At 31.9% G+C, this 66,270-nt stretch overlaps 3 protein-coding genes and 1 long non-coding RNA gene across 6 annotated transcripts; 2 read left to right on the top strand and 2 right to left on the bottom strand.

Annotated features, from left to right (window-relative positions):
* Nucleotides 1-10,210: 10,210 nt before the first annotated feature.
* On the top strand, nt 10,211-17,942 carry LOC114409881. 3 transcript variants are annotated; one of them, XM_028373531.1, is made up of 9 exons: nt 10,211-10,336; nt 10,870-11,072; nt 13,881-14,057; nt 14,232-14,324; nt 15,098-15,280; nt 15,382-15,484; nt 15,566-15,748; nt 16,194-16,651; nt 16,983-17,942. In XM_028373531.1, exons 2-9 carry the CDS (start codon nt 10,872-10,874, stop codon nt 17,661-17,663), a joined length of 2,079 nt encoding a protein of 692 aa, XP_028229332.1. In that variant the 5' UTR covers nt 10,211-10,336; nt 10,870-10,871; the 3' UTR covers nt 17,664-17,942. The 3 variants fall into 3 exon arrangements, with proteins under 3 accessions (XP_028229332.1, XP_028229330.1, XP_028229331.1); XM_028373529.1 differs by having other exon boundaries at nt 10,833-11,072; XM_028373530.1 differs by lacking the exon at nt 10,211-10,336 and adding an exon at nt 10,400-10,486 and having other exon boundaries at nt 10,833-11,072.
* A 12,137-nt stretch (nt 17,943-30,079) lies between these two features.
* Nucleotides 30,080-34,647, bottom strand: LOC114409880. The gene is made up of 3 exons (XR_003666233.1): nt 34,188-34,647; nt 31,207-31,567; nt 30,080-31,112 (listed from the first exon to the last, which is right to left on the bottom strand). It is a non-coding gene; the product is annotated as an uncharacterized LOC114409880 (long non-coding RNA).
* Nucleotides 34,648-35,431: 784 nt separating this feature from the next.
* Nucleotides 35,432-37,298, bottom strand: LOC114409879. Its single transcript, XM_028373528.1, has one exon. The coding sequence runs from the start codon at nt 36,990-36,992 to the stop codon at nt 36,012-36,014; it is 981 nt and encodes a 326-aa protein (XP_028229329.1). The 5' UTR covers nt 36,993-37,298; the 3' UTR covers nt 35,432-36,011.
* A 12,995-nt stretch (nt 37,299-50,293) lies between these two features.
* Nucleotides 50,294-51,177, top strand: LOC114410877 (serine/threonine-protein phosphatase 7 long form homolog). The gene is made up of 3 exons (XM_028374787.1): nt 50,294-50,337; nt 50,422-50,826; nt 50,908-51,177. The coding sequence occupies exons 1-3, from the start codon at nt 50,323-50,325 to the stop codon at nt 51,175-51,177; spliced, it is 690 nt and encodes a 229-aa protein (XP_028230588.1). The 5' UTR covers nt 50,294-50,322.
* Nucleotides 51,178-66,270: the final 15,093 nt, after the last annotated feature.

The following is a 66,270-nucleotide window of genomic DNA, read 5'->3' as shown; positions in this document are numbered from 1 at the left end:
ATTTATAAATTTTACATCTTTTAAGACCAATTTTAATGATCATAAGTAATCTTGACAATAAAAAAATTCAAATAGTCGTCATTATTTGGGCAATCAAATTTTTTGGGCAACCAACTAGGTTTTAAGAATATGTTTTTGAGTAAGTAAAGAACAATATATATTTTAGACAAATGTAATACTTTATTTTTAATGAACATACATTTGCATGTTGATTTTTGTAAATAACTTGAATCCATTCTTTATTAATAGGACTAATATAAACTTTAGCACAAGAAAGTGGTTTTTTTTTTCCGCTGTACACTCTCTCATCAAAATTCTCAAAGTATACTACTTTGAGAATTATTTCTCTAAGTGTACTACTTTTGCTTCTTTTACGGGAGTCGGGTTTGGTTACCTCGACTTTCCAATTAAATTAATTTTTTTATTAACAAAAATATACATATAAAAGAAATATAAAAATTGGATAAAATTAGAGTATGATTTTTTATTTATGTTATATGTAATTGTGTAGTTAAATTTATATTTTGTTAATTTTTTTATGTTCTTATAATTAAAAAATAATAAAATTAGTTAGTAGTATTAAAATAAAGTACAAAAATACCGCGAAAAAATATATGACACATCAGTCTTATAAAGTAGATAAAATATTCAAATTACAGTAAAATGATAAAACATATTAAAAATTACAATTATAACGCAAACATAACAAAATTAATGATGATTTGAAATATGTTGTGCTATTCTTCTATTTGGATTATTGGTTTGTTAAAAATAGTCCAAATTTCTATTGTTGGATTGTGTCAACACCTTTAGTACTTTTTCAATTCTGTTATTTCGTATTCAATCAAATTTTTTGAATACTTAGAATGATGTTGTCGTAAGAACAATCGTCTAACTAATTGTGATTCATGAATCCCATTGGGGAGAACCTATACCTCTATAGGTGCAACTTGTTTAATTAAATCTGAGTTTCTCCATGTCACATTTCAAAGGAATGCCAACATGTTATGTTTCATTTCTAGTTGTAATACATAATTGCATAATGAGGATGAGTGATGATTGATTGAAGCAGGTTGAGGTATAACCTCCGAGGTCAATGGTACATAATAATTCTATATTAACAATGTATAAACATCATTATTATTTTTCAATTGTAGAGATTGAAAAAAATATTGTTGACTTGTATCTATGAATGATTGTCGGTAGTAGATTCTACTTAATAATTGAGAACAATAGGTAGAAACTCACATTAGTGTTGGAGTGAGACTTTGAAAATACCAAAATGAAATATGAACAAGGCCATTTATACTTTTTCTAATATCTCATTGGTGCTAGCTATAATAAGCCTAGAAGTGTTTTTAGAAGAAAACCTTACACCCGTGCTTTTATTAAATCATATACTTCCTCTATATTTACATATAAATAAAAAAGTGATTATAGGATTTGGTGTTGACGTGTGGTGTGGTCCCATTCAACCCACCCATTTTCATTAACCCTTCCAAATTATTGAAATGAGCCCCATGGTTTTTTCACTCTTCTTTTTATATATATCTTTTTCTATTATTATTTAAAAGAGTAAATAGATTTCTAATTTGTATAGAAATAAATTTAATTATACTTATAAAAATTAAAATACATGTTAATTTATTGAAATACTTACATATTTTTAATTTTTTAATATTTGATCCTTTATCAAGATAATAGTTAATGTTGAAGAATTATTTGATATAATTTAAAATTTTATAGTTGAAGACACCTTTTTCTATTTTAAAATATGAGAGAAAATTATGGTAAAAAAAAATCATTAGCAGATTTTAGACTTTACAATAAACATAAACATTCACACAAAATGACAAAATCCTTGGATTTTATTTTATTTTATTTATTTATTGTCTTATTGATTTCTACTTACTGATTTTCCATCTCTTGAGAACCTGGCTTTCTACTTCTTTGTTCATATAATACGATTACGCTATACCTACCAATCCCATAAAACATTATATACCTACCATTCTTATGACAAATCATATTATACGGGTGTAATTTGTAACAACTGTTTCTTTATTCAATAATTTTATTTTAAAATTTATTATTAAGTTGAAATTTTATTTCACATAAATTATATACACAAAATTTCATATTAATTTAAAATTATTTAATATTTCATTTATATATCTTAAAATTAAATTAATATACATGCTTTTAAAATATATATAAATATAATATTTTGAACATATTTATATTATTGTTCATTTTCTTGCAATATATATATATATATAATTATATTCAACATTGACTCAATAAAAATCATATTGTATATTAATATCAAAGAATTGATGTAAGTTATATAAGTAGATACACAAATTTTATAAAATTTAAAATCATTATACATGTCATTTAAGATACACAATTATTAATTAATTTATTTTTATTATGGAGAGAGTATCAACTTCTTTAAAAACATAATTAGATTGTATTATTGATCTAAAGATTTTTCTTACAACTTTATCCACTCGAAGATTATCGTATATAGGAAATTTGTTATCTTCTATAATAATATTTTTGTTTTAATAATATATAATATATAAAATTTTACAAAGACCCATGCGATAAGCATTAGTGAAATTAATAATTAAAGGAAAAAATAAAGTGAAGGAATATCAAATTAAAAAATTGGAAAATGGATTGGGGAAAAAACAAGAAAGAGAGTTTGAGCGGAATTTTTTTTTTTTTTGTAAAATTTTAATTTATCCACAATTATTTTTCTTTGCTAAAATTTGACACTGTTCTAGTTTGAAAAGTAAAATTCCATTAGTTATATAAGGGATGGAACCAGGAGAAATGATTAGGGGAACGAAAATTTGACACATTCTAAAAAAATAACAATGACTAATTTTTACTTTTAATAATTATTTATAATTTAGTTTCACAAAAATAAATAAATATCATATATTTTATGAAAATAAATATAACAATAAATAAAAAATAATTGACTTCTTTATTCCTTAAAAAAGAATAAAGAATTCTTTAAATTGTCATGTTTCAACTAATTTATTATAGTTCATGTTAATTTGTCTACCAAATTTTAAATGTTCAGATATGGTTTAGATCTAGAATGGGTCTTGTGTGTTAGCATCTACAACCTTTTGATTTGGACAAAAAAAACCCCACTATTCTCCTACCTAAGTCAACATCAATTAAAGGGCAATTACATAAATTTCTTTTCATTTTATTTTTTAAAAATGGATATAATTGAAAATCTTCTTTTTCCTCTTACCCACTAACACATCTTGGTTCTTCTTGTTGCGCTGTACGTACATGGATAACTTGATTTCAGCAAGGTGGCTGGTGGCAACAATGGTGTATCGCGGTAGTCCCTTCAGCGGATCTTGGTAGCTTTTGTTTGTTGTGAATTTTCAAGACCTCCATGGATGAGATCTTTGAGTGGAGAAATACCCAAGTCTCACAACAGCTTATATATCTAACATGGTATCAGAGCATGTTCTGACCTAGGACCTCGTCATCGTTTCCGCTACAACGAGCACTCACCATTTGATTTTAAGATGAAAGACAACATGAGAGAAAGAGAAAAAAAAGTTAATAAAATTAAATAAGATAATTAAAATAAAATAAATTTACATGAATACCCTTATTCAGGTAAAAAGATGCTGCTATATAATCTTATTTAAAACATATATCAATAATGTATATTTCAACATAAATAAATAAACTAGCAAAATTTTAATCTTTATGAAAGACTAAAAAATGCCAATATTATTTGGATAAACTAAAACTCAATTTGAAATTTGACGGGAACTAAACACTTATTTTGTCCTAAAATTTATAAAATAAAAATAACTAAATTATAATATAATAAAAATAATATAATACAATATTTGAAAAAATAAGAAGACTTATTGTAAACACCAACTGGAAATAGAAAAAGAAAATACATTGCTTAATGTGTTTTGCGTTAGCCTTCTATTCTTCTAATGCCTTTAAAAACAGAAAAATGAAATGACTCAAAACTAAAGTTGATGAATAATAATGAAGGAATGCATACTTGATATGTAAAAATCATGAAACTGTAAAAGTCTAGCTAGGGGGATGGGATGTTAGTATGTAAGTTTAGAATTGGGGAAGGGAGTAACAGGGACGGATTTAGAAGTATATTAAAGAGGGTGTTAAATTTTTTTTTACAAAATTATTTAATAATTTTTTTGAAAAAATATTATTAATTTTATGTGTAAAAATAGAGATATAATTTACTACTAAAAAAAATTAACTATAAACTCAAATACTTATTTTTCTCATACATTTTCTTTTGTTAGTATCCTCCGTGCATTTGCTGTCCTGGGGAGGGGTCATGATAGTAGAACACAAGATACAGAGCTAAGTATAAAGAAGAATGTAGGGGTGCAGATAGAAAGAAGGGACAAGAGGACAATCACAAAATCAACTTACCGGAGGGACTACATATGAGATTGTGGATGAGCTGAGCTGGCAAAGTATGGAATATTGTTGAGTATTATTGGTCGACTGCTAGGGGACAAACATAACTGAATTATGTTATTTTTGTAATATTCCCTAGCACAATTGCAATTTTGTCAGCAAGTATTGCAGTATAAATGACTATGTAATAATCAGCAATAGCATGAATGAAAATATACTTACCTTCCTTCTTTAATTTCTGTTGGAGGTTCTGGCCCTCGAAGTCCAGCTTGTAGTTGTCCCTAACATTTGGTGCTCTCGTTGTCATGACTAACTCTTCCAAGGCCAAGGCCCCTCCGATAAACTGGAGGATGCTATCCTCAAGCTCACAAATCATCAGTTGTCTCTCGGTGAGTCCATGCATTTGATGACCCTCCAATTTGAGGAGCTTCTTCAGCACATGTCTCCCCTCCCCTCTGTTTCCCCTTCATTGCCCCCTTTAGCACTAGCTCTGTCGCCTACACCTGCCACCAATGACAGAATGAAATTATATGTACCAAGGTTCAATGGTATTGACCCTCTTGGTTGGATCTTTAAGATCAACCAATTTTTTGAGTATCATGGTACCCTAGAGCATGATCACCTCACAATTGCTTCATTTTATATAGAGGGCAGAGCTCTTGCCTGGTTTCAGTGGATGACCAGTAATGGTCAATTCACCTCATGGCCAGTTTTTCTCCAAGCTCTCTATACAAGATTTGCGCCCTCTCAATATGAAGACCCCACTGGGGCTCTTTTCAAACTCACATAGAAGGGTTCAGTTGCACAATACTTGTCCAATTTTGAAGATTTGGTGAACAAAATTATCGGGCTTCCTCCGCCGTTCCTCCTGAGTTGTTTTATTTCTGGGCTCACCTTGGAAATCCGGTGTGAGGTCCAGGCATTGCAGCCCCTGACCTTGGTTCAGGCGGCTAGCCTTACACGCCTTCAAGAGGAGAAGCTTCTTGATGGATGGGTGCTACCTCAAGGAAGGCCCCCACCCACCGCTCCTGTGGTTCCCTCACGTTCAGTTTCGACCCCCACACCACTTCTCCCTTCGCCACCACATTTGCTGCCACCAGTTCTCAAATGTTTGTCCTTGGAGGAGATTGCTTCATGCTGTGAATACGGTCTATGCTTCAATTGCAACGAGAAATACCATAGAGGCCACTGTTGTGCCTCTAGGGTTTTCCTCTTAGTCGCAAATGAAGAGGACTTTTCTTTAATTAATATAGAAAGTCTTGACCCGCCCCAGACCCGCTCGACAATCCTGACCCGTTCCAGGCCCAAATTAGCTTCAACTCTTTGGCGGATCATTTGTCCCCAGAAACACTCCGTTTATTGGGCACCATCTCCAACCACCAAGTTGTGGTCCTCATGGATGGTGGAAACACCCATAATTTCATTCAGGAGGAGCTAGTGACCAAGCTCAGGTTTTCTTCGCGTGAAACAAGCCCATTGTGGGTCATGGTTGGTAATAGGCAACATTTGGAGTGCACACGCCGGTGTGAAGCAGTCACCATTGAAATTCAGACAACTAAGTTCATCATTGACCTCTACGTGTTACCCATTTCGAGAGCAAATATTGTGTTGGGGGTTCAATGACTAAAATCTCTTGGGCCTGTTCTTACTGACTATAACACCCTGTGTATGAAATTCTTCCATGATGGTCGTTTGGTGGAGCTTAAGGGTGATCGCAAATCTACCCTGAGCTCGTTGTCGCCACCGCAATTTTGCAAAATGCTCAGAAAGCAGAGCACGAGGTTCTATTATCGCATTGCGGTGCTCGCCAATGATTCATTTGGAGAAGACATTTCATTATTGTCTTCTTCGACGACATACTTATTTACAACGATTCCTTCAATGATCACTTGATTCATTTGGAGAAGACATTTCAGGTACTTTTTGACAATCAATTCGTCCTTAAATTATCTAAATGCTCTTTTGCTCAATCACAGGTCGAATATCTTAGGCACATTGTTTCTCAAGGGGGGGTGGAACCAATGGCTGCCAAGGTGGGTACCATTCGTCAATGGCCCACTCCTCGGTCCACCAAAGCTCTCTGCAGCTTCCTGGGCCTTGCAGGTTTCTATAGACGATTTATTCGGGGGTACGCTATAATCGTGGTTCCTCTAGTCAAGGCAACTACAACAGAGCCTTTCCAGTGGACGGACCTAGCGCAGTTTGCTTTTGAGCAACTTAAGCGAGCTCTCTTAGATGCTCTCGTGTTGGCCCTACCGGACTTCCAATTATCCTTCACTGTGGAAATAGATACTTCTGGTGTGGGAATGGGTGCGATCCTATCTTAGCACGACCACCTTATTGCCTTCTTTAGTAAGCCTTTTAGCCCACAACTTTTGTGTGCGTCGACGTATGTCAAAGAGCTATTTGCGATTATGGCGGCTGTTAAGAAGTGACGACAATATTTACTCAGCCACCGCTTTACCATCCTCACTGATCACAGAAGCCTCAAAGAATTACTGACGCAGGTTATCCAAACTCCAAAGCAACACATGTATCTCGCGCACTTAATGGGATATGATTATCAAATCTAGTATCGGTCTGGTGCAAACAATCAAGCGACTGATGCTTTATCCAGACTTCCTGAGCAGAATGCTTCCACACTATTGATTCTTTCAATACCTTGTCTAACTTTCATGGGGGACCTTCACCAGCAATTAGCAAATCTCCCTAAGTATCTCAGATAGCTTCAAGAAATTATGAATTGTCCTAACACGTACCCTGAATTTAAAATTTCCCATAACCTCGTTCTGAAGAAAAGACGTATTTGGCTTCCTCGTGGATTACCAATAATTCCTACACTGCTTACGGAATACCACTCCACGCCGACAGGGGGTCATATGGGAGTCACGAAGACACTAGCTCATCTGTCAGAAAATTTTTGTTGGCCTGCAATGCGAACAAATGTAACTCAGTTTGTGGCAAGTTGTCTTGATTGCCAGCACACGAAGTATGAGACTAAAAGACTTGCTGGCCTATTATGCCCACTTCCAGTACCTCACCGCCCTTGGGAGGACCTCTCGCTGGACTTCATTATTGGTCTTCCACCATACCACAGGCACACTGTTATCTTGGTTGTTGTGGACTGTTTTTCTAAAAGAACCCATCTGGGAATGCTTTCTTCTTCGCATATGACTCATGCAGTTGCTTGTTTATTCATAGATATCATGGCAAAGCTCCATGGTCTTCCTCGAAGCTTAGTTTCCGATCGTGACCCATTTTTCGTCAGTCATTTCTGGCAAGAGCTATTTCGTTTAAGTGGTACCCAGTTGTGCATGAGTTCAGCTTACCATCCGCAAAGTGATGGCCAAACCGAAGTCTTGAATCACGTTGTGGAACAGTATCTCCGAGCTTTTGTTCATCAACGACCAAGGACATGGGGGAAGTTGCTTCCTTGGGTCGAGTGGTCTCATAATACTTCGTGGAATATCGGAACTAGTACTACGCCATGTGAGATAACTTTTGGCCGCAAGTCATTTAATTTTCTAGAATATATAATAGGGACTTCAAACATTGATGTCGTTGATGACTTATTGGTCAACAGGGAAGAAACCTTCCACTTCATTCGAAAGAAGCTGCTCAAGGCTCAGGCTTTAATGAAGCAACATGCTGATACTAGACGCAAAGAAGTTAATTATCAACCAGGGGATTGGGTCACGCTCAAACTCTGACCCCATAGGCAAATTTCAGCCATAGATCCTCAGGACAAATTCGGCAAGCTCGCTAAACGTTTCTATGGACCCTTCCAAGTTATAGAGCGCATTGGCCAGGTTGCATATTGATTACAGCTTCCAGAGGGAGCGTATATACATTCAATATTTCATTGTTCCTTGTTGAAGCCATTTAAGGGCACTCTGACGATAGCAGATACTATGGAATTGCCGAAGAAGTTCATCAACGCGCAACCCATCATCACCCCTCTCACAATTTTGGACCATCGACATAGTTCTTCTACAGGAAAGCCACGCTGGGAAGTATTAGTGTAGTGGTAGGGACTTTCCCCAGATGAAACTTCGTGGGAAGATTGGTCTCAGTTATGCCAGGATTATCACCTTGAGGACAAGGTGATCTTGCAAGGGCCGAGGGATGATAGTAGAACACAAGGTACAAAGATAAGTACAAAGAAGAATGCAGGGGTGCAGATAGAAGGAAAGGGTAAGAGGGCAATCACAAAACCAGCTTAACTAAGGGACTACGTATGAGATTGTGGATGAGCTAAGCTAACAGAGTATGTAATATTGTTGAGTAGTGTTGGTCTCCTGCTAAGGGATAAGCAGAATTGAATTCTATTATTTTTGTAATATTCCCTAGCACAATTGCAATTCTATTAGCAAGTATTGCAATATAAATAACTATGTAATAATCAGCAATAACATGAATGAAAATATACTTACCTTCATTCTCTAATTTCTATTGGAGGTTCTGGCCCTCGAAGTGCAGCTTGTAGTTGTCCCTAATAGGTAAGATGAAAGAAAACATATATTATATTAATATATTAATATGTATATATAGTTCATAACTTATTATAAATAGGGGAGTAAGGCGATTATCCCCCTTTTAAAAGTCATGGTTACGTCCCTTGTTATATCAAATTTGTCATATTCTATTTTTGTTTTAGCTTTTTTTACATAATTATCTTTTCTTTAACTAGCCAATGTGCCTATATTACATATTTACATATTAAATGTACAAGCATAGGTAGGAGATAGGAACTGGTGGATCTAGTGGAAGGCTAAACCCTTGACGCCATTATTGCACCTAATTGTTAAAGACTTGGGTCAATTTCAATTCAATTACAAGTTCATTAAGTGTTCACAAATTTCAATTTACCTATAAAGTTCTAGACAATTCATGGTAATACATTTAAATGCCTATATCAAGTTTGTTAAATACCTAGGAGATGATATAATAAGTACGAAATTAAGGTTGTAACGTTCCAAAGTATATTTGCATAAGCATATAATCTTGCAAAACATTTTTTTGGGGGGAAGGGGGGGGGGGGGTCAATGAGTAAATGAGATATGACAACGAGATAAGAATAGATATATGATTTCTTGTTCCTGTTCTCACTCTCCAAAACCTATTCTTGTTCTCGATCGATATGAAGTTTTTTTTTTCCATCCTATTCCTTGATCTCTTATTTTATATATATATATATATATATATATATATATATATATATATATATATATATATATTGTAAAAAATTGAACAAAGCCAAATATGTACTACTTATTCAAGGAAGTACAATAGATGTAAACGCCTTCACTATTCAAAAAGAATAGACATAAAGCATGTGTAAAAGCTTAAGAGTAATCAAGTAACATAAGTAATATAAAATAAAGGTAATTTAGTCATTATATGTGTCAGGTACGAGTATAGGACGGGTGTACATACTCATCCCCATCCCCATTTAAAAAAATTGAGTATTACCCATTCCCATCCCCAATCAAAGTGAGGTGGGTCTAAGGCGGTACCCACACCATAGATATAAGTTTGTTTGTCATGTCTAGAGTAAACTCAATAAGTGATCATAGATTTAGTGAATTGTTTAAGGATTGCCATTATGATGTGTGAGCTTAAGTTGACTCTTCCCGAATTTGAAAAAAAAAAGCCCCCTATGACTTTGGGCTTTTTGGGTTGGGTTGGTATTTTGGCCCAATTTGAAAATAAGAAAAGGCCATATGCGCTCTAGGGTTCCAAAAGCGAAACAGAACTATTAAAGACCTCTTTCTGTTGCGCCGAACGAAATCCTCTTGCTCTGTTGTACTTGATGTTGACACCGACAAGTGCGTCTTTTCTTTTGTTGCTCGCTTCAAACCAAAATCTCTCTTCCTCTTTGTAGGTTGGTGTTGTTTGGTGATTTTTATCCCTTTTTTCGATCCTTGAGTTTGAAATTGTTGTATGAAATGGTCATGTAGGTCTATCATAGTGATCAAGTGCATCTTTTCTTTTGTTGCCCGCTTCAAACAAAAATCTCTCTTCCTCTTTGTAGGTTGGTGTTGTTTGGTGATTTTTATCCCTTTTTTCGATCCTTGAGTTTGAAATTGTTGTATGAAATGGTCATGTAGGTCTATCATAGTGGTCAAGCATTTGATTATTCTCTTATTTTTGTGCAAAATTAATAAATTGACTCTATAATCTTGACTCGTTTATTTTAAACCTAATTAGGTATTAGTGCCCTATCTTTAATACTAGATTCACCCAAATGAAAGTTGGCTAAATCATTTTGTTTTCGCATATGTTGTTATCTTATAAAAAAAAGTATTTTTGTTTTATCAGTTGCTTTACACGTGTGATTGAGGTTAATGTTGAGATATTGTGTTTGTGTTGTTGTATAGGTTTTTTTACTTGAAGTTTAAGTTATAATATATGCAGCTATGGATGGTAAACGAGAAAATTTGTTACCATCATCCTTGCCTAGCCAGTTGTTATCAATTGATGAGGAACTATGGCAAATGGCTGAAGACAGGGTGCAAGAAATACTATGGACAATTCAACCAAATGTATTATCTGAGGTGAACAGAAAGGATGTTATTGACTATGTTCAGAGGCTGATTAGAGATTACTATGGAGCAGAGGTTAGAATATTTTGATCCAATCATCATATTTGTAAATTTTTATTGCTGGAATTGGTTTTCTACATTTGGTCTTTTCTTTGTTAAATGAATTTGCTTTTTTGCCCTCATAATTAGTTGGATGTTCTTGTACCATTTTTTTATTTATACATAATTATATCAATTTTGATGTATGCCAAGAATGTGTTTTTTTAGAAATAATTGGTGGAAATATCTTTTCCTTTTTCCTTATCATACTTTCTTTTTAAGAGGAGTTAGATTCAAATGTAATTTTATTATATATTCAATTCTCTTAACATGATTTTATAACCATGTTGTTGGCTCTTGTATACTTCTACCTTAGATGTGCATATTGGCACCTTCCCCCTATCGATTCTATCTTTTTCCCTTTTATATTTAGATATCTAAAAAACCCATAAAAAATTAAAATCATGCTATGAAAAATATTGGGATTTTGACAAGAGTACCAAATCGCTCAAGTAACACAATGATAAGTAATTATTGTCTCCATAAGGACTTGTTTAATAATTGGGTAATTAATAGTAAATTAAATGGACTATGAAGATTAAGTAACCAAACTTAAAGACAATTGCATTAAAATAAAAGAGAAAATTAGTTGTGGAATTTCATCAAACACTTGATATGCATAGAAAATTGGGATGAAATCAATGAGAGAAATCATTGACGATTGACTTCATTAGATTTCCTAACTTGTAATCACTATGTATCCCTATTCAATTAAGCTTATGTTATCATCAACCCACACTTTTATGCCAACCTCAATTTCTTAAGCAACACAACCTAAATCCCTTGATTATATTAGTAATCCCTTGAATTAGCTTAACAAATAATTTGCATTAAGAAAAAGGATTTATTAATGACTAATCGTCTTTACTTTATTCCTAGGCACAAAGAAAATTAGTTGTCTTTTTCAGTTTGCAAACCAAAGGAATTTTCCAATTACAATTGGAATCATAACATCATGTAAATAGGTAGATCAAGCCAAAAACAAGCAATAAGAATGAAAGAACAATAACAATGTTTTATTAAATAGAAACAATGTAGCAATTACATAAAAGTAGGATCAATTACTTTAAATCCCGACCAAAGCAAAGTTAGTTGCTCAAAGCCATGGGGGAAGAAGCTCTTGCTGGAGAAACAATGGAAGATGAGTTCCTATGCCTTCAAAGGTGTCACAAGAGAGTTCAATTTAGAATACCTTTCCTTTCCTCAAGAGGTCTATTTATTAAAAACCTAAAACAAAGTAAAAGGTTCAAGCCCAATTGAAAATAAAATTAAAAATTTGCAAACAGGATTCTGACGCTCTCCACGTTGGTGTGGTTATGCCCACATAGGTGTGGGGGGCATGCTGAAAGATAAAATGCATGTCAAGTTCGCCCATAGCGATGTGGCTACACCCATAGAGGTGTGAGAGGCATGCTTAATGAGAAATTGATAGTCAGGAACACCCAAACTGTTGTGGGTGTTTGTCACACCCATGTGACATCTACTTCCTTCACTTTTTTTCTAGAATCTCATGGTTTCCATACTAAGATAACTTTCCAAGCCCTTCATTCTTCTCCCAATGTCAGTGAAAGTGCTCCAAGCTCCTCTCCAAATTGGTCCTTCAACAAATTCCTTCAAAACTAACAAAAATAAACAAGATCAAGTGTGGAAGGAAATAAAATTGAAATTTAAACTATGAAAAACTTTTCTTCAAAACTTAACTAAATAAACACAACAAAGTTCAAAGAAAACATTATTAGAAAACTAGGTTATCATTTATAAGTTTTATGATCAATATAATCCTACTTCTGTAGGTTGGCTTAGATTTTCCATGAAGTGTTTTGTTTTCTTTCCACGTAGTCAACTCTGTAGGATAAAATTTTGTTGTTGTTGTGTTGTATCCTTTACATTGTGAACTTCCTCTCACTTTGACAACTAGAAAATAAAACATTTTTTCCAAATCATATGAACTGATCTTCATAGAATCAAAAGTATGAGTATACAAATTTTTCCCCACCCATTTGATAAATTTCATCTCTCCATACCATGAGAAGATGTATAGTTTTAAAAACATTGAAATTCCTGATTTGAATGATATTGAGAAAATTTTGCAAGTATTGATTGCTCTAGTGAACATTGTTGACGTCAAAAATTACAGACTGTTTCTAGAAGGAACAGGCTTCAATTTTAAATTTAAGGATTTTTTAAACCTTGATTTTCAGTTTAAATTTTTTATATTGCCAATAAATAGTTTAACGGTAAAAGTGTGATTCTTTCCATGGACCCCTAAATAGTTAAGAGAACCCCATTTGATTCATATCCCGATCAAAAACTTTATTTCTTACTTATAAAATAATAATAATAACTAATAAAAAAATAAAATAATAATTAATAAAAGAAAAAATTGTAAATAAAATAGAAATTTTTCAAAAATTAAATACAATATTAAAAAGACAAAAATGTAAAAAAATTTCATTATTTTTTACCCCATTTTTAAAGAACTAAAAAAACTAAACAATTTTAATTTTTCACTTTTTGGGCTCTTTGACGGTAGAAAAAGAAAAAAAGGAAACTAAAAAAAAATAAAAGAATATAGAATATAATAATGAATAGAAATCAAATAGAAAAAAGAGATAAGATAAAAAAATAAGATATTACTATTATATTTATATTTTAAATTTTCTATTTTATCATTTTTATTTTATTCGTTTGTTTTCTCGATTGTAGTTTTTTTTTTCATTGTATTTATTCCATTACAGTGGTGATCATAAATGAATGTTTTACCTCTTTGTGGATCACCTACAGGTCTTGCCATTCGGTTCTGTTCCACTAAAAACCTATCTTCCTGATGGAGATGTTGACTTGACAACTCTCATTCATGAAGATGCAGAGGATGATTTGGCACAAGCAATCTGCAATGTACTTAAAAGTGGAGATGACTCTGAATACCAAGTAAAAGACATACAATATATACGTGCACAGGTTTAGAAGCAAATTTTCTATTTAAACTACTATAATTACTTCCTGATTTTTTATATTCAACATCAATCATTTCTGTGTTTGACCTTATTAGAAAATAGTGTTTTATGTTCTTTTTATCAAAAGATGTCTTAGCTTTATTCGAGTCACTTTTTATGTTTGGATGATGAGCTGTAGGTCCGGCTTGTGAAATGCACAGTGAAAAATATAGCAGTTGATATCTCTTTCAATCAGATGGCCGGAATCTATACTCTACGCTTTTTGGAGCAGGTATTTATATTAATTAATATTTACACCTAATTGATGCTATTTGATTTCTACATACCATGTGCTTAATATCTATAAGCTTAAATCTCACTCTTCTACAAGTTATGTATGCTTAAACTTGGTAGTTATGTAGACCTTACCTATAGTTTTAATCGTGATTGTGAATATATGAAGTGTTAGAACCGTCATATGTATATATATCAAAATTATATATTTATATATACATATTGTTCTATTTTTGTGTTTCATATGCCATGCTGACATTTTGGACTCATTTTCCTGTTATGTTTTTACATGTCTATTTTGCTTTCCCTTCTTTTTCTACATTTCGTTGTATACATTCTTTAGCTATCTTTCCTGCAGAGCAAAAAATAGTGTGACTAATTATGTAAAGAACAGCACAAAGAAATTTTGTTTCTCCATTCAGTCAACTTACTCTTTAGTGGCCTCTATATGGAGTTAATTTTTTACTTAACCCCTTTCCATTCTCAGGCTACATGCATTTTCTTGATAAATGATTGTTATCAACTCTCTCTCTGCCCCCATAATGTATCTATATTATGTTGATTTTTTTCTTTTCAAAAACTTGTTGATCTTTGTCCTTCTTACCCAATCCAAATTCATAATTCCATTTTCAAATGAAATTATATAATTACTTCATTTTTATCACAAATAGAAACTTTTTTCGTATTTCTGATTAAATTCAATTTTTCTTTTTCAATTTATATTCAAGCTTTGCTAATTTTGTAAATTGGAATTTGGAAATAAATTTTTAGGTTGATCAACTTGTTGGAAAGAATCATATTTTCAAACGCAGTATTATCTTAATCAAAGGTTGGTGCTACTATGATAGTCGACTTCTTGGTGGACACCATGGTCTGTTATCAACATATGCATTAGAAATATTAGTCTTGTATATCATCAATCGTTTTCATTCATCAGTGCGTGGTCCTCTAGAGGTGAGTCACATATTCCATCAATAATATTTTTAGCAACTTTTTTGCATATGTATTTTGAATCTACTTGAAGAATAAAATCACTGGACCGCTACTACTAACAGGTGCTATACATATTTTTGGACTACTATGGCTCATTTGATTGGGACCATAATTATATTAGTATATGGGGTCCAAAATCCTTATCCTCTCTTCCAGAAATTGCTGGTAAGTCTTGCAATATGTAAGCAATTGGAGTATTTTTAATCCCCAGTCTTTGACATATTCCAACTCCCTTGCTTGTTGCAGAGGCACCAGAATGTGATCAGGGAGAATTCTTGCTCCAAAAAGAGTTTCTCGGAAATTACAAGAATATGTGCTCTTATCCAGCAGGGGCATCTGAAACTTTGACCCATGAATTTCCTGTTAAGTTCATGAACATCTTGGATCCTTTAAGAAATGACAACAACTTGGGTCGTAGTGTAAGCATAGGTAAATTTTCTCACTAAAGTAGATTGATATTTCGTACTTGATAACAAAGAAAAAAGCACCAATTGATTGTGTTGAATATATATGGTACTTTAATTGCTTGAGCTCTCACTCTTCATAATGATTATAGGATTTGTGAAATTTATGCCGATCATACTCTGACCCTATGAAAAGTTTTTATAGTGTATATATTTATGTGTTGTTTAAGAACATCTACAAGTTAACTACAACTCAACATGTTGGTGAAAAATGCATCAAGGCTTACTCAAATATTGTTATAGATATTGATATTTCATATACTCCCATGATGACTTCTAAGTTTTATATATGATGCTTACATAATTAGAGATTGTGTTGTTTCATGACATTATTTCAAATTTGTAATGGTTACTTTTTAAAATGCATAGTTCTATTACACTTATCTGCCTATATTTTTACTTACCTACAGCTAGTCTACATCGATTAAGATTTGCTTTTTCCTACGGCGTTCAAAAGCTTAAGCAAATCTTCACACTTCCCGGAGAAAACATGGGTGCAGCACTTGAGAAGTTTTTCTCCAGCACTTTGAACAGGAATGGGAAAGGAGAAAGGGCTGATGTTAGCGTTCCGGTTGCTCCATTTGGCACTGGAAGATTCGAAGAGCCTGTCCTCTATGGAGATTGTGAAAATTACTGTGGTGGCTTACAATATGTTCAGTTGTATCATAATTATGCCATGCCTGTAATTGTAGATTCAAATTCTCCAGCATCACCTGATGATATCCTTGCACCAACGCAGCAAAACTGGAGTCTGTTTTATCAAGGTGCTACCGATGTATATATCCCGGCCCAGAAACTCTATCATCCAACTTACAGCCTTGAAGGAGGAGGCAAATCACGTGGAACAGGCACATACATTCCTGACTTGGTATATTTTCTTTCTTCTCAAACTTTATCTATTTAGGCCATGTTTGGGTAAATTTCTCATAAACACTTATAGGAAAAGAAAATAAGAAGGTAAAACGGATGGAATCTCTCACATAAACTCAAATTAACTTATGTACTTAACTTTATAGAATTTTTCTTCATTTAACTTCTCTAAAAACTAGGGTGCATAAGTTGATTATAACTTATGGAGAAGCTCAATGCATTTTACTCTATTTCCTTCTCCTATAAGTGTTTGTGGAGAAGTTTATTCAAATAGGATCTTGCATTGTGATAACACACTATATCATCCCCAAAATGGTTGAATCTTTCAGAACTATAATTCCTACTGGGATATGCGCACCAAGGCATCTAGGCCAAGGAGATTTGCTTCATCAAAGTACAATGCATTTCCCAGATCACCTCTGAAAAAGCAACAAGTGGAAGAGGTTCACTCTGAGATAGACATAATTAATGCTAATTCAGATTCAAGGTTGTTTGAGTTCTCAAGTGAAGATTTCCCCGTTCGTCCATGCAATTCCAATGCTATACCGCCAACACAAGCCCAAGAGTCTACACCATTAGAAAAGTTTCATTTTGAGACAGACATGGATGGTACTTCCCGATCTTTTGAGTTCTCAAATGAAGATTTCCCCCTTCTTCCAAAGGTTTGTTCTGAGACACACATGGAGGGTAATTCAAGGTCATTTGGGCTCTCAAAGAAAGAGTTCCCTCTTCTTCAAAGCGCTTGCAAGACCGTCTTGTCTGGGTCTGCTAAGTTAACTAAGCAAGCAAAGAGTTTCCCATCCTTTAAAGAGTCTAAACTGAAAAATATTGAGTTTGGAACTTTCAAGAAATCACAATCACTGACAGAACCAGGTTTGCCAACAAAGGATGAGAGAGAAGATTCCGATATTTCACTAACTCAAAAAACTGTGTTGGTATTTCCTAAGGTGGCGATAGAGAGGAAAGATGAATCTCCTGAAAGCAATGAGAAGATGGATCAACAGTGTTAACGTAAATATTTTGAAGGATATTAAGTGTGTAAATTTAAGTGATAGCCTCAAACTTCATAGGAACAAATAAATAATTGGTGGTGGATCTTAACTTGTTTTGTGCTTCCTTAGTGGGAATAGTTTATCATATATAACTCTAGGAACATAATGATACCTCCCTTCTGACATCCCAAAGGACTTGTATTTGTTTAAGTTAAGTCTTTTAATCATATATGTATCAGTTCTTATGGATATATTTGGATTGGCAATAGAAAATAGAACAAAATGGATCAAATATAATGAGATAGAGAATGTATTTTGTTAGAATGAAATAAAAATGTCTTCAATAGTTTGATTTTTTTTAAAGTCATTTAGAAAAAGAAAATAACAGAATGCGTCATATAATATTTTGTTTTTATATAATTGTTACTTAAAAAATATTTTCTATTTTATTTATTATTTATCCTTACTTTTAAAAAAGAACTTTTCAAGGAAATAAAATTTTGTAAGAAAATTATTTTTAATAAAAATGTTTTACAACTGAAAAAATGTTTACAACACAACTAGAGAAATGTTAGTAAAACATTCTAAAATACTTCTAAGATACATTTTATTGTTGGATAAAATTTATTAAAAATTATAAAATTGAAAGGGTTATTAGATGAGAAGTGTGATCCACTAAGATTTGTAATTTTTAATAAATTAATTTGATGGTGTGCTTAAAAGAGTGTGTTATTAACATTTAAAAAAAATTAACAATGTTGTAAGAAAATAACTCTTTTATTAACTTTCTTTGAAATGTTTTGTACGATAATACTTTACTTTCATTTCATTTGTAATTAAAATAGTTTAAAAAAATATATAGCAAAGACATTTAAATCAAATTATTTTTTAAAGTACGTCGAAGAGTTAGAATTTAAGTTCAAATTTGAAATCGAATATTAACACTGACAAGGATTTGACAACATATCTTATTGAGTTTTAAAATCAAATTATAAAATAATACTCACTCTTTGACTACTTTCTTTTGATATTTCTAATGATTTTAAGGTAATATACGGGACAATAATAATCATCAATACACATAAGTAGATTTATACATTCAACATATGTCCTTCAAAAGTCTAATTCAGTTGGTTAAAAAAATATGAGTTATTATATATTCTCTAATTTTTTTTTAATTTCTATGAAAAAAATAAAAATAAAATTGTGTTGGCAATACTTATATTATAAAGTGATTTTCATAATTTTAAATTATGTAAGCAATATGTATGTATGTATGCGGCGTGTTAAGAGAGGAGTGTTTAAGACCACATTTCTAAATGAGAAAGAAAGTATGGGATGTTGATTTTAATATTCTATAAAATATGGAGTAGTTCACTGTTTATTTAACTGTTTGAGTAGCTTTCTGATATCAACTATCAAACGCCAATAGAAAACCATTTTTTTTAAATAATAATAATAATAATAATAATAATAATAATAATAATAATAAGCATGCAATTTCAAAGGTAAAAATAGGAATTTTGGGTGATGTTCACTATGTCAAAATATTAAATTGCATACATCTCACCTTAAATGAATAAAGACTAAATTACTCCTAAAAAGAATAAAGACTGAAATGCTATGAAATTAATGAATTCAATAACTAAGTTAATATTGGAGGACTAATTTAACATGAAATTAAAAAATTAAATTATATATGCATGTAACCTTTTAAGAATAAAATTAACAATGACTTTCGAAAACTACATATTTAATCTTGTTAATTTTCACATTTAGTTATTAAACATAAACAAAATTTATATTAAATTTCTTATATTTCTATATAAATTTTCTTTCTAATTTTGTGATTTGTTTTTGAAAACATTTATTACTACAATACATTTAATGTAATTATTAATTTCAAAATATTATACTACATGCATCCCTAATTATAAGACTCCTTTAATTAATTCATGTTATTTAAAAAAATTGGTTAATATATTTATAATAAAGAAGAGAAATTTGGATATATTAAATATTATGGAGGTGCAGGAAGCAAACAATTGGGTGCAGAAAGCAATTACCCTTTTAAAAAATTGGAGCAAAACTGCCGGACCTTTGGGTCTAGTATTACTATTTAGCTTATTCTATTTGCATTTCCCTATTTATTAAATACACTCTACATTTTTCTACTTTTATGTAAAATGACCTAAATAATCTTTTTTCTCTTTTAATGAATATCCGTCCTCAAACTTCCTCGCCCTCTGGTATCACCGAACCAACGTACTTGCCCACCTAGTTGTGGTTTCATCACACTGTTTTTGTATCCATTTTTTGGGCTATTCTTTGGCGAGGTATGGCTTGAGCTTTATCTCCTTTTTTTCCCTTTTATGCACACGTTGTTTTGTAAGTTTTACTAATCTAAAATAATGAACAAAAAGAACAACCAACAGATGCTTAATTCAACATATAAAAACCTTGAAAATGAAAGTTTCAGTGTACATGCACCGAATGCCATACAGAGCCATTGCCATTTTGCTTCTCTTTGAATTCAAAGACCTAAAGTTCACACATGATTAATTAATTTTAATCTTTATATATTAATTAATTAGATATTCTAGAAAGTGCTATGGCATAGGTTTTCTCTAGGATTTGATGCGATCTATCAAAGCATTCAAGGGTATTATCTGCCGTTTTCTCTAGGTCAAGCATATGCTTTAATTTATACTGATTTTCTGAGGTGATATACGATTTGATCATATTTCCTTGATTCTCAAATAAGATGTCATATAATCATATCTCATGATCTTTTAGAGATAATTAATATGGTAGTTAGAATACCTAGATATGTTTCCAATAAGGGATAGATTTGCATGAGCTTGTTCAATCGATTCTAACAACATGGGTCGGGGCAGTTGCTCGACCTAACGACGAACAGAGGGTACGTAAAAAAGAAATCATTTTAATGCTTTGATCTCTTTTAAATAATATAGTGTCATATGGATGACTTGACAAGTATTAAACTATTAATGTTATTAAAATATTGATGAGTTTATGATCTTCATTAAAAAAAAGTCGGTTATAATTACCAACAATTGTTAGTGCATCCAATGTCCCATTCCCAATCCGGCACTTCCTTCGTGAGCATAATTAATCATCTTTGATAGAGTATGCCTTAACTATGTAGCTAGTTTATGGCTCTCTTGCTCTTTCACGTATTCTCTTGTTTTTCTCCACAAATATCTTCATTTGAAGGTAATTATATGATAGGCACTACTAGTATTATTGTACATTAAGTATAAGAATTTTTTTCAACAATAATTTAAATCTTGGTTTGCGTTGTGGGTAATTAGTCCTTTTCATCTATTGCTCCACTCTTATTGCTCCACTCTTTTATGTATTGTATTCTGATACACTATGTCTTTTTTCATCTCTATTTGTCTTCTTCTTTTTTCATATTATTTTAAATTATTTCAATCTGAATTTCAGTTTTTTTGTCTCTATCTCCCTTATTCAACTCTTTTTTCTAATTATCAGTAGCATTTTCATCTTTATTTTCCATTTTTATTTTTATTTCAATTTTATGTCCTTATTTATCTTATCGTTCTTTATTTCTTTTATTAAATAATTTGTGTGTTCTTTACACTGATTATTGTCTCAATTATTATGTTTAAATTTTGTGTAACTTAATTTTGTTTCAGTCTCTTCCTTCTGTCCTGTTTTAATCAACTGTCCTTTTGTTAAAGTTGTATCTTGGTGACTTGTTGGTCATGGGTTCGAATTCGGAAACAGCCTCTTTGCATATGCAAGGGCAAGGCTGCGTATAATATCCCTCCTCCATACCAGAGCCTCTGGACAATGGGGTACGAAGTTTTTTATATTGTGTAATACAAGTTGTAGTGTAAAACATGATTTTTTTTATTAAAAAAATTACAATTAAATTTTTTCCCTGTTGTTGTTTGGACAATTGAATTTATATTTTATTTTTACTCATTTTGAAAAATAATTTGTTTCCCATTTAGGTTTTTTCATAGTTATTATTTGAACGTGTATTTTATGTTTACTTATAAGAATAATTAAATATCAAGAGAAACGAATCATCTTCAAACGTTTAAAGAGTAGGTGACTCCGTGACTCGGTGTTAGGATTAATCCTAAGAGGAAACATTGCGTCTAGCCCGTAAGAATGACATCAAATGTTGTATTTATAATATTTATGATAAAGTCACATAATGGTATGATTTTTCGTAATCATCAAATAATAGTATTATAAATAATACTGTACCAATGGTACCAAAAAGTACAATCCATAAAGGAATACAAAAGCAAATCCCCACGGTTAGGATATATTTATACCCTGTACTAGTGTATAAATACTAACTAAGCTGGCCCCAAAACCTCCAAAGTTGACTAAAAAGTAACCCAATATAAGCGTCTAATACCCCATCATGTAACCATACACGAGACAATATTAAATGTACATCGAGGCATATAAGACAGCCCATAAATAATTTCCAAACCTGAAACAAAGCAATCAACGCCCAAAGAATAACAATGTAGACCTGATCCTTAAGACTACCACTAAGAAACTTCATGCTGGAGAATACATTGTCCCTGTGCCATAGACCATTGCCAGAACGAATAAGGAAAGTTAGGCGCATATTTTGATTTGATCCATAAATGAAATTTTGTGCATTAGTGTATCCAAATCAAAAGTGCCTCCTCTAAAGATACAATCATTCCTTGCATTCCATGTGCACCACACAGCAGCGGTCCAATCAACCCACCAACACTCTTTCTCTTTCTTTGATCTTAAAAAATAAAAAGTAAGCTAAAATATATTTTTATCTCTTATAAATAATTAATTTTTTATTTATTTTTTAACAAATTTTTTCTTTATATTGAGTCTCTAATAAAATAATAATTTTATTTTTAGTCCCTAATAAATTTTACTCATTTGTGATTAGCCTATTAAATTTTGTTATTAGATTCCTACTATTATAGGAACTAATAACAAATGAACAAAATTTATTAGGGATCAAAAATAAAATTTATTAATTTTCGGTGATTAAAAAAACATCAAAGATTAAAAATAAAATTATTGTTTTATTAGGGACTCGATGCAAAAAAAAAACATTTATTAATGAACAAATGCAAAATTTGCTAAACTATTAGATACCGCAAACATATTTTAGCCTAAAAAGTAAGAGCGTTGCCAAAGTGAGCATTGGTTCTTGTGGTAAAATTGTTGTCACATTTAACCACATGTAACACTTTTCCATATGCCGAATTGCCCATCACATTGCCACAAGAAAGAAAAAAAACAATGGAAAATAGACTCTTGTTTTTCACCAAAGTAGCAAATGTCATGATGAGGATCAAGAATAATGTTCCCAAGGATAAGATTGTCATTTATTGGTAGTTTATTGAGTAAAATCCGTCATATTAAGAGTTATGCTTTTGGTTGGGCTTTGAGACTCCACACTTGTTGCATAATATTCATCTGTTGAAATCCTATCATGTCTGTATGCAAACATGAATACACTGCCTTGACGAAAAACTCACCATTTGCCCCCTCCCCTTAACACCAAACATCTCTACTCCCTCTACGCAACTCAACACCCATTAAAGATTGTTGAAGCTCCCTCAATTGTCCTACTTTCCACTCAAATAAAAATTTTCTCCAACCAAGACGCCATTCTCACCTATCCTCCCTCCATAAACCCATATTCTTAACAATCTCATTTTGTTGCAAAGAAATGAGAAAAAATCTTGGATACTTTTCAACAAAACTCCCTCCACCTTCCCAATTGTCAATCCAAAACCTCACTTGATCTCCCTCACCAACTCTCCATCTTAACCTCTTGACAAACCATTTTTACTCAATACCACCATCACACACTAACAACAAATCTCTCCACCATAAAGACTCATTTTGATCACTCATCCTTCTCACATAACCCTTCCAACCATCATATTTTGATTCTAGCACCTCTACACCAAAAACACCCCTTTAATTAAATGAATGCCACCTTCATTTTGATAACAAGGTGTCATTAAACAAAATAATTTGTTTAGTTCCAAGCCCATCATGGTTCTTTGGATAACAAAAATTTTCCATCTCACCTTTTTCCCCCCTCCTCACTCCCCCACAAGAAGTTTCTTTGAATAGAAATAATCTCCTTAGCCAGCTCTTTAGGCACATTAGAAAAGGATAAAAGAAAGATAGGTAGACAAGATAAAACAAATTTGATCAAGCACACGCTACCGGCCATAGATAAAGATTTATGTTTTCACGAAGCAAGCTTCTTTTTTAATTTGCCAATGATAGGCTTCCATGTTTTCGTCCTTCTTGGTTTAGCACCAATTGGGATGCCCAACTATGTGAAAGGAAAGGATAAAAGATTGCAATTATGCGACCTTTCAAACCTCACTGCTATACTATTCTCCACATCCATAACCCCAAAGCAACTTATGAAAAAGTTTGCCTTTAGACCAAAAGCCAACTCAAAACACATTATAATGTTCTTGACTATCACAACATTTGGAAGATAAGTTTCTCCCAAAATTATAGTATCATCCACATATTGTAACAAATTAACCTCAACCTCTCTTTTCCTAACTCGAAAACTAGAAAAAAAATCTTCTTAAAGTTGCTTCCCTCATCAACCCACTTAAGCCCTCTATCACAATGATAAAGACAAATGGTATCAAAGGATTCCCTTGCCTAAGCCTCTTATTTAATTTGAATTCATAAAATAGGCTTCCATTTATAAGGACCAAAACCATGTTAGTAGACAATTAACTCTTGATCCATATAATCCACCACTCCTTGAACCCTAATCTTTAAAGCGTGTAAAACACAAAATCCCAACATACAGAATCACACGCCTTTTCAAAATCAACCTTAAAGATAAGACAATTCTCTTCTTTTTTTCCTTTTAGCTTCATCTATCACCTCATATGAAACCACAACACCATTAAAAAAATTTCTCCCACCTAAGAAAACACTTTGTTTTTTATCAATAACCCATTGAGCACTTTTTCTTAATCTATTTGCCAAGATCTTATACATATACCCCACAAGATAAATAGGCATAGACTCCTAAAAGTTTTGGGGATCCTCCACCTTTGGTATAAAAGTAACAAAAAAGGCATTACAACCTCTCAAGAGACTACCATTTTGGTGAAAGTCATCAATGAACCTTTTCACATCATCCTTCATCAAGTGCCAAAATTTTATAATAAATTTGAAATTGATATCATCCAATCTCGAGCACTTCAAGCTTCCACACTCCCACATTGCCTCTTTAATCTCGACCTCAACAAACATCCTTGAAAGCATATCATTGTCTTGTTCATGAACTTGATTAAAAAGGCACCATTAAGCTTTGTTCTCCTCCCGCCATCATCAAAGAACCTTTCTTTTCAAAGAACCTTCTTGTCTCTCTTTTTATTCACCTTGGATCATCTACCTAACAACCATCTATAGATAGTCCTCTAATCAAGCTTTTCTTTTTGCTCCAACTTACAGCATTATGGAAATTTTTTGAATAACAATAACCTTCCATATTCCATTTCAATCTTTCCTTTTGTCGAATAATTGACTCACTATAATTCCTTACTTTCCAAAATTGTTCTTGCAACTCCATGTTCCTTTTTGTGTCCTCATCACTCAACATAACATTTTCCCTTTTTGCTTTAATAACATTCAACTCACTTTGAATCTACTTGTACCTTAGCTCCAAATTGCCAAACACATCTTTCTTCCATACTTTTAATTCTTTCTTTATCCCTTTAAATTTCTCTTTGAGAACATATGCACCCCACCCTTGCACATCCAACCTCTTCCAAGCATCATTTACAAATTGCACAAATCTTGTCTTGGAACCAATATTCCATCACACTAAAAAGATTTTGACCCAATCCACTATGGTATTCTTCAACATCAAAGGACAATGATATGAAATATTTCTCTCTAGGATATGTTGTGTGGACCCCGACCATTTGCTAAGTCATTCCCTATTCACCAAGAATTTATTGATTCTACTCATAGCTTTTCCGTTCGGTTTAAACAAAGTAAACTTTCTCCCCTCCAATGGAATATTTCTAATCTCATATCTATAATGAATTGATCAAACTCTTTTCTCTCCCTCCATTCCAAGATTATCCACCACTTTGTCGTTCCTCTCACTTGCACTTCTTATACAATTGAAATCTCCCACCAAACACCAAATTTCAGAACTACTACTTTCTTTTTTTTATCTCCTCCCACACGCTCCTCTTACTAGACAAATCATACAGCGAGTAGGCATTAACAATGGTAATGCCACATGAACCTTCCTTACATACCCCTTCTACTAATAGGAAACAAAAACCCATATATAGATTTGTGATTTCCAAGCTTTCTTTTTGCCACACACACAATATCCCTCCTACTGAATTAACAGCAAATCTATGAAACCATTCAATCCCCCTATCACCCTCACAATCCCCAAAAATGTCAAGATTTATTTCTCTTCTTTTGGTTTCTTAAACACATAACAATTGAGCTTATTCTTTTACCACTAGCTTCCTAATAAACTTTCCTTTTATTTTCCCTATAACCCCACACATTATATGATATTATCTTCATTGATGAGCTTGCTTACCCCTTTGTTTTGTCCATCTACCTTCATCTGTATTTTCCTTCTTATCCCTTTCTTCCATGGACACAAATTTTGAAACAATATCCTCTTCATAGCCTTCAAATGTTACTCCCAAAGCTCTCCTTGATTCCCATAGTTTTGTGCTTCAATTGGATCACTCCTTAACAAAAATATTTTGTTGTAGTTCCAAATATTTACATATGATACAATGTTACTCAATGAGATACTTTCAAACTTGCAAGGTGACCTTGTACCCACAATTGAATCACTGGTTGGACTCAGTGTTTTTTTATACACTATCAGGGGGACTTTAGTGAATCCTTGTCTCATATTTTGTTTTTTATACTTCTTCATAACCCACAAAGTGACTCTCTAATGTAGCGTCACCCTTTTCTTTCTCCAATTCATCACATGATTTAGATGGAGTCACACTTAAACTTTGTTATTGCTCCACTTTTCTAATTGTTTGTTGTTTTTTTTTATCAATCCAATTATCTTAGTTTCATTTTGTGCTGGCCCAGTAACAAAATAACTTTAAAGTCACCCAAGCTTATGTCTACATGACCAGATGAGGAGGACATTTGTGTTGACCCACCACTTCATTGTAGCTATCTGTGTTATGTTGTTATAGGCCCACTTATTATTTTTATCTCCATGGTTTAACTCTATTTTCAAATGGGCCTTGTGCTCTTCATCATTTCATTCAAGCCCAATCTTATTTTTTATTTTACTCATGTGACTAATCTGCCCAACTTCCTCTTCAACATTCAAAATTCTCTGAACCTTACCTACTTTTGAGTTCCCACCAAGGTACGATGTGGTGTTATCATCGAGCCTAGATCTACTTCCTTCTCTACTGGAAAAACACTTTGCTAAATCTTCACTTGTAGTTCCATTTGGATGAAAGTCTTCTTGTGCAGCTGATTCACACATATTCCTACCTAATCCTTTTTTTCCTTAGAAATCTTTTTTCGTCTAACACAACTCTATATCCTTTGTCTTGTCCATCCAAATCCACTTTTTCTTGGATATTATCCATCGGGTACTCAATAGTCGATTCATGTGTGTATTGTCTTTGACTTGCATCTTCAACCCCACCTTTGGTGGTGTCTCCCTCAACAAGATCTTTGAAATGTACAAAACATTCAGAAGCAAAGGATTCGTGATCATTGCCACATCACTCTCTAGGGATGATCTTGCCCCACTCGAGTTTCCTATTTTCAAAGTCTACAACCAAATCTATTCTCCTTGTCATGGTTTCTTCTATTATTCTGACTTGGTGTATCCTTCTAGTAAATATGATTCTTTTAGACAAAAATGGGATGTGGAGATGCAACTTTTATAAGTATCCTAATTGTATAGATCCTTTGTTTGGTTTTGTTTTCTAGATCATTTTAATGTACTCTTCAAAAGGTATGACTACTTGTCTAAAACATTCATTTCCCCATAAGTACAATGGTATCCTCCAATATCTAAGCCATGTAAGTTTGTTTCTAGGTGTAATAATTGGCTCTCATCTTTTCACATAGTGAAATAATGTTAGGAATCCCTCATCCTTCACATTCATCCTCTATCACTAAAGTGAGAAAATAAGTCGTACTAGTAAAAAAAGAAAGACAATGTTGTAACTTGTCTCAAGGCTAACTCTAACGGAGAGTGGTATTTGAAAAACAACAATAAGGCTTATTATTTCCTTGGTGGCATAGGACAAGAAGAACTAGACATGACAGTTACTCAAGTCACATGGCAACTTTTTATGTTGTTTATTGTTTGATGAAACATGTACAACACAAATATAATAATGTCAAATTTATAGGAATACCCTTTTAAATATATCATAATTTGTTCAATAGAGTGATTTGTAACATTGTGCTTCTGCGCCATTTGTATTCGAGTGCGATTTGTGACTGAGACCAAAATGTGAAAGCAGGATGTTGATCACGACATCGTAGAGTAGATTTCACACATTTTGGGTGTGAACACAAAAGAACAAGCTTTCTCCCTCCGATTGGTTCCTTCTCATCATCTATGCAAACACCAATTCCAACAATTGTATCTTTCATTATGCATTTTAGGTTCATATCTTCTTATTCTTCTTTTAGGTTAGGATTTTCTTCTTTTCTTCCATATTTTCCTTCAATTAAAATTTTGCCACCACTCTTCCATCTTCCCCCTATCAAAATAATATATTAACACTTTTTTTTTGTTTTATTTTATCAATCAATGTTTTTTCTTTTCTCAAAAACATAGGTTTCTCATGTGGGCACTTTTTTTGGAGAGGATGAGAGTGCTATAAAGATTAAATTTGTATCTAAAATTTCTATGGTAGATTATGTTGCATTTGTTAAATGTGTATTTCGCTTTTGAAATTTGATGCCAAACATGGCTTTGGATGAGAGTGCTATAATATATTAACACTTTTTTTTGTTTTATTTTATCAATCAATGTTTTTTCTTTTCTCAAAAACATAGGTTTCTCATGTGGGCACTTTTTTTGGAGAGGATGAGAGTGCTATAAAGATTAAATTTGTATCTAAAATTTCTATGGTAGATTATGTTGCATTTGTTAAATGTGTATTTCGCTTTTGAAATTTGATGCCAAACATGGCTTTGGATTTTGGGCAGTGAAATTGACTTGTTGAGTCTTTGCAATGAAAAGGTTATTATGCTAAATGCAAGAACGTATTTCATTGTTTATTATTATCTACCTTGATAACATTAACCAAGAGCTAATCATTGAGCTATAACATATTGATATCAATCATGATTCCCAAGCTAATAATATGCCAGCATCGATGCAACATGACTTAAGAATCCTTTCTAAATTCTGGGGTGATATGAAAGACAATCCTGAGGAAGTCCTAACTTCGGATCAAAATTTTCTTCAATATGACTATGATCCAAAGCTAGCTTTCTCCTCAGTGATGTCTAAGTCTCAAAAGAGAAAGTCAAAGATGGGTAAAAGTTAGATTTCCAAGTCTAAAAAGATTAAAACCTGTCCTAGAGAGGTTCATCGATTCAAGCTAAATATTGCATGTAATTTCTTGCTACATGGAGGTTCATTTCTAGTGTAAAATATATATTTTTTGGATCTTTTGAGATGTAAATATTCTTGCATTTATACTTATTTTGTGTTGATTGGTTAATTTTGGTGCTCTTTCACTTTTGGAAATCACTTCAATGTTGCCTGCAAGTGATTGCAAAGAACAATGGAGGCAAACAGGAAGAAAAAAAATACATATTGATGATCCAATGAAGAATTTTCTACACTAAGCTTCAAAATGATAAAAAGGCATATACATTTTTTTCATTGCAAAGAACAAAATGTTGAAGAGGAGGATTTCTACATTCAGTTCTTCATCTATAGGAGATTTATTATGAGAACTTCTTTATTTTAAATATGTAATTTAAATTCCAAGTTGTATAGCACATATTGTACCTTGTTAAGTCATAATTGGTTCTTTCTACCATATTGCACCTTGTTTAGTCAAAAGTTTATGACAAATATAAAGCAGCCAAAGCCTTTGTAAGATGATTTTTTGAAACTTGTTAATAAATAAATTGATAGGTGTTATACATTATTGAATGCTTTGTACTTAAAGTCCCATGTTATTCTTATTTCGAAGACTCATTGGAACTCGAGGACAAAGAAGAATATGATATATACATATATCAGAGTATATAAGAAACAATAGAAAGTCATATGTCTAGACACCAACAAGAAATATAAAAAGAAAAGAGAAATAAATGTTAATGATGTGAAGCAACAAGAAAGACAGTAAGTGTTGCAAGATGTGTCAATCACCTAATCCAAAAACAATAGCATGTTTGTTGTGTCAAAGCCCCTCAAAATACTAATGAAAAAATATCTCGCATAAATGTCATTGGCCAAAGTTGATACATATAACAAAATCAAAAGAGCAAACAACTTTCCAACTAAAGTGAAATATTCAGCATAGATATATATCATATTCTTCTTTGTCCTTGAGCTTACTACATGACACATACAACAAAACCAAAAGAAGGAAACAACTTTCAAACTAAAAAAAAAATTAAAGAACTAATTTATTTGCACAAGTCCACTATAGAATGTGAAATACTCTACATACTGCAAGACAACTAACACTAAGGTGAAGCAAAATTGAGAACTCAAACTAATATGCAATGTTAGAAATAAATTTATTATTCAATAATTAACTAAAAATGAAGTCACCCATTAATATAGGTATTGTGAATACACATACAATTTATTCATACCTGACATACTTTATTCAAGAAAATCTAGTACTAATAATATTAAAACTAGAGAGACAATTGAAATAAATATTTTATTTTTCTTGCCATATAAGTCATTCTTCGTTGGCCTTGGAACTCCCAAAAAACGTGACATATTCTAGATTTTCAGAAAACTTTAAAGCCAAGTCAATATTCTATTCTTCAGGTAATCCTAATTTGTTAACCTTTTCAACCAAATCTCTTTTTGAAGGATCCACCTGTGAATAGTCTAGCATTTTGTCTGCAATCTTTTCAAAATCAATCATCACTGCATCTATTTTGTCATTGAAACTTTTAATAAATCTGGTAGTTAATTGAGCAATGTGTTGGTGTTTAGGAGGTGGCCCAGTAGAAACATGTTCACCCCTTGATAAAGTATTTCCACTAGATGGAGGTGAATTATAATGTTGTAGTCAATCCTCATCATCAACTTGATTCTCATCAATTTCATTTTTCATTGCATCTACTACACTTTCAGTCCCACGACCATTTGCATGATCTTTGTCAAATATACCTTGCAATCTTTCAAACTCTATTGACACGATTGCCAACTTGGGGATGCTTCTGCAAGTCATAAAAAAACATAAAACAAATACCATATAAATAAATAAAAAATATTGATAACAAAACAATGAACTTGAACTAGAAAGTTAAATACCTCCAAATACTCAATAAGACTTGATTGTTGTCACAAGTGACACTTTCTTGCATCATCCCCCATCCAAACCCTCTAGTATTCATCATGTCAACAACATCATTAAGTTATGTTGACTACCTTTACATCTTGTTAATGACTTGTTTGGAATTTATAATAATTTCAGGAATCTTATCTTTCATCTTCTTACAAACTACTTCATGAGTGCCAAACTTGAATGTCTCATTCTTTCCTTTTTCTGTCGCCACCACCATCTCCTCTAGTATAGTGAGCAAGATTTCCTTTTCAAGTTCAGTCCAATTACGTCTAACTCTTGTGTTACCTATTGGTTGTTGACTAGTATTTCCGCCTTCATTTTCCATCACTAAAGACAACAACATTGAAAGATTTTAATAATGAACATTTTATAGAAGTATAATAAGATTAAATAACACATGTCACCAAAATAATAGACATAAACGGGCATACTTCATTATACTATAAATAAAATAAAATTCAAACAACTACAACTCAACCTTTTATTTCATATAGAAATTATAACTAAAACTACTTGCTTATTAATTTCTATCTATTTCTCCACTCCAGTAGCATTTCTTTTGCAAGTGTATTTCTCATTTGAGTCCTTTCATTGTTGGGCTCAAGAGTTCCAACTACATTGATTGGCTCCTTATTGACAAGTACCTCATCTTATGCAAAATGGAGTAAATTCTTCTCCATCCAATTCCATGTTCATATGGATAAAGTTATGCAATAAACAACAAGCAAGGATCATTTGGCATTGAGTTTTAATGGGATAAAATGAAGGGCTTCTTAATATAGCTCATTGTTTCTTCAAGAGGCCAAAAGATCTTTATCTCTTCGCAATTTTGAGGTGAATGTCGACCACTACCATATTCGTGCAAATAATATTGTTTTACCTCTATATGGGGCAAGAAAACCTTCTACATTAGTATAACCACTATCAACAAGATAGTATGAACCTAAATTTCTGATAAAATTATTGTAAAATATGGAATTTTACAATTTCCAGAAAAACATTAACATTAATAAAAAAAAATTAAACTTTTATACCAACTGGAACAACCAATCCATTTTGTCTATTTATCGCATCACGCAATATTCTAGAGTCTGAAGTTGATCATTCTCATCCATCTAGTACATATATAAATTTCATATCTCTAGTACAAACACCCAAGACATTTGTTGCAAGTCCGCCTTTCCTTGTTCAATATCTAGGCTTGTCAGAAGCACTTGGTGTAACTACTATGTAAGTCCCATCTAAAGCCCCTAAGCATCCCTAAAAGTTCAACATAAGATTGAATCATAATTAAATAAGTTGTATAAAGTATATTGGTTATCCTAATTATATGTTTTATTGAAAAATGTATTACCTTAAACCATTTCAATCTCTCATCAGTACAATCTTAAGGAATTAGTTCTGGTTTAGCAAGCAAGTAATTTTGCAACCTCAAAATTGTTGTCAACACTCTATAACAATACCTACTAATTTTTGTCCTGTTCTAGATAATATAACTTGGATACTCTTATTTTTGGTGTGATGTGTAAGTATATTTTAAAAAGTTGTAACTTGCTCATTGGCCGTCACTTGTTTAAGTTGCACTAATCCTCATCGTACTCTTAAAATCTCATAAGATGTGCAAATGAGTTTTTGCACATTCTTAGTTCTCATATACAACATGAGTCACCTCTATTAGTGATAGAGTGCAAAACATCCCTTTATGACTCATACCTAGATAAAGCTCTTTCATTCAACGCTCTTCTTTCATAATTGTCCCTTCAGATGAAATTTAAGAAAAAAAAATCTAGTGACATACATAGCTAAGATGTGCACATACATCCTCCGTACAATAAGGTAATAAAATATGGGTATATCATCCATTACAACTATATAAAAAAAACAATTTAAAAATAAGGTTAAGTAAAATGTGTTCAATATATATCGCAGCTAGCAAAGTACAAAGCATATTAACGAGTTGACTTTTATGTCAATTTACCAATAACCAGATTCAGAAACTCTTCAATGAAGTACAAAGTAATATTTTTAATTGTATAAGAACATAAAGCATTTAGAACAAGCTCCTAAACCAGGCAAGGAAAACCAATCCCATGTTTAAAAAGCATACATCTCGTGATATTTTTTTCTTCTTATCATAACAATAGCTAATCAATGTTGTAATTGATTTAGACTTGGGAATGGATAAGCCTTATTATTTGTATCTTGGATCGATAATATATAAGGTCCCACGTATCGGGACATAGGAAAAAGACACTGCGAAAATTTAAAAAAATAAAATAAAATTATACTCTTTGTTAGAGTCTTTGTTAGAGAAAGTCAATAAAAAAAATAGATTTTCTTCAAGAATTGAAGGTTTCAATAATAAATATAAAAAAAAATAGATTTTCTTCAAGAACTACAGTTTTTGTGTATGGATATTGTCCCCCTTATCTTGTGTTATATCTATATAGCTAGTTGACTCAACACAAACACAACGTTCAATTCCAATATTAATAACACTCTGCCCTTCAAAATACATGTCTGACTCATAACACTACCATCACCATGAGAGACCAAAACCGCTAGCAAATTAAAGAAATTCATGATAAATACTATGTCACAATTTACACACACAATCACCATCAGTCTAGGAACAATAAGGTCAAAGTAATCAAGTCATAAAATGAAGGATGATGGTAAAATTAATAGAAAAAAGAAGCACACAAATTAGTTGAAAAAATTTACCAAAATATGAACGGGGGGAAGAAGAAAGAATAGAACACAACAGTGTTATCAATTGTGGATCATGGAAAAAACGACATAAAATGAATCTGATATATCGTATAGCAGATAGTAAAGTTGCATAGCAATTGATATATATATATGATGGAACCCTAACAAACACAAAATAAAACCCAGAGAGTTAAAGATGGTTTTCCAGTATTCAACAACTGAAAATTTTACATACCTCTAGAATACTCTGAGAACGCGTCTTTCCAACTTTTCCACTAATTGAACCCTCGACAAAAGACGTAGTTCTTGAAGAACAAAAGATCAACCCACGATTCTGGAGAGGAAACCACGTTTATGGATTGAAGAACCACCGTCACATAAATAGGAGAAAAGGACATCCAACATTAAGGAAAGGTTGGAGTGTGAAAACAATAAAAAGCGGGAGACGTGCAAAAATTAAAAGGGAGAATTTTTTCATTTGAAAATTTGGACCTTTTGTCCTGTCCTATGAATCTATTCTATCTTATGTCGTAATGATTTTACGATCAAACAGAGAACAAATTAATTTGTTATGTTTGTCTTCTAAAATTAAGCGAATCAAATGGAACTAAATAAGTTCTAAAATCAAGTTAAAATGATTGGAGAGCAATATCCGAGCATCAGAAAAAGAGCACGATGAGCATTAATTAGTTGCGAAAAGGAGCTTTGGCGTACTTCAAATTTTTGTAGTTCCTATAACAATTGTTAAATAAAAAAGTAATTGTATCTAGCTTTTTAGTAATAAAATATAAAAATGGAATAGATGCTGAAATTGTCTAAAAAAAAACTTTTCAAAGTTCAGCTAAAAATAAAAACCAATTGAATTGCTTTAAAGGTAAAGGTGACGAAATATTTGGAAAAAATGTGAAAAAAATTATAAAACACTTACGAAAAATATTTGCATAATATTTCTCAAAAGGATAGTAAAACATCAAAAGGCGTGTCATAATTTTATCGATGCATAAAAATATGTAAACTTTTTACAATCTTTTTAGTTAGATAAAATTTATGTGCAATTTCTTGAAAAAATGCGAAAAAAATTATAAAACACTTATGAAAAATATTTGCATAATATTTCTCAAAAGGATAGTAAAATATCAAAAGACGTGTCATAATTTTATATGCACAAAAATATGTAAACTTTTTACAATTGCAATTTCTTGAATGTTTTTATTTAAATTTAAAGTTTTATTTCAACGATTAATACAATAAAACTTAACATTTTCTACCCAAAAAAAGGGTAAAACACAACATTTGAAATCAATGTCAACTATTAAATTAAAATCTAATTTTAATTGAAACAGACCTTTTCCTTGCTTATCAACCTTTTACTAGTTACTATCGTACCCTATGGGATTTTGCCTTCTTGCGTTTTTAAATTTCTATATCACCACCACCAAACACCCGTTCTTCACGGGAATTGAGTCACATGCAAGAGCCTTTCATGTGCAAATTCAGACATTCGGTTCAATAATCTAATGTCTATATATTTATGTTATATATGCTTTAAATAACATACACCTTTGGTTGATAAATTTTAAAAGAAAGAAACATATATTACATATCATAGTTGGATTCTCAAGATCAGATCGAGAGAGAGAGAAAGAGATAAAGAATTTCCAAAGCAGTAGATGACAGATGTAGATTGACGTGGACGCATGGAGAATTATTGGGCATGTGTGTACGATTCAATCCGTTTTGTCCATTTATGCGCGCAATTGTTCAACTCCAGCTGTAACTAACTCCCTGGGCTCCACCACCCTTCTCAATCCAAATCTCTCTTCTTCTCTTTCTTTCTTTCATGCCCCAAAACCAATCTCAACAACAACATCATCATCACCATTTTGCATTCTTTTCCATAACTTGAAGAGCCCCCAAGTCATTTTCCAACGTTATTTTCCCCGTTGATGATACAATAATAAGAATACCGTTACCCTGACACCGTGACATGATTGGAATACAAACCTGATGAATGTGAAAAAGACTCACATTTGAGTAAAAAAAAAAATCTCAATTTTCACTATTCAACCTTCCAAGCATATAGAAACAAGCAAAACTCTGAAGCCTCGCTGACACTACACCCCTCCAGCGACCCAGAACGACCCGTTTGAGTGGATAACGGTGTCGATGATGATGATAATGATAACGATAATGGTGATGAAGATGATGAAATTGAATGTGATGATGACATAGAAATATTGGATGATGATAAAACGGGCTTAAAAATAAACAAAGCATGTTTCAAACCAGGGCTGAAGAGCCAATCGTGAACGTCCCAATACACCTCCACTCTCATCTTGTTGAGATGAATCGACTCGTTCCCTCTAAACTTCCATTGCAAGCGCTTCACGTGGATCACCACGTGCCCATCGAGTCTTATCTCCATCTCTGGCTGAATCTTATCTCCATCTCCTCCAATATTGTTGCTCTTGCACTCAATTGAGATCTCATGGCACCTACCCTTCTCGTGAAACTTGGCTCTTGTAGAGAACTTTCTCTTCCCAAAAATGTGTTCTTTTTTCGAAACCAGAATTGGGTCAATGAGTGCTGGTCTGCACCCAGTTCTTCTATAAGCTTCTTTTTTTAAATCACCGATCAGAAGCACGACCTCTTGGTCGCACACCACGGCAACGTAGTACTCCGAGGTTGGTTCTGTCTCGCCGTTGAATTTTGCACCTTTAAGGTCCCAGAAAACGTCAACGGGTTTGTTACCGTGTACGATGAAGCGCTTGGAACCTTGTTTTCTCCAAAAATACCATGGCTTCAGCTCCACCTTGCAGCAGTATTGGGCCTTTCCTTCTGGGCCTTCCACTGACACCGAAAGCCCATGGAGTATCATGTTTTTGCACCATGTGATGGTGATCAAGCGGCACTGGTCAGCAATCTTTGTTCTGTACACGGACATGTGCACGCTCTGGCCTGAACGGGTCACGGTTGTGTGATCATCACTCGATTTCAATGCAGAAGAGAAGCATGCTGGAATCCCAATTGCGTCTTGCATTGTTATTAGCTCACAGAGAAGAAAATTGTGTTCGATGGAATAACAAATAACAAATATTGTTGTTGATGACGAAGATGAGTCAATTAATTATCATGAGGAGAGGGATGAGAGTGGATTGGGAGGAGTGGGAGATGAGTGAATGAGAGAGATCTCACTTCTGAGTGACAAGCTGTGTGAAAGCAAGGTGGTGCCCGAAGTGTTTTAATGGGGTTTGGGAAAGAAAAATTATATATTTCCAAACTGGCTGGCATATGGACTGGCACTGAGTGAGAGTTAATGAGGAAACAACCCTTTTAATATTATGCACAACTGTCAATAATCTCTTACCTGTCGCTTCTTTAAATTTTATTTTACATCCAACCTCCATAATCGCTAGTTTCAGAAAGAAAGAAAAAAATTAATGGCTGACATACTAGTTTTCAATTAATTTAAAAAATTTATTTTGATCATGAACACTCAAAGGTAGATTAGGTTTTTAAAGAAATTAATGTGTATAGTACCTAAGTATTAATATAGCTGATATTTGTAGTTTTAAGATTGCAGTAAAAATTATACATTAAAAAAATTGTTAATAGGTTCAATTATTCATTTATATTTTGTAGTTGTAATAATTTTCTTTTTTATTTCTATAGTTTGGGACATTTAATTTTTTTGACCCCTGTACTTATCATTTTTCTCTTTTGAGCCTTGTCATTAAGTGTCAACAAACATTTTTTGAAATAAATATGAATTTCAATTAATGAGCCCTGCTACGTACGTTTGTTTCAAACGGTGATTAGTGGACAACGATAACTAAAAGAAGGGTAAAAAAAATAGTAATTATTTGAATCAATATGATGTTTTAGACTATTGTGATTGAAAAGAAAAGTTGTTGTAATTATAGGGATCACATTGTTAATTAAACCTTATTGATATTAATATATCCACCGTCAAATTTATCTTTTTATTTTCCTTTTACAAATCACATGTATCATTAATGATAAACAATTTTATTTGAATCATAAAATTATCATGTGAGACAAAACTATCCCTTTTAGTGTGTGTTTAGATCCATGTTAGAAAAATTATTTGAGTAAACTTGTTTTTATAAAATTGAGTTTGAAATGATATAATTTATATTTAAATTTTTTATTATAAAATCAAGTTTACAATAAAATTTTAGTATAATTTGTTATATAAAACAAAAACTACTTAACATCAGTTTAACTCATAACTAATTCTAACATAAAATCAATTTTTTAACATAGAATGAAACATATGAAATTTCAATTAAATGAAATTTCAACGTGACTCTAAGAATATAATATGAAACCAAATTTTCGCATGTTAATTGATCCATGTGTCTAATTATATTTTGTTATTTATTTCATTTTGATTGAATTTACCTTTTAAAAATATTAAAGCCTTTTTATTTTTATATTTTTCTGAAACCTAGGTGATTTTTTTTTTAAGGAGAAACCTAGGTGACTTTGATTGGGTATATTTAAAAGTGCGTACTTCTAGACAGAGTTAGAGGTAGGGATGCCATTTTTCACTAGATTTGGTGTATGGATGTTTACAAACTCGGGACAGGAATCATTTATCGTTTATTCATGACAGCACATGAAACAGACCAGTTATAACAAGGTCAAAACTAGAAGGGGAAGAGAAAATTTTGATACTGTGACCCTGTGTTTGCTTCCGTAAAACTGTAGTGGAGAATGGGAAGCTGAATGAAGAAAAGTGGGCTAAAAAGTAAGACTATAAAGTGCCCACTTTCACCAATTATAACTAATTGTAAATTTTGTTATAAATATATGCTTAATTTTATCACAAATTTTAATTGTTAATTTTCTAATTAAAAATTGTAGATACATTTTGTTTTTTAAAAGTGCAGTTCATTATTTTAGATAAGACAAATTTGTGTTTTTATATTTAAATATAATTTTTATATTAAAAAATTACATGGATAGAAATTTTAAATTTTTTATCTTAATTTAGCAATTACAAATTAGGTCAACACAATTTCATTTTAGCAAGTTGGGTTGAATCATCATGTTGAGTTGGATTTTAAATTAGTTTATCCAATTATAAAGAGTTTTCAAGTTAATGAATCCAACTCAAATGGACCTACATTAATAATATTATAATTTCATTACAGTATCACACATTTACACTATTAGATTTAGTGTTGGATTGTAATTTATACTGGTTCATATACTTTAAACTAGTTTTATATAAATATTTTTGTCAGTAATTATTCCTTATATTAATTATTTATTATCAAAATATTCTTAATTATTTTTGTCCATAAATTGCTAAACGCTATGAAATGTCTCTTTCTCTCTCATTCGAGAATTAATTAAAGAATTTAATTTTAAAAATTAAAACTACATTATTATTCTCTCTTTCTACATTAAGTATCTAGGGGAGAAGTAGTTAAGTGAAAAAGTAAAAGAAAAATAGTCCTAATAATTTTAAAAATTAAAATTATAAAAGTATTTAATTAGGAGTATAAATGATTCGAATTAATTGAATTTGAAATAATTTAAGATGCAATCCAATCAGACATAGTTCGATTTTTTTTGTTAAGTAACCGAATCTGACTGACCTTAATTGGGTTGGCTTTAGTTGTATAGTTTACTTAACTAATAAAAATAAAAATATAAAAATAAATAAGAAAATGAGAAAATTTTCAATCTCTATTAATGATCCAAAAGACCTCAAAGCTAACATCATCAATCTCTAGGGTGACAAGTTTCAGTGTTATACGCAGTAGAATGGTTTAACTTTGTTAGTGACCTACAATATATAGATTAATGGTTTAAAGCCTGTTTTATGAAATTATTAAACAAACAAGCACTTAATATATGAGACATTAAGCTTTTCTATTTATTTTATTGAATACGAGACATTAAGCTCTAGTTTACTATAAAAAAAATCTCTTCCCACCTCCTTAAATTCATTTGAAAATTAAAGATATGATAACTTTATTATGTACAATTTCACATCCCATCTAATAATATTCACCACGGTTGAAGTTTTTGTTAGAATTTTTTTTTTTAAGTGTTGATCTAATAACATCAGATAAATAGTGTCTTAACTTATTTTAGAATATTTATTTTGTGATCGATAATGAAAATCAATGATGATAAACATACTCAAATAATGTAATTAGTTGAATAAGTTCAAGATGGTTTCAATCATGCAACCCTTCACGAGGACAACCAATGATAAATAGGTTTTTTCTCTATACTTTGTAATGAATGTCTTGAAATATATGGCTAATAATTCTTTTACAATTCTCTATTATCCTATCTAATTTTTTTTTTAAAAAAAAAGGAAGAGAAAAAGGTTCTGTTGTTACTTAAAGTTCAAAACCTTCTAAAAAGAAGAGAGAAAGGTTTCATTGTTACTTGAAGTTCAAACAGTATAAAAAGAAGGGAATACGTTGTGTCTTCGAGAGATATTATTTTTGTTGTTCGTCCTATTAGTTAATTCGGTGTCTTGATTATGAATATATATTGTATGATCAAATGTTGAAATTTCATTCATAATTAAAATATTATAGAATAGAAGAAAAAAACTAGGTTCAATTCTCATATAATATACTATTGAAAAGGAAATAACAATGAACTTTAAGCGTGATTAAATCATAAATCGAGAATAATTTTCATAGTTGGTTTAAATATCTCTGAAGCTTGTGGCCTGCGAAGAACTAGAAAATACTTGGAGTTTCACGTGGAAATCAAATGCTATAATTAGGGTGGTAAAAAAAATATAGAATAGAATGAATGCACTAAATATTCTGTCACCTTTGTGCTGCCCTAATGCTTGTAAGTTGTAACCAAACAAATTTTTTAAAAAGTTTTATCCCGAACATTAAAACCTTTACTTCAATGAAGAGTGGTAAGATTAAGGAATCAAAGAAAACCTATTGATATCATTGCAATTGCTGATCTGATCTCAAATTGAGTAGTGGTCTAATTCAGCTTTTTACGTCAAGACAAAAGAGTCTTTGTTTCAGGTCATCAATTAGCCCTCAAATTAAGATAGGGGGAAGAGGGTTATCTTTATGTATTCTAGTGACTAGTGATTGAATTTGACCTTAGCCTTAGTTTATGATCACTGTCCACATGCAATTGGATAACATTCCAACTTTTTCAAACATTATAGCCGCAACCAGTTTCGCCCACAAAAGAAGTTTGAAAAACAAAAGAAGATTTCACATAATAAGTATGGAGGCATGTGTAAGTGTAACATCAGAATAATATTTTTAGCATGAATTTTATTTAAGAAACCCTGGTTAAATGTGATTATTCTTATAATGTATTTTTTTTTCTTATAAAATTATTTTTTTAAAATATTTATTTTAAAATTTATTTTTCATTTTTTATTCTTACTATTTGATTTTATTTTTATAATATTTTTTTATATTTTAGTCACTATAATATTTTTTTATATTTTAGTCCCTATAATATTTTGTTTATTTTGATTAACTCCCTTTGAAAAAAGGGACTAACAGCAAATTATTCAAATATTATAATGAAAATTAAGTTTAGTATAGGGGCTAAAATAAAATAAAATAATTAAGACTAAAATTAAAAGGAAAATTTTTACGAGGAATATTTTAAAAAATAATAATTTTATAAAAACAGAAAAAATAGTATATTAGATAGAACTAAAATATTAAGCTTTCAATATATTATAGTATTGCCATCATGTAAGCTTTACTAGTTTACAATATATGTAAGGTTTGTACGGTACATATGTAAGCTGCAATGTATGTAAATTTCTGCCAAACACATATGCACAATTGGGTCACATCCGTAATTATGTTAGCATGATATCATATCGGTATAGTAACTAATTTGGTATGCTTACTTATCCTTAGTTGACATGTGTGATTTTTTTTTTTTTTTGGAAGCCTAACATGTACAATTTTAAGCTCTTAAATTTCATAATTTTAAGTTTTTCAAATATTAAATTTATAATATTTTTTCTTTCATTTATGTTTACAACATAAGATGACATATCATGAAATAAAGTCACGTCAAGAAAGTATGATTGATAAAGAAACTAAAATTATACGACTTATTTAACACAATTAAAATTCAAAAAAATTAAAAACGTATAATTACAATATTTAAGAAATCAAAAGTGTAATTAAACCTTAAATAAATATATAAGATGGAATAATAAGAAAAAAAATGGAATGTAAACTAAAATATGAAAATTATAATATATTCTTTATATATAATTTAGAATAATTATATTGAATGGAAGTGTTTTTAGAAACTATTTTTTATAAAATTTCTTCACCGAGAAAGTTTATAATTTTTTTAATATTTTATCTCTTTCAATCTATTATTTTTAAATTGGATTTCAATATTTATTTATAAATTTATCAACAATGAAAATTACTGTATTATCATCACAATATAATTTTTTCATCATATATAAATCTAAAATATATTTTATATAGTTAAAATTATTTATTTATTATAAATTTGACTTATATATATTAAAAACATTTATTTATTATAAGTTTTAATTATATAAATAAAACATTTGTTTTGTTCATTACACAAACTAAAATACTAGTGCTGATAAGAAAAGGAAAAAAAGAACTAAAATGCTAGTGTGACTCCCTTAAACAAGATAAGACATGACTATGCCTTGGAATGGATCTTAGAACGGCACATATATGTGCAGATAAATTAGCATTGAAAGACATCAGGTCTATGTCAACCAAAACTTTTCAATGATTTCCCATGGCCTATTCTTTCTCGTCGTTACACCAATGCTTACCTAATATCGTCCAAGTATGATTTACGCACTAGTATGTTTACCAATATGGCCTTTACAGTTTTCATTCTTCTTTTTAATTACAACTTAATATAATATCAGCAAATGAAAATATGACATCTGAATTTTCATACTAGCAAAACTTATTAATAATTTTACATAACTTAAGTTTAATATTATAAATTTAGATACTCACGGCCAAATGATTTTTTAAAAAAATTATTATTTTTTATTTAATCACACAATTTTAATTGTATTAAGCATAGTTTAAAAACTCGGTTCGACCCTGCTGGTTAGACCAGTCCAACTGAGATTCAGTGACATAATCGGATCGGTTTGGTTATTAGACCGATCATATATCTAGTTCGGGATGATCTGGTCAGACCCAACCTATTTGGGGTAAACTCGGCAACCCGGCCCAATCTTTAAAATTTGTTTCGCATATAAAAAAATAAAACAAAAAAACACTCTAAAATACTAAAAAAAATTTGAGACTTGTGTAATTGTATTATTGAATTATTATTTGTGAACTTGTGTTATTAACTTTAATACTTCAATTATTATTTTAAATTTTAGAGTATGAATGAATAATGATAGTTATATACTTGTATATAATACATATATAATTGTAAATTTTTTTTAATATATATCGGATTGGATTTCATAAATTTGGTATGAAGTATACCTATTCAAGGATTCAGGATACTTTTTCCCGTTATTGCCGCGATATCTTCTCTTCCTTATTTGTTGTATTTGACCTTCTTCCTTCTCAAGATAGGTAACAAAATTTCTATAAAAACACTTTGATAGTCAAGTAAGTAGAATGTTATAATGAATAAAAAAGAATAATATGAATGAAGTGTCTCGGTAGAATTAATTCTTTTTATACATAAATTTTTTTAATCTTAAAGTTGATGGACCTTACCCTTAATTAAAGAATAATTACCTAAGATTATCTGATGATAAATATAATTGATAGTGAGATTAAATAAGATAAACAACCTTCTTTACATTCAACTAGAGTGGGTGACCCGAATCATGCACAGATAAATATTGTTTTATGAATTTTTTATAAAATATTTTAAATATATTAATATTTTAAAAATTTTATATTAAGAATTATTTACAATTAAAGTATAGTTTTTTTTTTAAATTATTATTGTACATTGTAGATATATAGTTGTTTAAATATATATTAGACTGTGATCTTTTAAAATACAATAAACGAGAGAAATAAAACATTTATATATTTTTTTCAATTTAATTTCCCTTGTCAATGTTTGGGTCGAGATATATTTGGCATAGGGAGGTGGTAAGCCGAAGACTTTCGACATAGGAGGTTGACCAAGGAGTCTTTGGCTATTTCAGTACATTAAGTATTTTATTTTATTTAATTAAACTAAAAAATATTCATACAGTGCCCACATAACTTGTTACTTATGTTAAACAAATGTAACTCTTCTAAAATATTTTAGGGAGTTAAATAAGAAATTATAATTATTGAATGAAAAATTAACATGTGAGATTATAGTTAAATGTATGCAAATATATAATAAAAGTCTAATGATTACGTAAGACACACTGTAAAATAATTTTAGATTGTTAGTATATGACCTATGTTTTATATAATAAATTATGTGGTTATTTGAATTTAACAATTAATTTTTATTTTTATTCAATTGTTATAACATCTTTAGTTTAGAGAATTCAAGTCTTAATACATATGTACATTTCCTAAATGAATTTGTCTCTGAATAATCATTGAAAACACAAAGATTTGTTATTATTTATTGTTTGAAGGCTCTGATTTTTTTAAGTATATTATGGGTGTGAAGTATAATATCTATCAATTTGTATTGATGATAAACTTTTGTTATGAAATTTGACAGACTATTTTTAAGTTTCTTCTTTCAATTTTTTTTTTCTATTTATAAGATTCAAATTTAAAATTTTATTTAAGAGATTTAAATTCAATTTTAATCAAGTTAACATAATGATGATATTCTCCTAAAAAAATACATAATGATGATATTTGAAAGGGTCTTTAACTATTATCATAAATTTGTTAAAAAAACAATTATCAGAAATAGAAAAATACAATTCCAGTTGATGTTTATTTGATTTGTTTTTTTCTTTTTTGGTCCGTGGATGTCTATTTTAATTCAATTCAATTCGCAAAGAAAAGCTCATGCAGGTAGATATGAAATATGTCAGTAGCAACAGCCCACTAATTCAGAAATAGAATATGGCTTCCAGCCATACTTGGTATCTGACCAAAAATAAAAGGCCATCATTCATTGGGACCACTGATGTTATGGGCCACATCATAATTTTGCACTTTTAGCCAGGTCTGCTCAGGGCACATGCCTCTCCACGACACATGCATTATAGGTCACACAATGTCTCAGTGATTCGTTTGGCCTTCATCAAGTGTTGAACTTAGGTTACTTGACTAATGCATGTCTTTTCACTAAGGGACAAGTGCTGGACAATCAAGTTTTCATAATATATATAGTACCTAAACAAACTTCTCCTTTGGGGTAATTTTGGTTACATTTTTACTGAGGGAACAATAAAAAAGCTAGGCAATAAAGGGAGTCCATGTTTATGTGTTATAGTATGTTGTCTTTTTACCCCTAAAGATTGATTAGTCACTGATTTTCCATTCCCATTATATGATCAAGATCCAACTTAAAGTTGACTTGGAATTTTTTATTTATTTATTTGTTAACAGGAGCGCCTAAAGCCCCAAATTAAAGAAATAACTAATGTCAACCAAGAATAAGAAAGAAAGGCACGCACTTCAGGGCTTAGAGTTCATGTTTGAGCTGAATATGAGTATTATGAATTACCAATTGGACTTACAGTTCAACCCATATAACTAGCCAGATCTGTCTAAAATACCTAAGCAATCTAAAGTATTCATCTTAATATTACAAAACATTACCACCTTACATATTTTATCAGTTTCCAAGAAATGATGTAGATTGTGGATGTGAAAAGTTGCATTAATGTTATAAAATATTAATTACAGTTTTGTGGTTTAATTACTTAGCATGTTCTTATATTTTTACAAAATTTTCAATCAGGTTCTTGAACCTTTGTTTTCTTTTAATTGGGTCCTTCAACATTTATTTTTTTTACAATTAGATCCCTAAACTTTTATTTATTTTTCAATTTGGTTCTTCCATCTTATCGTCGTTATGAAAATTAACCATAAATACTTAATTAGAGGTGCAAATAGTGAATTAATAATTATTGAGTGTGTTACAAGTACAACTGAGTTAATTGTTAGAGCTTTCTTTTTGTAAAATTTTAACTTTTTACCGTGCGAAATAACTATAAAAGAATACCTAGGTTGAATTGACCAGAAAAGAAAGAAACTTTACATAAAACTCTCATTGAATTAGTTACACAAAAAAATATTGGTTTCCTATCTGCAACTCTAATTAGGTCTTTATGATTAATTTTTCATAGCATTAGTTAAACAAGCCACCCAATTGAAATATAAATAAAATTTCACACTCAATTAAAAGAAAAAAAAAAGTTTAGGGACCTAACTGAAAATTTAGTAAAAATATTGGGATTCACAAGTTAATTTAACCTAGTTTTGTCACAAAATGATTAGAATACGTAGTTTTGTGTGATAATTTTGAATAAATATCATAAATTATTATATGAGAAAGTTAATATAATATTATAGTATAGTGAATAATTTTAAAAAATCCAAGTATTATTTTATAATTGAATGAATATGTATTAATGATGTAAAATAGTTTTATGTGATCTTTTGACTTTTATAATAATTATCTTAAAAGTCTCACCAATAGTGATCTTTAAGTGAATGTTAATGTAAAATAATTTTACAATATTATTAAATCTACAAAAATAACCTTTAAAAGTTAGACCAACCATAATTTGTTATTAAAATATATTGTAAAATTGTTTTATATTACTTATACAAGATTTTTCTTCTTATTGTTTTAAAATTTTATTTACAATAAATTAATGACTTAAAAATTTGAGACAAATAACATTGTTATAAAAATTACTCATTCTCTATTTTAACATATTAAATATTAAAATTATTTTCAGAAAATAGGAAGAAATAATAAAATTATTTTATTTAATTATATTATGTGTATCATTTATTTTTTAAATTAATCCCGTACGCGCACAATTCGAATTAGAATAACATCCTACGGAAGCTAATCCAGTAGCATATTCCAGCTCCCAATCAGTATCATTCCCATTTTCCACACTCTTCAATGTCTTCAGAGTTCATACAATTGCTTTGCATAGCCCATCTGTTACAACGGTTAGCACTTTGATGAAAAGTGTTCAAATAAATAAATGTACCCACTTTTGTATAATAACGAAACGTGTAAGGTAAACTGAGACTGAATGATCAGAGAATCCATGAAAGATATACTACTTGGGGGCAAATTTTCTCATCTGGGGTTCTTTTACAAAATATTTCCCCAGATGGGGTCTTTTTAAAAAAATTTGCACGATGGGGCTGTTTTTTACGTGGCATGCATGCATACAGCACCCAAACCGCCAGTACCACTGGCGAGTTTGGTGATTCTGAAGGAATCGCTGGTTGCAATGGCGAGATAGCCATGCATAGGGAACTGCCAGTTTGACTGGCGAGTTCCTAGGCTGAGGGCTAGGCTCTAGGCACGCAGGTGCAGCAGTGGCGCAGGTTCAGCAGTGGTGCAGGCGGAGCAGCTTGGAATCGCCAGTATCAACGGCGATTTGCATTGAGAAGGAACCGCCAGCCAGGCTGGCGGTTTGCTTGATTTAAAAAAATCAGCCTCGTTCCCTTATAAAAGAAGAAGCTCGTTGTTCATCACAGCCGCGCCTTCCTTGCACTTCTTTCTTCTTTGATATTGTTCCTCATAAGTTCTCCCAGCCTTCTTGTTATTTTGTTCCTGCGTTTTCTGTTTGGTAAGTATTTATCAATGATAAATATTATTATGTTATATAACTATATATGTTAACTTAATTTTATTTGATACATTTGTTTATTTTTGTAGGACAATAACTCTCTCCTCTTCCTAAGTAGTTTCTCTTCTCTTCTTAAGTGGTTGCTCTTGTATTGCTGTTAAGTGATTGCTCAAATTGGTAAGTTTTTCTTAACTTGACAACTTTAGTTGATATTAGCTGGAACTTTTAAATTTTAAGTAGTATATGTTACAAATTTGAGTTGGTATATTATTATTTTATACGTTAGTTGTAGGTTAGTTGATTTTAAATTCATATGTTATTATTTGTGATAAAATGATTTGTACCTTAATTTTAGCTGTTATATTATTATTAATTGGTTTAGATTTATTAGGTTTGTATGATATTATTTGTATTTTATATATGGTATTTTTAGTTTTAGTTAGACAGTGGATATTATTTAATTGACTTATTTATAGTTTTTACTGAAATATATGATATTTTATTAATTTTATATATGTATGTTGTTTAAATTTTTGATTCCATGGTAATTTTTTGATTTAATGCCATTTTTTGTGTATAATATATGTTATTTAATTTAAATTTTAATAATTGGAAAAAAATATGGTCATTTATTTAAATTTATGTAGATATTTTAATATTTAATTTTGTTATTTGTAGAGTATTTTAGTTAGTAAATTAAGTTATGTTGTGTTAAATTTAAGTACGTATTTTATTTTATAATTTTGTTATGTAAGTATTTTAATGTGGTCATTTATTTAAATTTATGTTGGTATGTTAATTTTTAATTTTCTTATTTGTAGAGTATTTTAGGTTGTATTTTAAGTTTTTTGTGTTAAATTTATGTACGTGTTTAAATTTTTAATTTTGTTATTTATTTTAATTTGGTCATTTATTTAAATATGTGTAGGTATTTAATTTTTAATTTTGTTATTTGTAGAGTATTTTAGGTCGTATTTTAATTTTTTTTGTTAAATTTATGTAAGTGTTAAAATTTTTAATTTTGTTATGTATTTTTAATTTGGTCATTTATTTAAATTTTTGTAGCTATTTAATTTTTAATGTTGTTATTTATATAGTATTTTAGGTAGTATTTTAAGTTTTGTTGTATTAAATTGATGTACGTATTTAAATTTTTAATTTTGTTATGTATTTTTAATTTGGTCATTTATTTAAATTTTTGTACATATTTAATTTTTAATTTTGTTATTTGTAGAGTATTTTAGGTAGTATTTTAAGTTTTTTTGTGTTAAATTTATGTACGTGTTTAAATTTTTAATTTTGTTATGTATTTTAATTTGGTAATTTATTTAAATTTGTGTAGCTATGTAATTTTTAATTTTGTTATTTGTAAAGTATTTTAGGTAGTATTTTAAGTTTTTTTGTGTTAAATTTTTATACGTGTAACAAATTTATGTATTTTAAGTTTGTCATTTATTTTAATTGGTGTAGCTATTAAGTTTGTAATTTTTTTATTTGTAGAGTATTTTAAAGCATTTATTTAAATGTAGTTAATTTTTTTAATGTACAATTTTTGTTGTTAATTTTTTGTATTACATTTTACTTTACAGTATTAATGGCATCTTCATCCTCATCTTCATCTGGTATACACATTAAGTCTGGTCCAATAGATGGAGACGTTTTATGGCTGCAACCTAAACATGTTTCCGAACATGTTTGGAATGGAGAACCAGACAGGAAGTTACATATCAGACGAGCTGTACCCATCTATCAAGGACAAGAAGAAATACCAGAGGAAATTATTCCTCTGCTTCGCCAATCAGGATTCTATTGGATAATGAAAATGGGGTACCTGAAAATTAATTCTTCATTAATTACAGCCTTGATTGAAAGATGGAGGCCCGAGACACACACGTTTCACTTGAGATGCGGAGAGGCTACGATTACTCTTCAAGATGTGTCAGTGTTGTTAGGTCTTCATACTGAGGGGGCACCATTAATTGGTCAGACTAATCTTGATTGGGCTGAATTGTGTGAAGAATTATTGGGAGTCAGACCACAGGAAGGTGAACTTCAAGGCAGTGTGGTCAAATTAAGTTGGCTGGCTCACCATTTTTCAGAAATAAATATCCATGACGGGAACGTAGAACAATTACAAAGGTTTACCCGTGTGTGGATCCTCAGATTCATAGGAGGAGTTCTATTTGTTGACAAAAGCAGCAGTAAAGTTTCCCTAAGGTACCTCCAATTTCTACGGGACTTTGAACAGTGCAGCACCTATGCATGGGGACCTGCCGTGCTTGCTTATTTATACAGAGAGATGTGCAGCGCCACTGATTACAAAATAAAATCAATCGGAGGTATGTGCATCTTAATCCAAATGTGGGCATGGGAACGCTGCACGACTTTGGCTCCAAAGAAAACTCCTCCTATAATGGAAAACAAACCACTCGGACACAGGTTAGTTTTTTTAAAAAAAAATTCATTTGAAAATAATCAATAATGTAATGCGCCAGCACTAATTATTTCATATTTTTTTTGTAGGTGGCTGCGACGTGGAAACCAACATATTTGCAATGATGATCTAATAGTTTTCCGTCGCAAATTGGATATCATGAAACGACATGAGGTAACAAGATCATCATGTATTTGTTAAATAATAAATAAAATGTCATGGTTTAAGATAAATTAACAATTGTGTTATTGTATGCAGTTTCTGTGGGAGCCTTACACAGCAACTGTTATGTCGATGTTGCCTCCCATTTGTTTGGTTGGCAGTATGGCGTGGTGCGCAGTGGTGCCACTCATTTGTTTCCATGTTGTAGAGTGGCACCAACCGGATAGAGTGTTGCGACAATTTGGAATGCAACAACCTATTCCGGAGTCTCCTTCGCAACCATGGAATGTCCACGGGCTAACACTGAAAGGCAAAATGGATGAAAATTGGTTCCAGCTGTTGGCCCCATTTATCAGTCAGTGGAATAATCGAGCTGAGTTTAGGGTCGACGTTTATGCTCGACAAGAGGGCCTATTGAGTTTTAACTCGGATTACATGGTGTGGTATAGGCGCAAAACAAAAATGTTTATCGACCCAAACAATGCAAACACGGCTACATTGGTATTTCTTTCTTTTTAATTATTTAACTTCAATTTACTTTTTAAAGCATCGACATTAATTTCCTTACCCTAATAATTGCAGGGTGAAGTTACCGAGACATTGCAGTATATGGTGTCACCACAAGGGCGAAACACATGGACAGTTGATGATCTCGTGCCATATGTGGAAAAGTTAGCGATTTTATCCCAAGAGCAAGAGAGGATCACTGAGCCTGTGGCACATGGTCCAGCATCAGAGCGTCGATTTCCCCCACAACAGTTTCACATGCTTCAGTCAAGTGTTGAAACTCGAGGTTTTGACAGACGAAGGGAGATTGTTCAAGCGGAAGATTTTTCCCAACATATGGAGTAGCGTGGACATGGAATGTATTACACGCCACCAACATTTGCTCAGTATCCTTCGCAAATGTATCAGTATCCTTTCGAAGGCCATGACACTGATATGTCTGCAAGCGAACATTCGTTTGGTGGTGTTGCGGAAACAAAACCTAATTTTTCATGGCCGACCATGACCCCTTCGCAGCAACATGATGCCCCAATGGCAACACCTAATGCCCCATTAGGTCAGCAATGGGATGTACCCGGAGCAATCCCTGCAATGGGTGACTTATTAGGTGTTGATTTGCGTCACGAGTTTTCTGCAGAGGCTGAGGAACAAGGGCGGAGACAGCGCGCAAGAAGAAATCCGGATCGTCAAGCCCGAAGGTGGGATCGACCATGTGGCACATCCTCGCGCCATCACGGACACCATAATGACTGATTTTGATGTCTCTATTTGAATTTTGTTTTGTATCTTTGTAATTTGAATTTCAGACTTAATTTATGGTATGTCATTGTACTTGTTATGGAATTTGTTATGGAATTGCGTTTTCTATCACCATTTGTTATTGAATCACCATCGCGGACACCATAATGACTATTTTTATGTCGCGCATCAAACTACAATAATAAATAAAGTCAAACAGCAAAATTAAAGTTGACAAATACAAAGTTAGGGTTAGGGTTTATGAGTTAGTTGTAGTACGAGTTAGGTTTATGACTTAGTGTTTATGAGTTAGGTTTTAGGGTTATGGGGTTGTGTTATGAGTTTGGGTAAGGGTTATGGGTTAGGGTTAGGTTTATGAGTTAAGTTTAGGGTTTATTACTTAGGTTTATGAGTTACGGTTAGGTTTATGAGTTGTGGTTAGGGTTTATTATTTAGGGTTAGAGTTTATGAGTTAATTTTAGGACGTAGGGTTTATGAGTTAGTTTTAGGGGTTAGTGGTTTATTTTTAGGGTTATTGGTTTATTTTTAGGGTTAGTGAGTTATTTTTAGGGTTAGTGGTTTATGTTTAGGGTTAATTAGTTATTTTTAGGGTTAGTGGTTTATGTTTAGGGTTAGTGGATGGGGTTTAGGGTTAGTGGTTTATTTTTAGGGTTAGTGGATGGCGTTTAGGGTTAGTGGATGGGGTTTAGGGTTAGTGAGTTATTTTTAGGGTTAGTGGTTTATGTTTAGGGTTAGTGGTTTATTTTTAGGGTTAGTGGATGGGGTTTAGGGTTAGTGAGTTATTTTTAGGGTTAGTGGTTTATGTTTAGGGTTAGTGAGTTATTTTTAGGGTTAGTGGTTTATTTTTAGGGTTAGTGGATGGGGTTTAGGGTTAGTGAGTTACTTTTAGGGTTAGTGGTTTATTTTTAGGGTTAGTGGATGGGGTTTAGGGTTAGTGAGTTATTTTTAGGGTTAGTGGTTTATGTTTAGGGTTAATTAGTTATTTTTAGGGTTAGTGGTTTATTTTTAGGGTTAGTGGATGGGGTTTAGGGTTAGTGAGTTATTTTTAGGGTTAGTGGTTTATGTTTAGGGTTAGTGGTTTATTTTTAGGGTTAGTGGATGGGGTTTAGGGTTAGTGGATGGGGTTTAGGGTTAGTGAGTTATTTTTAGGGTTAGTGGTTTATGTTTAGGGTTAATTAGTTATTTTTAGGGTTAGTGGTTTATTTTTAGGGTTAGTGGATGGGGTTTAGGGTTAGTGAGTTATTTTTAGGGTTAGTGGTTTATTTTTAGGGTTAGTGGATGGGGTTTAGGGTTAGTGGTTTAGGGTTTAGGGTTAGTGGTTTATGTTTAGGGTTAATTAGTTATTTTTAGGGTGAGGGGTTAGTGTTTTGGGTTAGTGGTTGATTTTTAGGGTTAGTGGATGGGGTTTAGGGTTAGTGGTTTATTTTTATGGGTAGGGTTTATGAATTAGGGTTTAGGGTAATGAGTTAGGTGCATGGCTATGAGTTAGGGTTAGGGTTTATGAGTCAATGGTTATGACTTAGGTTATGGGTTAGGGTTATGGGTAGGGTGTATGAGTTACGGTATAGGGTTATGAGTTAGGTGTAGTGATATGAGTTAGGGTTAGGGTTATGGTTAAGTAATCATAATGACTATTTTTATGTCGCGCATCAAACTAAAATAATAAATTAAATCATAAAGAAAAATTAAAGTAGATAAATCAAAATAAGTAATTTTAGCTACTAATTTTAGCTTTCTCATCTTTTATTGATTTGAAGCTACTAATTTTAGGGGTAGTGGTTCAGGTTAAGTGTTAGGGGTTAGGTTTATGAGTTACGGTTAGGGTTATGAGTTATGGTTATGGTTTATTATTTAGGGTTAGAGTTTATGAGTTAACTTTAGGACGTAGGGTTTATGAGTTAGTTGTAGGGGTTATGGGTTAGTGTTATTATTTAGGGTTAGGGTTAGGGTTAGAGTTTTGAGGTAGGGTTATTAGTTAGGGTTAGAGTTTTGAGGTAGGGTTATTAGTTAGGGTTAGTGGATGGGGTGTAGGGTTAGTGGTAGAGTTTATGAGTTAGGGTTAGTGAATGGGGTTTAGGGTTAGGGGATGGGGTTTAGGGTTAGTGGATGGGGTTTAGGGTTATGGGTTAGTTTTAGGGGTTAAGGGTTAGGGGTAGAGTTTGTGAGGTAGGGTTAGTGGATGTGGTTTAGGGTTGATGGTTAGTGGATGGGGTTTAGGGGTTTAGGGTCAAAATTAGTGGTTTAGGTTTAGGGTTTATGTTTATGGTTTTAACTAACGAATTCATTGAACCCCACAAATAAGTCATGTACAAAAGGCAAAATGTTTTTAACTACCGAATTCATTGAATCCCAGAGATTCAATACATTGAACAAAACGTAAACAAATGAAATCACCATCGCGGTCACCATAATGACTATTTTTATGTCACGCATCAAACTAGAATAATAAATAAAGTAGTAAAGAAAAATTAAAGTAGACAAATGAAAATAAGTAATGGTACAGACTAACGACAAACACCATTTTCAAGGTTTATGACTTAGGTTATGGCTTAGGGTTATGATATGAGTAGGGTTTATGAGTTAGGGTTAAGGGTTATGTGACATGGTTATGGTTTATGAGTTAGGGTTAGTACATAGGGTTTATGAGTTAGGTTTAGGGGTTATGGGTTAGTTTTAGGACTTAGGGTTTATGAGTGGGGTTTACGGGTTATGGTTTAGTTGTATAAGTTAGGGCTCTGGGGTTATGAGGTAGGGTTAGGGTTTATTAGTCAAGCTTTACGACTTAGGTTATGGCTTAGGGTTAGTGCTATGGGCAGGGTTTATGAGTTAGGGTTAGGGTTATGGTTAAGTTATCATAATGACTATTTTTATGTCGCGCATTAAACTAGAATTAGTTGTTAGGGTTTACGTTTAGGGGTTGAGGGTCAAAATTAGTGGTTTAGGTTTAGGGTTTATGTTTATGGTTTTAACTAACGAATTCATTGAATCCCACGAATAAGTTATGTACAAAAGACAAAATGTTTTTGACTACTGAATTCATTGAACCCCAAAAATTCAATACATTGAACAGAACAGAAACAAATACAAGTCACTCGACTAACATACATAAATCAAGGATTTGAACAACTCCCACGCTCAGATTGCATTGGACAGCGACGCCTGTTATGCCCTTCGGCTCCACATCTACTGCATTTTGTTCGGTGCTCAGATGGTTCGACCCAATCCATCTCATTTCTTATCCTTGTTGATTTTGGCCGACCTTTCGCACGAATTGTGGTTGGGTCAGGGATAAGTGTCCATGCGTCATCAGAAGGAGGAATAGCCGCTTCATTCCCAAGAGGCCACCATTGTGCGGAGTAAGCTTTTAAGATGTGCTCGTTTGTATAAACAACATCTATATATTGGTAGTAGTTCATGCTCATGTAACCACAAGCTGCAATAATATGTGAACATGGATAGTGAAGCGCAGAATACCTTCCGCATTGACAATGACGATCATTCAAGTTTACTGCCCACTTTTGTCCGCCACGTTGCGTTATAGGGTTGAAGCTCTCCTCTACTTCAAACCTTGTGGAGTGGATATCATACACGCGAACGATGTGCGTACAAGCTTGTTCTTGATTTTTCCTCAGTTCTTTAACAAGCTTTGAACAATATACTTGGCCTTCATTTAACTGTCTTTGGGCTTGGCGGCCACGCTCAACAAAGTACTTTCGACACCTACTGTACGTTGATTTCACCAATGCTGTTATGGGAATGTTGCGACAATCCTTTAAAACCTTATTGATACATTCTGAGAGGTTCATTGTCATGTGGCCATATCGACATCCTTCTCTATCGTAAGCCATCGTCCATTTTTCTTTTGAGATGCGATCAATCCATGTTGCTATGGCTGGACTCAGTTCACGAAATTTTTCTAAATTTTGATCAAAAATGTGCTTGCAAGGAGTGTAGGCTGCATAAAATAAGTTATGAATAACAATTTAAAGTATAAATGAAAGTAAAATAAACGTGGCCATCAAATATGAAATTTTACCCAATTTCTTCAACATTTCTTTTTGTTTTGCATTATTGAATTTTCGATTGAAGTTGCTTGCTATGTGTCGCACGCAGTAGACATGATAACCGTGGGGAGGTTGCCAGCCAAGTGCTTCGTTAGCGACAGCGGACTTTATACTTGCGCGTCGATCAGATATCAGACAAATACCATTTTTATCTGTGACATGTTCACGCAAGTGTGCCAAAAACCATGACCACGCTGTCAACGTCTCACCTTCCACCACCGCGAATGCTAGAGGAAGGACACCACCATTTCCATCTTGGGATGTGGCCATTAAGAGGGTCCCACGGTATTTGCCGTACAAATGTGTGCCGTCAACTTGTATGATTGGCTTACAGTACTTGAAAGCCTCTTTACATTGGCCAAATGTCCAGAAAACTCTATGAAATTGGCGGTGTTCGCGACTAAGCGTATTTCCAACGATAAAATCGTCATGTAGTATTTGAAAATACGATCCAGGAGAATGATTTTGCATGTGTGTTAGCCACGACGAAAGTTTCGCATATGACTCATCCCAATCGCCATATTCAATAGCAATGGCTTTCTGTTTCGCCAACCAAGCTTTTTTGTACGACACCTTGTACGCAAATTGACTGTTAATCCTCTCTTGAATCAATGAAATTTTTATCGATGGATCTTCTCTAATCATGCCTGTCAATAGAATAACAAAATTTAAATGACAATTAAGGTTAAACAATAACATAATATGAACATAAAATACGTACCTACTACACAAGTCGCAATTAAATCTGAATCAAGTTTCTCGTGGTCTTGGGTCATGGTCATATTGAGACATGTGTGTGGTCCACCCCATTGAGTGACTTTCCATGAATCAGTCTTTTTAGATAGGATTGACCTCATGTAGAAAGGGCAAGGACAATCTGCATTTCTATTCAAGCAACAAACCACATACTTGTCCCATTTGCTTTCAACCACTTTGAAACTTTGATGCACCCTCATAACATATTGTTTGACCGCATTCTTGACCGCATCTTTACTATCAAATTCCATGCCAACATATAATTCTTGGCCAACATTAAAAGTGGATGGCATCTCCAAACCACAAATGTCCTCCTCATCAGGATGACTCCAGTTGATATTATTATAATGCAAAGCATCATTCCAAAATGGATTATGAATTCCTTGTACACCTTATAGTCCAAAAAAAATTCAAATCATACTTATTTGGCATTAAATACAATTGTCGTGAAATAATAAATATATTGACTGAAGTATTTTTTAAGAGGAAATCATACCTTCTGCTGGGTGAACAATTCTTACTGGTGGAATCATCTCGGGGACTTCATTGTCTGTATCTGATATACCGTCAACACTGTCATCTTCGTCTAACGACTCTTCAACGTATGAGTTAGACACAAGATAATCATCATCATCATGATCATCATCTTCGTCAAGATTTAAATTGCTCATATTTGTTGGCGGTTGTGTGTAATCATTAGATACATAATTTCCACATGATGTAAGGGAATTTGCAGAATGAAACATTGAACCACCAGCCACATCCTTTTCTATGTACAATTCTAGAACTGACATTTCTTGTTGTTGTTTAAAACTTTCCAGCATCGTTTCAACGTCTTCGTCATCGCAAATTTGCAAGGCAATATATTTTCCTGACACTAAAAATCTACAACTGATAGCAAAAATAATTTCATTATTTTGTAACTTTACCTTGTCTCCAATTTTTTTCTTCAAAGCATTGAAACTAATTCCACGTTTAATCTGAATCGCTTTTTTACTGCCTTCAAATATTACACCATCATTATCTTCATATACCCTTCCATTGAAATACAACACTGTTATAACTGAATTCATCGTGTACCTACAAAAACAATATTTTAATTAATTATTCATAATAAATTCAAAATAGTCAATGGAAGGAATAAAAAAAAATATTTTAGTGCAAACTAAGAAATAAAAAAAATTACTTAAAAAAATTACTTGAAAGCTGAAAGCTAGTTTAAATTAAAAATTACTTTCAAATAATTATAATACAAATTATTTTAGTGCCAACTAAGAAATAAAAAAAATTACTTAAAAGCTGAAAGCTAGTTTAAATTAAAAATTACTTTCAAAAAATTATAATACAAATTATTTTAGTGCAAACTAAGAAATAAAACAAATTACTTAAAAAAATTACATAAAAGCTGAAAGCTAGTTTAAATTAAAAATTACTTTCAAAAAATTATAATACAAATTATTTTAGGGCAAACTAAGAAATAAAAAAAATTACTTCAAAGCTGAAAGCTAGTTTATATTAAAAATTACTTTCAAAAGATTATAATACAAATTATTTTAGTGCAAACTAAGAAATAAAAAAATTACTTAAAAAAAATTACTTCAAAGCTGAAATCTACTTTTAATTATAAATTACTTAAAAAAATTACAATACAAATTAGTTTACTGGAAACTAAGAAATAAAAATAATTACTTAAAAAAAAATTTTAAAGCTGAAATCTAGTTTTAATTAAAAATTACTTACAAAAATTATCATACAAATTATTTTACTGCAAACAACAACAACAACAACAACGCCTTATCCCACTAGGTGGGGTCGGCTACATGGATCAACTTCCGCCATAATGTTCTATCAAGTACCATACTTCTATCCAAACCATTAATTTCGAGATCCTTTTTGATAACCTCTCTTATAGTCTTTTTGGGTCTTCCTCTGCCTCGAATTGTTTGTCTTCTCTCCATCTGGTCTACTCTCCTCACTACAGAGTCTATCGGTCTTCTCTCTACATGCCCAAACCACCTAAGTCTATTTTCCACCATCTTCTCTACAATAGGCGCTACTCCAACCCTCTCTCTAATAGCTTCGTTTCTAATTTTATCCTGTCGAGTCTTACCACACATCCACCGCAACATCCTCATCTCCGCTACACCTACTTTATTCTCATGTTGGCTTTTGACCGCCCAACATTTTGTTCCGTACAAAATCGCCGGTCTTACCGCAGTCCGATAAAACTTTCCCTTTAGCTTGATCGGTACCTTTGCATCACATAACACCCCCGATGCTTTTCTCCATTTCATCCATCTTGCTTGAATGCGATGATTCACATCCCCTTCAATTTCCCCATCATCCTGTATTACAGACCCAAGATATTTAAACCGTGTGACTTGAGGGATAATATGGTCTCCTATTTTCACCTCTGAGTTAGAAACCCTCCTTCTTTTGTTGAACTTACATTCCATATACTCCGATTTGCTTCTGCTTAGGCGAAAGCCATGTGTTTCTAGAGCTCGTCTCCAAGTTTCCAACCTCTCATTCAACTCCTCCCTCGACTCTCCAAGGAGGACTATGTCATCTGCAAAAAGCATGCATCTCGGCGCTATCTCTTGGATTTGTTCCGTGAGGACATCCAGAATTAAGGTAAAAAGGTAGGGGCTAAGGGTTGACCCTTGATGTAAACCAATTGTGATGGGAAAATCGTCTGACTCTCCACCCTGTGTCCTAACACTAGTCGATACCCTATCATACATATCTTGGATAGCTCGAATATATGCAACCCTAACCCCTTTCTTCTCTAGAGCTTTCCACAAAATCTCTCTAGGCACTCTATCATACGCTTTCTCCAAGTCAATAAAAATCAAGTGCAAGTCTTGTTGGGCCATGCGATATTGCTCCATCACCCGCCGTAATAAATAAATCGCTTCCATGGTCGACCTTCCCAGCATGAAACCAAATTGATTCTCAGTAACTTGAGTCTCCTTTCTTAATCTCCGTTCAATCACTCTTTCCCATAATTTCATGGTATGACTCATGAGCTTGATTCCCCTATAATTTGCACAATTTTGTATATCCCCCTTGTTCTTATAGATTGGCACTAACGTGCTTCTCCTCCATTCCTCCGGCATGCGTTTTGACCTCAAAATTTCGTTAAAGAGTTCGGTGAGCCACTCAAGACCTCTATCCCCAAGAGTTTTCCACACTTCAATAGGTATGTTGTCTGGCCCCACCGCCTTACCATTACTCATTCTTTTCAATGCTTCCTTTACTTCCTGTTTCTGAATCCGACGATAGTACTTATAGTTCCGGTCCTCTTCTCTTGTGTCTAGACTGCTAGAGTCATATCCATATCCATCATTAAATAAGTTGTGGAAATACACCTTCCACCTTTCCTTGATATCTTTTTCATGCACTAAGACTTTGCCTTCTTCATCCTTAACACACTTTACTTGATCCAAATCTCTAGTCTTCCTCTCTCTACCCTTAGCAAGCCTATATATAGATCTTTCTCCGTCCTTGGTTCCTAGAGCTTGGTATAGTCCGTCAAAAGCTTGGGCTCTTGCCTCACTCACTGCCTTTTTGGTTTCATTTCTAGCTATCTTATACTTATCCCAAGTTTCAGAATTTCTACACCTAGACCACTCCTTGAAACACTCCTTTTTTACTCTAACTTTGCTCTGAACATTTTCATTCCACCACCACGATTCTTTACCCCTAGGTCCAAAACCTCTAGATTCACCCAACGTCTCTTTAGCCACTTTAATAATCTCTTGGGACATCTTGTTCCACATATCATTTGCACTTCCTTGTGATTATCCCCACCAACCCTTCCATATCTTTTGTTGGAAGATTCCTTGTTTCTCACCCTTCAAGTGCCACCATTTGATCCTTGGTGCTACCAGAGGACTTCTTCTCTTTGTCCTATCTCTAATTCTTACATCCATAACCAAAACTCTATGTTGGGTAGTCAAGCTCTCTCCCGGGATAACTTTATAGTTCAAGCAATACTTCCTATCAGACTTCCTGATAAGGAAGAAATTTATCTGAGAACATGTCCCTCCACTTTTGTAAGTGATAAGATGTTCCTCTCTTTTCTTAAACCATGTATTGGCTATAGAAAGATCCAAAGCCTCCGAAAACTCCAAGATGGATTTACCCTCCCCATTCATCTCCCCTAGGCCAAAACCCCCATGCACCCCCTCAAAACCTCTAGCCACGCTACCTACATGTCCATTGAGATCCCCTCCTAGGAAAACTTTCTCTCCTTGGGGTATATCCTGAAGTACCCCTTCTAGATCCTCCCAAAATTTTGCCTTAAAGTGTTCTGCTAACCCAACCTGAGGTGCGTACCCACTAATAACATTAAAGGTGTCCTGTCCCACTACCAATTTTAAGACTATGATACGATCTCCTACTCTTCTTACATCCACGACATCCTTCTTCCACTCCTTGTCCACAATAATCCCTACCCCATTTCTTGATCTGATTTTTCCCGTATACCACAGCTTAAATCCCGAGTTGTCTAATTCTTTCGCTTTTTCACCTGTCCACTTAGTTTCTTGTAGGCACATAAAATTGATCTTCCTCCTCACCATAACATCCACTATTTCCATAGATTTTCCAGTAAGTGTGCCTATATTCCATGTACCAAAGCGAATCCTCCTGTCATGAACTAGCTTCTTTACCCACACCCGTTCACGAAAATGTGGGAACCCTTGCTTACTTTTCACTACATCCGGGCGGCGATGCAGCGGCCCTTGCTCTTTTGACACTGTACTCGAGCCATACAGCGCGTTGCTTCCGGGCAACGACCTAGCATTCACATTATTACGTAATTGATCCATGTCATAGAGATTCGATAAAGTTTAACGTTGGCTGTCGAAAGCCTAACACAACCCTCTCCTTTTATCCGGGCTTGGGACCGGCTAAGAAAAGCAAAGCTACCCTAGGCAGGATTAAATTTTTTTAAGTAATTTTTTATTAAAAGTAAATTTCAGCTTTGAAGTAAATTTTTTTTTAGTTCTTATTTTGCAGTAAATTATTTTACTGCAAAATAAGAACTAAAAAAAAATTTACTTCAAAGCTGAAATTTACTTTTAATAAAAAATTACTTAAAAAAAATTAGCATACAAATTATTTTACTGGAAACTAACAAATAAAAAAATTATTGCCTCATTCAAATATTTAAAACTGAACAAGCAAATACAAAACTTTAGTTTGTATCGAGATTACTTTAAAATAATTACTTTAAAAAATTACTTATATTTGCTTGTCCCAGTACCTTTATTTTTACCCCAATTTATATCATTTTGCGAAAGTTTTGTTCGCCCATGGAGGCACCCATTATTTTCTAAAACTTTCATACTTATTACACTCCTATCAAATGCTTCACCTTACCACTTTCATCTCATTTCAGCTGAAATCAATTTCAAGTTTAATTCATCGCCTTAAATCAAGCACACACTAAAAGGTTTTCTTACAATCATTTATAATTAGAGTGTTAAGGAGCTTCTTTATGATATGATCAATAGGAATGCATTCTCTGTTAAAATATAACCTAATTTTCTATATATAATATAATTAATTATTCATAATAAAAAAATTACTTTCACAAAATTATAACACAAATTATAGTCTCATTCAAATATTTAAAACTGAACAAGTAAATACAAAATTTTATGCGGAATTCTTAGACACTCACAATTTTAAAATGAATTTGACGCCCTTAAATCTGACTATAGCAACGTTGAAGAAGCAATGAAATTTGAGCACGCAGCGTTGAGATGAATAAGCAACAAATTTAAAAACTAAAATTTGAGCACGCAGCGTTGAGATAAGAATTGAGAATTTGAGCTTATATAGCACTTAAATCGCTACCAGCACTGGCTATTTCTTCTTCCCTAACTCGCTGGTAGGAGTTGCAACTTGCCCTCAAGTTGCCAATGGCAGTTGCAACTCCCTACCTGAAAAAACGTACCCCTGCAAAAGCTGGAACCTCAAAAAAGCTGGAACCTAGGGCTGCAAAAGCAAAACCGCCAGTTTGACTGGCGGTTTGCTCACCTGTGCACGGACTCGCCAGAAGGAGAGGCGATTTGCAGATGTCGTAGAAATCGCCATCACCACTGGCGTTTTCCTTGCCACGTGGGAGATGGTCAGCAAACCGCCATTGCCAATGGCGGTTTGCTATATTTCCATGCATTTTACGTAACAAAACAACCCCCCCTTGTTAAATTTTTGAAAAGAACCCCATCTAGGGAAATATTTTGTAAAAGAATCCCAGATGGGGAAATTTGCCCTACTTGGGTGGATTTTAAGGCCAAGTACTGATTTTTCTCCCACACTGCTGAAGCATTAAAATTTATCCTAGGATATAATATTAAAAAATTAGACGGATCCGATTCATTATCTGAAACCGGTTAGTAATTAATCCGGTGGCATACCCGGATCAATTTTATTATGATTGTTTATGCATATAATTTAAGATGATAAAATAATAAGAGTGCAAAAAACAATAATAGAAATATAGAAGTTTTGTGCGTATTCTTTTTGTTCACGTGAAAATTGAACTTTGTATTTTAATTTAATTAATTATTATTTACATTTTTTTATTATTAATATATTTCACTTGAGTTATTAACTTTAATATTTTAATTATTATTTTAAATTTTAAAATATAAAATTATGGTTGAATTTTTTTTAATCAACTAATATTAATTATACTTATATATAATATATACATATATAATTTTAATTTTTTAATATAGAAGAGAGATCAAACCTGACCTATTATTGACCCACTAATTTATTATCTTTAATTGACTATCTTTACCACGGATCGGATTTCACAGTAACACATTTGATTTTTTTGTTTTGATATTTATTTATTTTTATTTCATTTTTTCTTGTATGTTTTTTCAAATCTGAACCTATGACACCTACTGCCGCCGCAACACTCACAACCTCCCCTCCTTCACCGTCAACCATGCCTTTCGTGTTGTGACCTTACTTTTCGGTTTCCTCTCTCTGACACCATCGCCGCCTGTAGCCCTTCTTTCCCCTTTCTTCACCACCAACAAAAACACAAACATTCATGGTTCCTTTAATCTCAGATCTAGAAACTCATGCACATGAAACCAAAGTGATGACCCAGGGAGCATTGCTGTCGGGAATAAATGGTGGTGAGACATTGGAGGAAGTTGAACGGGTTTCAGATTACAATAAGAAGAACAAGATAAAAGAAAGAACTTAAAAAAATTGTCTTTTTAATTTGAGAGGATAAAAATGGTTGAATCATGGATGCGAATGCAAATTCTGAAATATAGTCATGAATCTACACAGTGACGAAAAGGAACATATTCTAAAAAAAATTAAAAAAGGGAAACACAACCTACCTATAGCATGTATGGATGGTGGTGAGATAAATCAAAATCAATTATCAAATTATGATGGATGTGATTACTTTGAAAAAATCATGATGATACCATAGTTTTTGAGATAGTTATCATAATTTTAAAGGTATCTAAACATGTTATTGTACAGTAACAAAACATCATTTTTTTTGTTCTGCTTTTAAATTTATTTTTTTATTTCATTTTTAAATATTCTTTTATTCATTTTTTTCCTAGTAACAAACTTATTGTTACTGGTAAATTTGCTCCTTAACCGGTGAAGGAGTGAGTATTCTCTCTTAACACTATCTTAAATCCTCTTTTTATAATTGTTCAAAATTTATTAAAAATCATCATTGAGTAGATTTTCTTTCTTGATTTTTTAAAATTAATTTATATTAAATGAGAAGACAGAATTTATTTAAATTAATAATTTTTAATAAATTTTAACCAATCATAAAAATTTTAACCAATTACTAATGTACACCAAAAAAATTTAGGACAAAAATATCATTTTTTTATTTTTATTTATTTATTTTAGGATATTATAATAATTTTAGATATATAGTTAAAAAACAAAAAAAAAATCCCAGTTTTCTCTCTCGTCTCTCCTTTGTATCACAGGTATCAATGCATCTCCTCCTGCCACCACCATGAATATTCCAGCGACTGTAAGAAATCAAACGCAGAACCTTAGGGTTGTCCATAAGGATCATCAAAGGAAATTGGACCATCGTGCCATGTCTCGACGTGTGGCCTCCGATTAGTACTAGCGGCGCCACCTAACCTTTCATGCGCCGTTCACAACCATTGAACACCGCCACAAGGCATAGTGTGGCGCCAATCAACACGTTGCCAGCGTGGCCATGAACGACAACGGAGAACGAATATTCGACAACCATGCAGTGGAGCAGGGATGGAAGCATGTGTTTGTCCCCTAACTTTTTCTTAGTTTTATTTTTTAATATACATAATATTTTAAATTTTACATAATTATTTTTTATAGTTTAATTCTAGAAATAATTATATTTAAATGTTACTTTTTTAAAAAAAACTATAAAATAATTATCTTATAGTCTTTTTTAATGATAATGACATTATTTCTTTTTTAAAACAAATCTTCTACTTCCTTTTGAATAGATTTTATTATAATAATATTACTTTTTTCTCTTTTTAGTAAAAATTATTTGAGCCTCATTTATTTTTTATTTTTAATAAATTTTACTTTTATATTTTTTATATTATTTTAAAGTTTATAAATATTGTAATTGGGATCAAAAGACATTATTAGTCTTCCTTTGTGTTGAGTTGATTATAATTTATTTGAGAATTTAAAATTATTTATTATCTTTCGTCAATGGGACAAGCTTAATTATGAACATTATATACAATGTTCACAGCTTGAATTTTGAGACAGGTTAACAAATATATTTTCTTCTATTATTATTTTCTCTTCTCATCTTGATCTTTTTTATTGCCATTGTGATGCTCTAACATGCCTCTAACACTATTGATTAAGTTTTGGAAAAGCAAAGTAGGCATTTGTAATAGATTTTTTAAATATTTAATGTGCTTTCTATTTGAATATATTTCTATTTCTATTATGTCATTGAATTGTTTTGGAAAACACATATTATTAGTATTTTATTTAAAATTAATATTTATATACATTTATTAATTGAATAAATTTTAATTTTTAAAATTAGTCCCTGATATTTATTTCTGCCTCCGTCCGTCCCTGCAGTGGAGTTTGGGTTGTGGGGGCACGAAGCCCATGGCAACGTTTTTTGTCCATGCGGTTGATGATGCTGCAGGATTTTTTGTTTTTTTAATTAAATATCTAAAATTACCATAATGTCCTAAAATAAATAAATTAAAATAAAAAGAATGGTTTTTTGTCCTAAATTTTCTGTGTACATTACTAATGCCTCCAACTTAAAAAAGATGTGTGCGCATTAATAATTCCCTTTATATTAAATTTAAAAAATTTAAAATATTTTTTCTCTTAGAAATATTAGTTTAAACTAGTTTTGTTTTGGTCGATTTGACCGGTACATACGGATTCTAAAATAATCCAGGTTTTTTAGAGTAGATGAATCGGTGACAAGTCCGGTAATCCGATTTTCAAAATAATATGTTAAATCTATAAATTATATTTTAAATTTATAACAAAACAATTTATATTGGGATAAAGATTACTTTAACTATTGATAATGTTTTAAAAATATTAAATTTAATTTAGAAATAAAGATGAAAATCATAAATGGAATGAGATGATATATTAAGAAAAAAAATCCTAAAAACTTCTTATTGAATTAAAATTCTAAAAAATACTCTAGTTAAAAAATAGCTCATAAAATTAATCTCATTTAATTTATTCTAATTTATATATATATATATATATATATATATATATATATATATAATTTTTTATTTTAAATTCTTTTAAATTTTATATCATCAAAATAGTGAAATATGTA

The sequence above is a fragment of the Glycine soja genome, chromosome 4 (assembly GCF_004193775.1).
Source record: "Glycine soja cultivar W05 chromosome 4, ASM419377v2, whole genome shotgun sequence".
Taxonomy (NCBI): Eukaryota; Viridiplantae; Streptophyta; class Magnoliopsida; order Fabales; family Fabaceae; genus Glycine; species Glycine soja.
This window is presented reverse-complemented; position numbering and strand designations above follow the sequence as displayed.

Excerpts from the sequence above, each read along its gene's own strand:
- LOC114410877 (XM_028374787.1), top strand. Across the intron at positions 50,827-50,907 it reads ATGCAAACACGGCTACATTG|GGTGAAGTTACCGAGACATT; the intron begins GTATTTCTTTCT and ends TAATAATTGCAG.
- LOC114409881 (XM_028373531.1), top strand. The coding sequence starts at position 10,872 with ATGGATGGTAAACGAGAAAATTTGTTACCATCATCCTTGCCTAGCCAG. Across the intron at positions 15,281-15,381 it reads CAGTGCGTGGTCCTCTAGAG|GTGCTATACATATTTTTGGA; the intron begins GTGAGTCACATA and ends TACTACTAACAG. Across the intron at positions 15,485-15,565 it reads CTCTCTTCCAGAAATTGCTG|AGGCACCAGAATGTGATCAG; the intron begins GTAAGTCTTGCA and ends TGCTTGTTGCAG.
- LOC114409879 (XM_028373528.1), bottom strand. The coding sequence starts at position 36,992 with ATGCAAGACGCAATTGGGATTCCAGCATGCTTCTCTTCTGCATTGAAA.